Source organism: Bufo bufo, chromosome 3, assembly GCF_905171765.1.
Source record: "Bufo bufo chromosome 3, aBufBuf1.1, whole genome shotgun sequence".
NCBI lineage: Eukaryota > Metazoa > Chordata > Amphibia > Anura > Bufonidae > Bufo > Bufo bufo.
In genome coordinates, this window is record NC_053391.1 from 506,094,724 (window position 1) to 506,166,812 (window position 72,089).

Genomic DNA, 72,089 nt, shown 5'->3' on the forward strand with positions numbered 1-72,089 from the left:
GTGGGCCAGAATTCGTACTGTGCAAGGATTTTCCCTTATTTTGGCAAATATGGTACGGCGGGAGTACTTCAAGTTCTGGAGAACAAGTGCAGGTGTGCCGTTGCAAAGGGCAACCGCCGGGAAGAAAAGGAGGTGGGGAGCGGTGCGGCCCTCAGGAGTTCCCATATACCCTGCAACTGTGCACAGAGTCCCAACGTATGCAGCTGGAGTGACCGTTCGGGAAATAATGGAAGTCAATGGGAGAACCCGAGCATTAAACCAGGCATCCCCTGCCCTGAAGAGGGGTCAGAAATTCATGGAAAAGGTCAGAAATTCATGGAAACACCAACAAAATGGTTCGGGAACAGCATGGGGAGGATGTCTGGATGCATCTTGGATTCCCAGGTCGCTGCTGGGAACGATGTTGTCTGAGTAGTACGCCACTTTTACAGACTGACAATAATACGCACAGAACCAATGATAAAATCGATTTTAGAGGAAAAATAGTTAGTAAACATTCTTTTCTGTATATTTACTTGTATATAAAGTGCAAGTGCTGCCAAAAATTACAAGGAAGAGGCACTCCGATACAACCTGTATATCACATAAAAAAGGGCCTCAATAACATTGTGGTACAATTGTTCAGGTAAGTGGGACTCTTACACTTATAAAGCCTATGCACTAAGTGAAAGGGCTGCCAAAAATGACAAGGAACCGACACTCCAAAACACCCTTTGTTACACATAAAGGAGGGCATCATACACAGCCTTGAAAAATTATGATTGATGGCCTGCTGGTGACCCTCAAAAACATTTGGAGCAAGGGCCTACTGATCTGACCATCTAAAACATTATGGGCGAGGGCCTGCTGCCCCTTTACTGACTCTGGATAAACTGGTCCGGATCGCACGTCTCCGTGACGGCGACGATCCACTCGGATGTCTGCCCTATCAACTTTCAATGTTATTTTCAGCGCCAACCACGGTGACCACGGGTAACGGGGAATCAGGGTTTGATTCCAGGGAGGGAGCCTGAGAAACATCTACGGATACCACTTCCAAGCAAGGCAGCATGCACGCAAATTACCTATTAGGTATAATTAGGTGAGGGCCTGCAGGTGAGCTGACCTTCTAAAAGATTGTAGGTGAGGGCCTGCTGGTGAGCTGACCCTCTAAAAGATTGTAGGTGAGGACCTGCAGGTAAAGCTAACCCTCTAAAACATTATATGCGAGGGCCTGCAAGTGAGCTGACCCTGTAAAATATTGTAGGTGAGGGCCTGCAGGTGAGCTGACCCTGTAAAAGATTGAAGGTAAGGGCCTGCTGGTGAGCTGACCCTCTAAAAAATGATATGCGAGGGTCTGCTGCTGAACTGACCCTCTAAAACATTATGGTTGAGGGCCTGTTGCTGAGCTGACCATTTTAAAAATTATGGGAGAGTGCCTGCTGCTTAGCTGACCATTGAAAAAATTTAGTGTTCAAAGCAGGCCGGGTCGCCTGAATACTTCAGCTAGGAATAACGGAATAGGACTCCGGTTCTATTTAGTTGGTTTTCAAAACTGGGGCCATGATTAAGAGGGACGGCCGGGGGTATCCGTATTGCGCCACTGGAGGTGAAATTCTTGGACCGGCGCAAGACGAACCAAAGCAAAAGCATTTGCCAAGAATGTTTTCACTAATCAAAAACGAAAGTCGGAGGTTCGAAGATGATCAGATACCATCGTAGTTCCAACCATAAGCGATGACGACCGGCGATCTGGCGGCGTTATTCCCATGACCCGCCGAGTAGCTTCTGGGAAACCAAAATCTTTGGGTTCCGGGGGAATATTGTTGCAAAACTGAAACTTAAAGGAATTGACGGAAAGGCACCACCAGGAGTGGAGCCTGCGGCTTAATTTGACTCAACACGGGAAATCTCACCCGGCCCGGACACGGAAAGGATTGACAGATTGATAGCTCTTTCTTGATTCTGTGAGTGGTGGTGCATGGACGTTCCTAGTTGGTGGAGCAATTTGTCTGGTTAATTCCAAAAACGAACGAGACTCCTCCATGATAACTCGTTACACGACCCCCGGCGGTGAGGACTGTGTTGACCAGACTCTTGGATAGTGAGACTGGACTTGTAGGCGAGGGCCTGCTGGTGAGCTGACCTTCTAAAAAATTATATGCCAGGGCCTGCACGTGAGCTGACCCTGTAAAACATTATATGCATGGGCCTGCAGGTGAGCTGACCCTGTAAAAGAATTTAGGTGAGGGCCTGCTGGTGAACTGACCCTGTAAAAGATTTTAGGTGTGGGCCTGCTGGTGAGCTGACCCTGTAAAACATTATATGCGAGGACCTGCTGGTGAGCTGACCCTGTAAAAGATTTTAGGTGCAGCCCTGCTGGTGAGCTGAACCTGTAAAAAATTATATGCGAGGGCCTGCAGCTGAGCTGACCCTGTAAAACATTATATGCGAAGGGCATATATCCAAGGGCATTATATGCAACGAATAAGCATGTTGATATGATGGAAGAGGAGGGGGAGGAGAAAAGGAAGTTTCAACCATATACCCTTATTTGTGGTGGAAGGGGTGCATGGGAATACAGTGTATTCAGTACATTATAAACAACACATTTAAAGTGCCTTTATGTCCATCAGCTTTCCTCTGGTGGAGTCGAGAAGTCATGGTCAATCCAAGCCTTGTTCATTTTTATAGGCGTCCACCTGTCAGCATTTTCAGTTGACAGGCGGATACGCTTATCTGTTATAATGCCACCAGCAGCACTAAATACCCGCTCACACAAAACGCTGGCGGCAGGGCAGGGCAGCACCTCCGGGGGGGGGGGGGGGGGGGGGGGGAGTATGGTTGCAAAGCTAAAACTTAAAGGAATTGACAGAAGGGCACCACCAGGAGTGGAGCCTGCGGCTTAATTTGACTCAACACGGGAAACCTCACCTGGCCCGGACACGGAAAGGATTGACAGATTGATAGCTCTTTCTCGATCCTGTCTATGACTTGTGGAAATGGGCACACATGCGGCGCACCTTCACCAATAGCTCAGCCTGTTGCCGCTTCCCCACTGCAGTGCTACACTGCTTCCAGCTACCGACTGATGACTGACTGGTGCTGCACGCCAGGTGGAAGTGGAGGAGGAGGCGGAGGAGGAGAAGTGGTGGTTGGAGCCACTAACGTAGGTGCTGGCGGAAACCCTGATTGACGTAGGGCCCACAATCCTTGGCGTCGGTAACACATGTGCCATCCCAGGGTGCAACTCCCTCCCGGCCTCCACAACATTCACCCAGTGTGCTGTTAGGGAAATGTAGCGTCCCTGGCCGAATGCACTGTGTCCGTAGTTAAGTGAACCTTCCCAGTAACTGCGTTGGTCAGGGCACGTGTGATGTTACGGGACACATGTTGGGCGTAAGGTGGGCACGGCACACCTTGAAAAATAGTGGCGGCTGAGGACTGCATAACACGGGACGGCCGCCGACATGAGTCAGCGGAAGGCCTCAGTGTCCACAAGCCTAAATGGCAACATTTCCAGTGCCAGTAATTTGGAAAGCTGTGCATTTAGTACTATGGCCTGTGGGTGGGTGGCTGGGTATTTGCGCTTGCGTTCAAATGCCTGGAATAAGGACATTTGGACGCTGCGCTGGGACACGGAAGTGGATGTGGTCGCTGATGGTGCTTGCGAAGGTCCAGGTGCAGGGCGGGAGACATCCGGGCCTGCGACACAGATTGTGAACCAGTAGCGTAGCGTGGGGGGGGCCTTTGCCCTGGGCACAAAATTTTAAGGGGCGCCAGCAGGGCCGCACCGCCAATTAGGCAAAGTGAGGCGATCGCCCCAAGCGGTGCGCCCTGCTCACAAGTGTGGGGCAGCAGCAGGGCACGTGGAGATGAACACTTCAATTGTGAAAGCGCTCATCCCCATAGTCATCTGTATCGCCTTCCTCAGGACAGTGATACAGATGGATGTGCTGCGGGGCAGGGGAGAGGCGTCTCCCTTCCCCGTTCATCTGATAGGCGGCAGGCCTAGTGCCTGCAGCCTATCAGAGGCCAGTACAGGCGAGACAATGACGTTATTGCGCCGCCTGAGCCGTACAGCGTGGGACACAGGCCGGACGAGGCCTGCATCGCTGCCATGGAGGTAAGTATAAGTGTTTATTTTTTTATATAGTACAATACTGGCTACTGGGAGGCACTTGTTACTGGCACACGATTGGGGGGCACGTGTTACTGGCACATGATTGTGGGCCATCTATGGGGGGGCACTTCTCACTGGCACATGATTGGGGGCCATCCATGGGAGGCACTTCTCACTGGCACATGATTTGGGGGCATCTATGGGGGCACATCTTACTGGCACATTATTGGAGGGCACTGTGGGGGCACTTCTTACTGGCACATTATTGGGGGGCACTGTGGGGGCATTTCTTACTGGCACATTATTGGGGGCATTATTGGAGGCCACAAAGGAGTATTTTATATGGGGGCTCTGTATAGGGGCATTTTAAACTGGGACACATTATGGTGGGTACTATGGAGAAGGGGGGAGAGGAGTACTATGGGGTCATCTACGGGGGTACTAAGAAGGGGTATTTTATACTTGCAAATTATGGGGGAAACTGATGGCATCTACTGGGGCACTATATATGGGGCATTTTATACTGGTACATTATGGGGGCACTAGGAGGAAGGGGGGAGAGGAGCACTATGGGGGCATTTACTGGGGGCACTATATTGGGGTATTTTTTACTGGCACATTATGGGGGCACTATAGAGACATTAGCTCAACTGGGGGCATTAAAAGGGGGTATTTATGCACTGTCACATTATAAGGAGAATTATTACTACTGGGGGGCATTATGGTGGGCTTTATTACTACTGGGGATCTAGGGGAAACATGATCACTAGTATGGGCACTATGGGAGCATTATTATTTCTGGGGCACAGTGAGGACATGTTGGGGGCACTGTAGGAGCACTATTACTACCATGTGTGCACTAGCAGAGAATTATTACTATTGGTGGGACTTTTGGGAGCACTATTACTGTGGGGGCACCTTGGCACAGTATCAGCTTACCACAATTATTTTTGGGGGACGTTATGTTTACACTATTAGTGTCGGGGCACTATTTGCTGGGCGCAGTTATTTTAGGGCACTGTGTGCCAATAATTATTAAAGGGCACTATCTGCATGGTACTAGTATTACCAGAGGGTTTTTCTGTTTCTGCAGTATAATATTGGGGAGAACGGCAGGCAGAGTATTGGGGATGGTAGGATGATTTGTCCAGAAGATGGTAGGATGTTGGAAAAGTAGTAATCTAAGATATTTGTGTCAAACTGCAGAGACGAGAAGTGGCTGAAAAATGGTGGTCTGCTCTGAAGGTCTGAAAGGCGAAGATGAGGAAAGAGGGAAGGAACATCTACATCAAAGGAGACATCACTGGATGTAAGAGGTATGGGGCGCTGTATAATCCTGTATGTTCTGTAGTGATGGGAGGGTGGATATAGAATTTGGCCCACACTGTAGCAGCCTGGCCCCAGACTTCAGGTCACACTGTGTGTGTGTGTTCTGAAATCTGGGGCCTCACACCCATCTACTACATTATCTGTACACAGAGAGTTCTCACCGTGTTATCTGTGGTGTTACATAGGACTGCAGGTGATATCTACTACATTATCTGTAAAAAAAAAGGGGGCGTGGCCACAGGTTGGGGGGGCGCAATACTTGGCTTGCCCTAGGTGCTGGCAACCCATGCTACGCCACCGCGTTCAGCCCACCTATTACGGTGCTTTGATGCCATGTGGCGGATCATGCTAGTGGTGGTGAGGTTGCTAGTGTTCACGCACCTGCACATTTTTGTATGACACAGGTTGCAAATCACAATTCTTTTGTCGTCCGCACTTTCCTCAAAAAAGCACCAGACTGTGGAACACCTACCCCTTGGCAAGGGAGATTTCCGCAAGGGTGTGCTCCGGGGAACAGTTGCGGGCCTGTTTGGTGTGGCCGCCTTCTCCCTTTTGCCACCCCACTGCCTTTTCCAGCCTGTTGCAGTGCAGCAGATCCCTCCCCCTCTGTACTGCTGTCCTCGCTCAGTGACTTCATCGTCCACCACCTCCTCTTCCACTTCCTCACTCTGCTCATCCTCCTGACTTGTTGACCTAACCACTACCTCAGTGACTGACAACTGTGTCTCATCCTCTTCATCAACCTCTTGAGACAGTAATTGCCGTTGAGTTTTTGGCAACTGTGTCTCATCATGATCCCCCTCATTAAACAGTAATTGCAGTTCCCCACCGTCATCTTCTTGTGATTGTGGATACTCAATAGCATGCTTGATCAACACTAGTCTGGACTCCAGGCCATGTCGTTTCCAGTGGCAACGGTTGCCTCACGGAGTCTGCAGGTGATCATGGTACCAGGAATCAAGGGCAGGTCTCCAAAAGCTGGATTTTGGATGATGATCTCGGTAGAGATGTCCATGGGATTTCCTCGTCTTCCGAGACTGCCGAACCCGTGACAACAGTGGGTAAGATAGTTCCTGTTATTGATTGTGTGGCAGACCCAGTGACAGTGAGCCAGCAGCATTTGCTACCTGCTGGGCCAGTAGGTGATAAGTCACTGAGGCAAGAAACTGTTGCAAAAGTATGGGACAATGTGGAAAAAGCAGTGACTGAACAGGCAGGTAAGCCTGTTGGTGCTGCTACCTCGCAGGAGTCTGCAGGGGTGAAAGTTGCTGTGTTGCCTAAATTGCCCACGACCAAAGCTAGTGTAGGGGTGGCAAAAATCAGAGATCCCATGCTAGCCTGGGTAAGAGACGGGACTAGCTGTCCGTACAGAGTCACCGAAGAAGGATGCAGAGGGGTCAAAATGAGGAGACCCCGGAAAAGAGGAGGGAATTAAACGGTCTATGGCCTGATGTCCAGGAGAAGAGAAAAGACTGCAGAAATACACAAAGGTTTACAGTAGACAACGACCTTAGACTTGAAGAGTCCCTGGGTGGAACTCCCACAGGGTGTCTAAAGGAGAATGGTGGTACTCCTACTCTGTTTTGCTGTTGCAGCAAAACAGAGCAAAGAGCCGCTGGAACCGGAGGCCCAAGAGTGGGGAGCTTCCAAAAAGCTGGTGCGAAAAAGAAGAAACATAAAAAGTTTGACTGACTCCTGGCTGAAGAGAAATACATCTCGGCCCGATATACCGAAGAACGTGACTGAGCGGAGGCTGATGCTCGGGAGAAGGAAATGAAGGCCCTCTCCTTGGCTAGAGCCCTTGAAGAAGAGCAAGAGGAGCGAAATGAGTTTGAGAGGCTGAACAAGCAACTCGGAGCAGAAATGGAGGATCTCATGAGCTCAAAGGATGACGTCGGGAAGAACGTCTATGAGTTGGAGAAGACTAAGCCTGAAGAGTTAGGGGCCAAGAAATCTAAGCCAGAGCCTGTTAAGAAGGAGTCTGAGGATGGTGGCGCTGCAGTGCCGACCGAGGCAGAGAAGATGGAAGATTTTTCTGCTGAACCCGTTGATGGGGCTGATGTGGATGCAGAGGCCAAGAGACTCATGGCAGTGTGTAGCCAGGACCTGGTCACGAAAGACGTCCCCTCCGCCTACAAGGCCTTCCAAGTAGCCAGCAGCCTGCTGGGGAAGAAATACAAGGAGATGGGAGGCCAGTATGCGGATCCTGTCTACTACTATGAGCTGGCTCTCCTGAATTCCTTCAGAAAGAACAGTGTACTCAATGAGCCTCTGAAGAAAAGGCCAGAAGTCGACGAGTCTGGTGAAGTCCCCGGTGCCTCCTTCCTCGATGAGAAAGAGGAGAAGGACTTAAGAGGGCAAGTATATGATGTCAGGTCCAAGAAAACAAAGGCTGAAGAAGTTAAGGCCGAGGTGTTGGAGGACATGAAGTCCTCAGGTGCTGTAGAGACCGAAGAAGCGACTACCGTAGTGGGAGAAAACACTAAAGAAGCAGAGGTCTCTGAAACTGCCGCCAAATCGGGGGAAACCACTGCTGGAAAGAAGGAAGATGTGAATCGGAGACCCGTAAAAGAAGCAAGCGGGGACAAGCATGCTCTGCTGAAGGAGTCCCACAAGGCAAAGGAGGAAGGGCCGGGACACGGCCATGACTGGGAACAGTTCAGTCAAGAGCTGCAGCAGTCCAAGAAAGGACATGAGGAGCATGTGCAGAAGCCAGAGAATCTAAAAAGAAAGCCTGCCGATTGTATAAAAACATCTTCTGAGAGAAGTTTCAGAGGCCGAATGCCAGATGTGGAGAGAAAAAGAAAAGAGAGAGGTCACGGGTGCGAAAGCGCTTCATCCTTGCTCGGGAAAGAAAGTACCTCGTCATGAGATGGGTAAGAAAATCCTGTAGGTCTTATCTGTTCCGTAATAAACTTATGTTGGTGACAAACCAAGCGCTGTTGTCCTGGGTCTGACAGAATAAGGGGAAGACTGTAGGCCAGGTCGATGCCCTCTCGCGAGCATCTTGGTTTGATGCTGGTGTTTACCCCTCCGGGCTTGAACAAAGGGGGGGGGCATGTGAGGCAGTGACAGGCCTCATGGCTGCTAGGGGAGATTTATGGCAGGCGTTTCCATGTCTTCCCCAGCAATCATCAGTTCTGAGCCAGCACCAGGTGTCACAATCAGTCTGGGATAAGAGCCCAGACTGTCAGTCAGAAGAAGTGTTTTGTGAAGCAGAGGCACTGTGTGTGGTCTCAGTCAGGAGGACTGAGGGGCCACAAGGCTTTGAATAGCCTGGAGTTTGGGGCACCACGCGACACCTACAGTGAGAGGGTTGCACGGCCAGAGTCAGGCAGATTTCTGTGCCCTAGTTCCCCAGACATACTGTTTTGCTACAGCTGAGCAACTGGCTGAGAAAGCCGCATCTGATTCCAAGTGTGAACTGCGTTATGTAGGTGAGTCAGGGATATTATTCTGTTTAGGTAGAGCCCAGACGGGTGAGGTGTTTATTTTGTATAATTGTTTATGTTTACGCGGATGTGCTGCAATAGAGCACAGTGTTTGGTGTCTGGAGAAGATATTTGCGAGTGTGACTCCCGAATGCAAGCTAATCCTTCACAAGGGAAATACCATTTTTAGCCAATCTTACACTGCTGAACACAGAAAACAATGGCGAGCAGTGCACTGGTCTGAGTAATATCTCGGCCTTGCTTTGTAGTAACAAATGAAGGATCTGTCCTGCAATAAGAATCTGCTGTTCTATAAACCTGACAGGATCTTCTATCTATGTTATAGGCCCTTGAAAGCCACTTTTTCAATACAGATGTAGTAATGAGCAATGACTGCTGTGCCCCCTGATTGATTCTCTCTCAAGAGGCCACGTCAGTGAACTCTTTCAAGGGAAAGTGATTCCAAATCAATTTCAAGCTGTTCTGGCAGCCATTTCGAATAATTATCAGCAAGACGTCAAGCCTGATATTTTCTGGGACTAACACATATCCTTACTTTTAGGTTATATCTTTTGTGGATGCCATCCTCAGGACCCATTAATTGTCCTCAATATTTAGGGCATTCACCCAACATTATTCCGAATACCATGACTAAGGGCTCATTCAGACGACCGTATGAATGGGTCCGCATCTGTTCCACAATTTTGCATGTCCTATTCTTGTCCACAATTGCAGACAAGAATAGGCATTTCTATCATAGGGCCGGCCATGTGCGGTCCGCAAATTGCAAAACGCACACACGGGCTGGTATCCGTGTTTTGCGAATCTACAATTTGCGGACTGCAAAACACTACGGCCATTTGAATGAGCCCTAACAGAGGATAGTGTCCAGGAGGACAGTGTCAGAGCAGCTTGAGTAGCAAGATCCCTGAATATCATTAAGATATCATGAGATCTTGCTCTCCTCCTGCTGAAGCTGCTGGCAATGAGATGATGATCCCCATGTGTGAACAGAGAGCAAGAGCATTATGAAATAAAAAACCCTGGGGCAGATTTACAAATACTGTCTAAGGCTGCATTCACACGTCAGTATTTTTCTATATTCCGAATTTCGGTCCGTTTTTTGCGGATCCATTGTTCCTGAAAATGTTTCCGTATGTCATCCGTATGTCATCCGTTTTTTGCGGATCCATTGACTTTGTATTGTATCAGGATCCAATTTTTGCGGAAAAGAATAGGACAAGTTTTATATTTAATCGGACATGCGGAACGGAACAACGGAAACGGACAGCACACATTGTGTTGTCCGATTTTTTCCAGGACCCATTGAAAATGAAAGGGTCCAGAACTGGTCCTGATCTGTTCCGCAAAAAACGGAACAGATCAGGAAAGAAAAAACGGACGTGTGAATGGACCCTAATTGTGAAAAAGTGTCAACTGAGACAGTCTTAAACATGTGGCCGATGCTGGATGATAAATCTGGAGCATCTTCAGATTGTGCAGTCTAACTTTACCGGCTTAGGGTACTTTCACACTTGCGGCAGGACGAAGCCGTCTGTAGAGATAGAGTCGGAGCAGGGAGCGCGCCAGTGGCAGACTGCGCATGCGCTGCTCTTATTAGGAAAAGCAGCGCATGTGCAGTTAGAATAAAGCCATGGACGAGCTTTCTCTAAAGCTCCTCCATGTCACGTGCAGCCATGGACGAACTGGCTGCAAGCAGAGCGGGGCTCATTATAAAAACATTACCATAAAGTATATTAGGAAACTCTTTTTTACCCTACCTCCCACTATATAGTGGAAAGTACTTATATAGTGGCCAACCCCTTTAATATAAGAAATGTAGTGCAAAGTACCGTATGTATGCCATTTTTGTGGAACAAACTGTGCGAGAATTCTGCTGCATTTTGAGTAATAAATCTCCCCTAGTCTTTATAAAACGATTACCTATTCTAAAAGGTAGAGTCTCGTTGCTATTTAACGTACGTGCCTGTATGGTCTAGCGGCTGCACTGCTAATTGGAAATAAATACTCTGCAGCCCATAAGAACTGTTGCTAGAAAATTACACCTTGTAATGTGTGTTCATTAAAGGACAAGATATCCTGGGTAACAACACCGCTCGTATTAAGGCATGCCCTTTCATTTAAGAACATTTCCTTGTTTTTTTGGACTTGGGGCTATAAAAATTCATCTGCTCAGTTACAGCCCATTTAATTTTGGATGCATCATTGCCAGTTGGTTACTGTAATTAGCATTCCCTGTGTTGTGTCAGATCCCCTTAAGCTATGCTAACTAGGGCTGCACTTCTCGTATGAAAACATAAGCAGAATGTGCAAATGAGCCTGGCCACCCATTTCACAGCCGTAAGTCCAACCTACAGCTTCTTGGCATTGAGCAGGTTGTAAACCCACCTGCAGATCTTCCACTGATTATTTGTGACAGGACTGGATGGCATATGTGTGCGGCACACTACAGTAATTATCAGCTTTCTCTTCAATGTTATCTAAACGTAGGATTTTATCATCGCCGTTAGTTTCATACTAACCTTGGTACATCTGCTAATTTCTCTACTGAACCTATGGAAGACGGATAAGAAAATTAATTTAGCATGTGTCTGGTCTTTTGCCTTCAGGTGGAAGCTAAAAAATATAATTAAACATAGAATATATTAATGAAAACCTCCATCAGCTACCACCAAAAGACTGAAAATTACGAGCTAAGCTCCACATGCCCATCATCTGTGGAGGAGTGTAGAGTGGGAAAGTGGACACTGCTGGGTGAAGGCAATGCTAGGACTGCTGGTGGAAGGGGGCACCATTTATGAGATTGATCCAGGAAGGTTGTGACTGATGGGGGAAGTGGGGGCATTTCTGTATCTCCTGGGGAAAGATGGAAAAAGCACTACTGACTACAGAGGAGGTGGACAGTACTGCTGAGGAGAACTTACAGTTACTACAAAGGGGAAGAACTTCTGTGTCTACTGGAGGAGGTACTGATGTGTAGTTGGCGGAAAGTACAGTTCAGACTACTGGTGAAATGGGAGGTGTGAATACTGCTATTACAGTTTAGGAGGTAAAGCTACACCTAATGGGCAGTACACATCTGCTGTAATTACTGGGCTGCGGATCTGAAATCTGTAAGTGATGAGTAAGGTCAAATTCACGAGTGCAGGTAGGGTTCAGATATCCATCGAGGCAGGGCCGTCTTTAATATTGATTGGACCCTGGGCAAGAATTGACTTGGTCCCCCTGGATCCCACCTTCCCTTACCCTAGCATGCAATCACGCCCTCCACCACAACACACAACACCCCCATCCCTTCTCCAACCACCCAGCACCCTTAGGCCTCTTTCACAAGGGCGTTCCGGATTTGCTCCGGATGCGTCGCGTGTGCATTGCGGGAAACCCGCGTGAGTAGCCACGCAATTGCAGTCAGTTTTGACTGCGATTGCGTTCCGATGTTCCGTTTTTTCCGCACGAGTGCAATTCATTTTGCACGCGTGTAAGAAAAAACAGAATGTTGTACCCAGACCCAAACCCGGACTTCTTCACTGAAGTTCTGGTTTGGGTTAGGTGTTCTATTCATTTTACACTGCTCAAAAAAATAAAGGGAACACAAAAATAACATCCTAGATCTGAATTAATTAAATATTCTTCTGAAATACTTTGTTCTTTACATAGTTGAATGTGCTGACAACAAAATCACACAAAAAAAATAAAAATAAAATGGAAATCAAATTTTTTAACCCATGGAGGTCTGGATTTGGAGTCACACTCAAAATTAAAGTGGAAAAACACACTACAGGCTGATCCAACTTTGATGTAATGTCCTTAAAACAAGTCAAAATGAGGCTCAGTAGTGTGTGTGTGGCCTCCACGTGCCTGTATGACCTCCCTACAACGCCTGTGCATGCTCCTGATGAGGTGGCGGACGGTCTCCTGAGGGATCTCCTCCCAGACCTGGACTAAAGCATCTGCCAACTCCTGGACACTCTGTGGTGCAACGTGACATTGGTGGATAGAGCGAGACATGATGTCCCAGATGTGCTCAATTGGATTCAGGTCTGGGGAACGGGCGGGCAAGTCCATAGCATCAATGCCTTCGTCTTGCAGGAACTGCTGACACACTCCAGCCACATGAGGTCTAGCATTGTCTTGCATTAGGAGGAACCCAGGGCCAACCGCACCAGCATATGGTCTCACAAGGGGTCTGAGGATCTCATCTCGGTACCTAATGGCAGTCAGGCTACCTCTGGCGAGCACATGGAGGGCTGTGCGGCCCTCCAAAGAAATGCCACCCCACACCATTACTGACCTAATGCCAAACCGGTCATGCTGGAGGATGTTGCAGGCAGCAGAACGTTCTCCACGGCGTCTCCAGACTCTATCACATCTGCCCCATGTGCTCAGTGTGAACCTGCTTTCATCTGTGAAGAGCACAGGGCGCCAGTGGCGAATTTGCCAATCTTGGTGTTCTCTGGCAAATGCCAAACGTCCTGCACGGTGTTGGGCTGTAAGCACAACCCCCACCTGTGGACGTCGGGCCCTCATATCACCCTCATGGAGTCTGTTTCTGACCGTTTGAGCAGACACATGCACATTTGTGGCCTGCTGGAGGTCATTTTGCAGGGCTCTGGCAGTGCTCCTCCTGTTCCTCCTTGCACAAAGGCGGAAGTAGCGGTCCTGCTGCTGGGTTGTTGCCCTCCTACGGCCTCCTCCACGTCTCCTGATGTACTGGCCTGTCTCCTGGTAGCGCCTCCATTCTCTGGACACTACGCTGACAGACACAGCAAACCTTCTTGCCACAGCTCGCATTGATGTGCCATCCTGGATAAGCTGCACTACCTGAGCCACTCGTGTGGGTTGTAGACTCCGTCTCATGCTACCACTAGAGTGAAAGCACCGCCAGCATTCAAAAGTGACCAAAACATCAGCCAGGAAGCATAGGAACTGAGAAGTGGTCTGTGATCACTACCTGCAGAACCACTCCTTTATTGGGGGTGTCTTGCTAATTGCCTATAATTTCCACCTGTTGTCTATCCCATTTGCACAACAGCATGTGAAATTGATTGTCACTCAGTGTTGCTTCCTAAGTGGACAGTTTGATTTCACAGAAGTGTGATTGACTTGGAGTTACATTGTGTTGTTTAAGTGTTCCCTTTATTTTTTTGAGCAGTGTATTATTTTCCCTTATAGCATGGTTATAAAGGAAAATAATAGCATTCTTAATACAGAATGCTTACTAAAATGTGGCTTGAGGGGTTAAAAAATAAAAAAATTATTAACTCACCTCATCCTCTTATTCGCGCAGCCGGCATCGTCTTCTTTCTTCTTTTTTCAGGACCTGCAAAAGGACCTTTGATGACGGAATCACGCTCACCCATATTCAGCAGGACATGCGCTGACGTCACCATGCTAACCACGTTGTGAGCGCGATTACCTCATCAAAGGTCCTTTTGCAGGTCCTGAAAGAAGAAGCAAGAAGACGATGTCGGCTGCGCGATCAAGTGGATAAGGTGAGTTAATTTTTTTAATTTTTTAACCCCTCAATCCACATTTTAGTTAGCATTCTGTATGCTATTATTTTCCTTTATAACCATGTTATAAGGGAAAATAATACAAGGAATAAAGGGTCCGGGGTTGCTCATCCCTATCATCTCCTAGCAACCGTGCGTGAAAATCTCACCACATCCGCACATGCTTGCGATTTTCACGCAGCCCCATTCATTTCTATGGGGCCTGCGTTGCGTGAAAAACGCAGAATATAGAACATGCTGCGATTTTCACGCAACGCACAAGTGATGCGTGAAAATCACCACTCATCTGCACAGCCCCATTGAAGTGAATGGGTCCGGATTCAGTGCGGGTGCAATGCGTTCACCTCACGCATTGCACCCGCGCGGAATTCTCGCCCGTGTGAAAGGGGCCTTACTCACATAAAACAAGTAATATATATAATATAGCTTACAGTGAACTACTGTTAATACTTACAGTTCTGAAGACTCCAGCAGGCTCAGGATCAGTGCTCTGGGCAGCTGGGCTCAGAGCTGGGAGTGGGCACCGCTCTGCAGTTCAGGAAGGAGCCCGGAGCTCGGCTCACCTTACCGTTGCAGTGCATCGTGCGCGCGCGGCGTACGCAAAGGGCAGGGGAGGTCGGGAGGAGGAGCAAGTAAGTCTTTCACTATGCGAGCCATACCACTCGCATAGTGAAGGATAGGATCGGGACACGGAGCCGGCGGAACAGAGGCAAGATATTTTACAACGATGTCATTGAATTTGTGGGCAGTAGCCAGCAGGGCTCAAGAGGCAGCTGCCCCTTTTGCCCCGCGTTAAAGATGGCCCTGATGGGGGATTTGTGGGTGACACTGTTATTGGGGATCTGTGGATGACGTACCGTTATGGGGGCATCTGTGGATGACACAACGTTATGGGGGCATCTGTGGATGACACTGGTAAGGGGATCTGTGGATGATGCACAGTTATGGGGGCATCTGTGGATGACGCACTGTTATGGGGGCATCTGTGGATGACGCACTGTTATGGGGGCATCTGTGGATGACGCACTGTTATGGGGGCATCTGTGGATGACGCACTGTTATGGGGGCATCTGTGGATGACGCACTGTTATGGGTGCATCTGTGGATGACGCACTGTTATGGGGAAATCTGTGGATGGCGCACTGTTATGGGGGCATCTGTGGATGACACACTGTTATGGGGGCATCTGTGGATGATGCACTGTTATGGGGGCATCTGTGAATGACGCACTGTTATGGGGGCATCTGTGGATGACGCACTGTTATGGGGGCATCTGTGGATGACGCATATATAGCATCTTATATTATATATGTGGCATCCACAGATCCCCCCCAATAACAGTGTCCTGCAGCATCCTCTGACGTATAGATTGTTACATTGTATACTGCAGCCCGACCCACCCCCCAGCCCTCTGTTACACTGCTGCTCTCCCCTCCGTATGGCAGATTTGGGCTCTGCGTGTTCCCCTCGTCCACGTTGGCCGACCTACCTGCCCCCTCCCTCTCCCTCTCCTCCTCCTCTGCCTGGGATATCATATTTTGTGGGGCCTGTCCCTCCTGCTTCCTCAGCAGCCCCCCAGCATGCCCCTCAGCCTGGAGCTGGTCCACTCCCTCCCCCTGCAGCCCCCCAATGAGTTGCTCTGGGGTGGGGGTCTCTCTCTTTTGCCAAGGACAGTGGTCGGAGGCCCGGGATAAACATTGGGGGGCACTGCGGAGCCTCCAGGAGATGCGGGGATCAATGGCGAGTGTCTGCTGAGCTGCGAGAGTCTGCAGATGGGGGAGCCCTCCCGGTACTGCCTCTGTACTAGTACTCACTATCAAAGCTGCCCCTTTTGCCCGCGTTAAAGACGGCCCTGCCTGGAGGAGCTCTGGAGCATGTCACCTGGAAAGAGACTGTAAAGGTTACGGCGGCTGGCATAATGAGTGCTTCGGCAACGCAGCCGGGAATCAAAGACCAGCCAAAAAAAAGCCAGTCTTTGTAAATGAGCCCCAGTGCCTCTGAGACAACGTCTTGCCTGTTTGTAAGAGGCTGCAGCTGCCGGTCCACAGTAAGGCCTCATGCACACGACTGTAGTTTTTGTGTATTAGGGTCCATTCACATGTCCGTAGATACGGGTCCACATTCGTTCTGCAATTTTGCGGACCCGTTCATTTCAATGGGACTGCAAAAGATACGGACATCACACGTGTTCCGTTCCGCTTCCCCGCAAAAAAGGATAGAGCATGTCCTATTTGTGCGGATGAGAATACCCTTCCTATTGATGGAAGTCAGAAAAATGAGAAATTCACGCAGAAGATATCCGTATTTTGCAGATCCTTTGTTTGCAGAGCGAAACACGGACATGGCCCTCCGCCAGTCACTTCTTACCTATTAAATAAGTGGGGAATGTATATCCCAGTATGCATATATGATTAAGGTGTGACTGTTCCAGCAGCATAGCCGCACAGCCCCTCACACGAGGCTGCCCCCATCTACATGTGAATGAAGCCCGCCAAACACTCTCATCCCAGCGCCAGTCCCTGCAGCGCGTTCTGCAGCCTGCAGGAGTTTGGCCTCTGCCGCCACCTGTAGCTGCTTTGTGTACCAGGGAGGAATACGGAAGAAAGTGAGGACGGGCACGGAGGAGTCCTGAGCATGGCACACAATGTGCAGAACGTTACCCTGGCACTTACCCTCCCCATTACCTGCCACATCTGCCTAGGCAAGGTAAGAACCGCGATCGCTCTCAGCCCTGGCTCTTCCTGCTTTGTATTGTGCCCTGGTCGTCCTGTATACAGGTCCATGTTGTGGACGTGCATAGTGCATACAGATTGGTTGTGCACGGAAACATACGTGTTGTTGCCCCTGGCAACCATGTGCTTGTTTATGCTTTTTAAAAGAGTTGTCCAGTTTTATATAAAGTTGGTTGATTCAAGCACAGGTCCATGGGCAAGAGGAGTGGAGCAGTTACCCATGGCAACCAATCAAGTTCCATCTGCCCTTTTGAAAATGAAAGCAGCAATCTTACTGGTTGCTATGGGCAACAGCTCCACTTTACTCTTGCATTAGTTTGGAGCACTCTCCCCGCTGCCTCAGAGATAATGTATTTGGTTGCTGTGGTCATCAGTCAGAATTAAAGAGATTGGGGGACATCTCTCCAAACCGGTGTAAAGGAAAACTGGCTTAGTAGTCCATAGCAACCAATCAAATTCCACCATTCATTTTCCAAAGGAGTTCTGAAAAATGAAAGGTGTAATCTGATTGGTTGCTATGGACAACTGAGCCAGTTTTCCTTACACCAGTTTTGATAAACCTCCCCTGTTGTCTTCACCCGTGTGGGGGGCGGGGCGGATTGAGTTAATAGGGGCAGAATAGCTTTATAAAAAGCAATGCTCCCCTCACAGGTCCCCTGTCGGTGCCAGTTACTGACTGGTCAAAGTGGGAGCAGGGAATAGAGACTAGTGGGGGACCCGTGTCTCCTTACCAAGCGTCAGAATGGGTTTGACGATATTCCGACACACGGACATGTGACCTCTGCAGCCAGTCATTGGTTGTAGCAGGTCACCACCGCAGCGGTCACATTCCTCTGTGTCGGAATATCATCCCTGGACCAGGAAGCAGAGTGTGATGTGAGAGGTCAGGCAATCCGAGAGCGGAGTCCTGCTTTTTCTACGATTTTAAACTGCACCCTCAGCAACATCATTTTTTTTCTAACAGTGTACCCACTTAAAGTGGCCATTGTAAAAACCTTTCTGGCTTCCTGCATGACACAGCGCTACTTTCACCCCCGCGTTTGGTGCGGATCCGTCATGGATCTGCAAAAAACGCTACCGTTCAGATAATACAACCGCATGCATCCGTTCAGAACGGATCCGTTTGTATTATCTTTAACATAGCCAAGACGGATCCGTTTGTATTATGTCTTCTATAGCCATGTCGGATCCGTCTTGAACACCATTGAAAGTCAATGGAGGACGGATCCGTTTTCTATTGTGTCAGAGAAAACAGATCCGTCCCCATTGACTTACATTGTGTGCCAGGACGGATCCGTTGGGCTCAGTTTCGTCAAAGCAGCGTTTTGGTGTCCGCCTCCAGAGCGGAATGGAGACTGAAAGGAGGCAAACTGGTGTATTCTGAGCTGATCCTTATCCATTCAGAATGCATTAGGGCAAAACTGATCCGTTTTGGACCGCTTGTGAGAGCCTGAACGGATCTCACAAACGGAAAGCCAAAACGCCAGTGTGAAAGTAGCCTAAGATTTATCATCAGGGACCAAAGTAGTACAGAGGGTGTATTACAAAATGTGTATGCATCATCGGAGAACCCCTTTAATGTTACTTGTACACTTGTCCTCAAAGCAGCTTCACTCTTCTACTCGCACCATCAGTTTTCCATTCCATTACTAGTGTGTGTGGTGTCCTTTGTTGTGTAAGGCTACTTTCACACTAGCGCTTTTACTGGATCCGTCAGGGTTCAGCAAAAACGCTTCCGTTACTGATAATACAACCGCCTGCGTCCGTTATGAATGGATCCGGTTGTATTATTTTTAGCATAGCCAAGACGGATCCGTCATGAACTCCACTGAAAGTCAATGGGGGACGGATCCATTTTCTATTGTGTCAGAGAAAACTGATCCGTTCCAGGACGGAAAGAAAACCTCTGCTTGCTGCGGTTTGCTCTCCGGTATGGGAATGCAACCAAACGGAACGTTACATTTTGTCCCCATTGATAATGAATGGGGATAAAACGGAAGCGTTCTTCTCCGGTATTGAGATCCTCTGCCAGATCTCAATACCGGAAAATGTAAACGCAAGTGTGAAAGTGGCCTAAAGCAGCCTAACAAATGACCTCAATGAGTCTGTGTTCCTCATGTTGTGGCTAAGTGTAGGACCCGCTCTATCTGTTGCGGAGCTGCAGCAAGCGGTTGTGTGAATCCGGCCTAAAAGTACTGCCGGCCATCACAGGAGTGACAGGTGGCTGAAATCAGCCGGTGTGTCATTACACTGTGCTGCCATATGTTCACACGGCAAGAATCCGCCACTGATTCAGAAGCGGAAAGTGGGTATTTTCAGCTGCTCAAACAGTTTGCCCATTGACTTAAGTGTTCAAAACTCCATTTTGTGCAGACAGTGTAAATGGTTGAGGTCCTGTGTCTGCCTGTACCACGTGGCATGTTGTCCATGCCACCCTGCTCTACTTTTGGTTCATGTCTGCCATGATGGATCTCTTTTGCTCAGAGCCCTTGTGCATTTGTACTCCTTAGGGGCCTCATGCACACGAACGTTGTTGTGTTCCGTGTCCGTTGTTCCGTTTTCCGTGATTTTCTGCGGACCCATTGACTTTCAATGGGTCCGTAGAAAACTCGGCTAATGCACCGTTTGTCATCGTACACCGTGATCCGTGTTTCCAGTCCGTCAAAAAAAATGACCTGTCCTATTTTTTTCACGGACAACGGTTCGCGGACCCATTCAAGTCAATGGGACCGTGAAAAAACGCGGAGGCACACAAGATTGTCATCAGCGTCCGCGCGTCTGTTTTTTTCCTATCATTTGAATCGCAAACTTGACTTAGACTTTTTTTTACTTTCCTTCATGTCTGGTGATCCTCAAAAAAAAAAAGGAAGACAAACGGATCACGGAACAACGGAACCCCATTTTGCGGAACGGAACACAACAATGGTCGTGTGCATTAGGCCTTAGGCTGTACAAAGCTGTGAGGGTGTATTCTTCACGGGTCCTGTGCTAACATGCTTGCCTGTTTTCATTATGGCCTCCCTTTTTCTTTATGGCTACAGGTACGGCAGCCCGTCATTTGCGCCAACTATCACGTCTTCTGTTCGGTTTGCATTGATCTGTGGTTGAAGAACAACAGCCAGTGCCCGGCATGCAGAGTGCCTATAACCCGGGAGAATCCCTGCAGGAATATCATCGGTATGCCATCATGCATGTTTACACATTGGTGGTGGCCATAGACGCTGCTGAGTTATACACTGTACGGGGATATTAATGTAAAGTCAATCTGTCACATAATATGCTGTCCTAGTATACAGGCGGATACACTGTCAATGTGAAGGGCCAAGCGGAGCGCTCCCATCAGGAATACAGCAGAATACTGAGTGCCATTATCCTCACAGCACTTAGAGTCACATAGACCTCTCTATCTCTGCCCTGCTGAGTGGCAGAGATTGGTACAGATTATTTTTGACATGTTAGGGGCCATACACAACTTTTCATGACTGCACTACACTATAATTGTGTAGAAAATAAATTTGCGTTTTACTTATACGGTTTTTCCAGGATTTTAATATTGATGGCCTATCCTCAGGATATGCTATCAGTATGTGATTGCTGGGGCTTTGACACCCGGCATCCCTGCCAATCAGCTGTTTTGTTGTAGCTCTGGCGCCAGAACTACACAGCTCCGTCTGTTCTCTAGTGGACAGATTGGGTTACTGCAGTGCTGCTCCAACTGGCGCGAATGGGGGCAGTGCTGCAGTTACCAGCTTCGTCCACAGCGGACTGAGCTGTGTAGTCCCTGAAAGCTAACATCTGATTGCGCCAAGGTCATGTGACTGACGAACGCAATGTCACATGGCCTAGGCTAAGTTGCCAGAAGGCCTACTGTGTCTTCTCAAACAGCTGATGGGCAGGGGTCCCGGGAGTCGGACTCCCATCGATCAGATACTGATGATCTGTCCAGAGGATAGGTTGCCAGTATAAAAGTCTTGGAAAACCCCTTTAATCTCCCTGTGTATTTTCTGTTGTCAGGTGGGACAAGTGAAGATGAAGGCACGTTAACTCATTCAGGCCGAATGCACCTCCGGAAAACTAGACTTGAGCTTCTTCAGAAAGAATATGAGGTAGCAATATCTGTTTTGACACTTGAAGGGATGTTCTACTTTTCACATAGGTAGAATCTGACCAAGAAAGGGATTTGCTCGAATTTTAGTTTAGCAAAACCCGAGGTTTATCCTAAAGGGTAGCCCATCTATTGAAGGTGACGCCCTGTCTGATTTACCGTAGAAAACCTTACAAAATAAAAAGATATCAGCTCCTGCTTAAAGGGGGTATTCCAGGATTTTACTGGATATCCTCAGGATGGGCCATCACTATCTGATCAGCTGTTCTGTCGTAGCTCTGGCGCCAGAAGCTGGAACTACACCGCTCCGTCCACCGTGTAGTGGTTACTTCAGAGCTGCTCCCATTGAAGTGGACAAGAGCAGCGCGGCATTAACCTGTTCCGTCCACTACACAATGGAAGGAGCTGTAGTTCTGGCACCAGAGCTACTACAGAACATATGTGGTTATCCTTTTCTGATGATAGTCCATCACTTGTAGAATCCTGGAATGCCCATTTAGAGCAGCAGCTGATATCTTTTTCTTTTGATCGAGGTTGGAAGTGGTCAATTAGTAAAAAGTGCCATAGAAAGCCTCGTATCAGAATTATTGGTGTTTTCACACACATTTGATACATTTCAGGAAGAAATAGAATCACTATCAAAAGAGACAGAAGAGCTAAAAAGAGCAAATCTTGAATTAGAAGAGCGCCTCAGTGGAGCCTCCAATCCAGCTGCCGATTCCATATCCTGCAATTGTGGGAAGAAAGAAGCCGAGGGCGGAAGAGGCATTAGTGAGGGTCTGTTGGAAGAATGGAGCAGAAAGCTGGAAATGGTGAATACTGCCAACAAAAAAGTTGTAGAGGACATTGAAAAGTTGAAAGAGGTGAGTTTCAGATTTGTGTGTATGTGTAGTTCGAGTGATTTGTGAAATGTAACATTGAAATCACTTTGTAGATGGCTGCAGTATCCAGAATAAAAGCTACTAGGTGTATGGCATTCCTCGGGGTGGAAGGAAAGTAAATAGTGAAGAGGCTGCCTGATTGATGGGGTATCCCCTAGATAGGCCATTAATATTAGATTTGTGGAACCCCCACCAATCAGGTTTTTGAAGAGGTGCTTCGGCCTCTTCAAGCGACCAAAAAACGGCATATTAGCTATTTCAATATCACAGCGTTCACTGTATGGGATACATTTGTTTATGTTTCAATAGTTCATTCGTTTATTGCTTATTTATTTTTATTATGGGGAAAGAGGGGTGATTACAATATTTATATTTTTAAAACATTTCAAAAACATTTTTTTAAGCCCCTAGGTGCCTTGAATATGTGATCTTCAGATCGCTTCTCCCCTACACTGCAGTGAAGTATCATTGCAATGTATGGCAGATTTTCTATTTTGTAATGGAGCCCTGTCATCTGCAAACTTCCATAAGAATTACAGCTGTAATAGCTAAAGTTGAGCGAAGCCAGCTTCGAAGACGCTTTGTTCAACATTTCGGAATAATACTGTACGGAGATTCGTCTCCGTACAGTATTAGAATGTATGGGCTCTGATGAGCCAAAGTAAGTTATTCACAAAGTCGCACGGGGCTTTATTGAATAACTTTTTTTTTAATTATTATTATTTTTTTATTTTTTTTAAAATACAAAGGTATGATCATTTATTTCTGCATGTTATGCAAAATGCTTGCTCATATTTTCTTGACTTAAGCACATTCTTTTTTTTTTTATTAAATATATTTTTTTCTTTTTTAAAAAACACAGTGAAAAACAGTACATTATTGTAAGCAAGACAATCAACACAGGATAGCCATTATAAGCAACAATCAACTACCCTATAAAGAGAGGCAGGATCCTGCTTAAATTATAAATATCACTATAGATTCAAAATTAATATACAGAGAGTTCAACTATAACCTCCCCCCCCCCCCCCCCGATTGGCTGTCGTCAGAACAGCTCTATCAAATATACCCACAATTACAGTATTAATTATAGCTAAACAGTCATACGTGCCGCTCTCCGTTTCCTTTCCATATCCTCAAACATTCTAATTTGTTGAAGGTACAGGATCCATTCATTTAGCGAGGGCGGGGAGACAGAACCCCAGTGTTTAATTAGAATATCTTTTGCTAGGGATCGACCGATTATCGGTTTGGCCGATATTATCAGCTGATATTGAGGATTTTGAACGTTATCGGTATCGGCATCTATTTTGCCGATATACCGATAACGTATGGGGAACACAGAATGCGCTGCTCTCAGCGCTCTCTGTGTTCCCTCCGCAGCACAGGGGAGAAGGAAGCAGTGTCTCCCTCCCCCTGTGCTGCTGCTGCCGCTGCCGCCAATGAGAGGAGAGAACATAAGAGGAGGGGAGGGGCTCTGGCCACTGCGCCACCAATGAAGATAAGCCTTTCATTCATTCATATACAGGAGGCGGGAGCTGGCTGCAGAATCACATAGCCGGCTCCCGACCTCTATGAGCGATAGCTGCGATCCGCGGTAGTTAACTCCTCAGGTGCCGCGGATCGCAGCTACCGCTCATAGAGGTCGGGAGCCGGTTATGTGATTCTGCAGCCAGCTCCCGCCTCCTGTATATGAATAAATGAGAGACTTATCTTCATTGGTGGCGCAGTGCGCCCCCCAGTATTAATCATTGGTGGCGCAGTGCGCCCCCCACCCCCATCCCAATCCCGGCCAATAGTAAAAACATTGGTGGCGCAGTGCGCCCCCCCCCCACCCAGTATTACTCATTGGTGGCAGTGGCCACAGGATCCCCTCTCCCCTGCTCCTCCAATCGGAGCCCCAGCTGTGTAAGCCTGGGGCTCCGATCGGTTACCATGGCAGCCAGGACGCTATTGAAGCCCTGGCTGCCATGGTAAGCTCCATGCTGCTGTGTGCACAAAGCACAGAGCAGCAGGGACAGTGTGAGCTCCTATTCACCCTGATAGAGATCTATCAGGGGGAATAGGACAAGGGTTCTAGTCCCTAAGGGGGCTAAAAGTTAGTAAAAAAAAAAACACAAAAATATTAAGTATAAATGAAAAAGATTTATAAAAAAAAATAAAAAAATACACATTAACAATAAACAAAAAAATACACATTAACAATAAACATATTAATTTTCATCAGATTTGTGTAGGAATTTATTTTTTTCTCAAAAATGAAAATTCCCAGAATATCGGTATAAATTATCGGCTATCGGCCTGAAAGTTCAAAAATTATCGGTATCGGCCCTAAAAAATCAATATCGGTCGATCCCTAACTTTTGCCGCCATCAAACCCCTCATCCAGATCTGTCTGACCCGGACCGGGATTACCATTTCTGGAGCAAAGTATCCCAATATCACTGTCAACATCCCAGGATTATATATCATAGAGGACTCCTTTTGTAGGGTTACAAAGACCTGTTCCCAGTACTTTTTTAGTTTACTACAATTCCAAAGTATATGGCCGTAATCTGCATTCACATATCCACATTTAGGGCAGCAGCAATCTCGGCCTTTATTTTGGGGGAATTTCGCTTGCATTTTTGGCGTATAATACAATCGGTGCAAGATCTTAAAGAGGACCTTTCACTACTGTACAAACTAAAAACGAACTATATCAGTGGGCAGAGCGGCGCCCAGGGGTCCCCCTGCACTTACTAGTATGTCTGGGAGCCGCTCCGTTCGCCCGGTATAGGCTCCGGTGTCTGCGCTCCCTCTGACTGATTTTTTGTATGAGGCGTGTCCCTTGCTGCAGCGCTGGCCAATTGCAGCGCACAGCTCATAGCCAGGCTATAGCTGTGCGCTGCGATTGGCCAGCGCTGCAGCAAGGGACACGCCTCATACAAAAAATCAGTCAGAGGGAGCGCAGACACCGGAGCCTATACCAGGCGAACGGAGCGGCGCCCAGACATACTAGTAAGTGCAGGGGGACCCCTGGGTGCCTCTCTGCCCACTGATATACACTGCTCAAAAAAATAAAGGGAACACAAAAATAACACATCCTAGATCTGAATTAATTAAATATTCTTCTGAAATATTTTGTTCTTTACATAGTTGAATGTGCTGACAACAAAATCACACAAAAGAAAAAAATGGAAATCAAATTTTTTAACCCATGGAGGTCTGGATTTGGAGTCACCCTCAAAATTAAAGTGGAAAAACACACTACAGGCTGATCCAACTTTGATGTAATGTCCTTAAAACAAGTCAAAATGAGGCTCAGTAGTGTGTGTGGCCTCCACGTGCCTGTATGACGCCTGTGCATGCTCCTGATGAGGTGGCGGACGGTCTCCTGAGGGATCTCCTCCCAGACCTGGACTAAAGCATCTGCCAACTCCTGGACAGTCTGTGGTGCAATGTGACGTTGGTGGATAGAGCGAGACGTGATGTCCCAGATGTGCTCAATTGGATTCAGGTCTGGGGAACGGGCGGGCCAGTCTATAGCATCAATGCCTTCGTCTTGCAGGAACTGCTGACACACTCCAGCGACATGAGGTCTAGCATTGTCTTGCATCAGGAGGAACCCAGGGCCAACCGCACCAGCATATGGTCTCACAAGGGGTCTGAGGATCTCATCTCAGTACCTAATGGCAGTCAGGCTACCTCTGGCGAGCACATGGAGGGCTGTGCGGCCCTCCAAAGAAATGCCACCCCACACCATTACTGACCTAATGCCAAACCGGTCATGCTGGAGGATGTTGCAGGCAGCAGAACGTTCTCCACGGCGTCTCCAGACTCTGTCACGTCTGTCACGTGCTCAGTGTGAACCTGCTTTCATCTGTGAAGAGCACAGGGCGCCAGTGGCGAATTTGCCAATCTTGGTGTTTTCTGGCAAATGCCAAACGTCCTGCACAGTGTTGGGCTGTAAGCACAACCCCCACCTGTGGACGTCGGGCCCTCATATCACCCTCATGGAGTCTGTTTCTGACCGTTTGAGCAGACACATGCACATTTGTGGCCTGCTGGAGGTCATTTTGCAGGGCTCTGGCAGTGCTCCTCCTGTTCCTCCTTGCACAAAGGCGGAGGTAGCGGTCCTGCTGCTGGGTTGTTGCCCTCCTACGGCCTCCTCCACGTCTCCTGATGTACTGGCCTGTCTCCTGGTAGCGCCTCCATGCTCTGGACACTACGCTGACAGACACAGCAAACCTTCTTGCCACAGCTCGCATTGATGTGCCATCCTGGATAAGCTGCACTACCTGAGCCACTTGTGTGGGTTGTAGACTCCATCTCATGCTACCACTAGAGTGAAAGCACCGCCAGCATTCAAAAGTGACCAAAACATCAGCCAGGAAGCATAGGAACTGAGAAGTGGTCAGGTCACCGCCTGCAGAACCACTCCTTTATTGGGGGTGTCTTGCTAATTGCCAATAATTTCCACCTGTTGTCTATCCCATTTGCAAAACAGCATGTGAAATTGATTGTCACTTAGTGTTGCTTCCTAAGTGGACAGTTTGATTTCACAGAAGTGTGATTGACTTGGAGTTACATTGTGTTGTTTAAGTGTTCCCTTTATTTTTTTGAGCAGTGTAGTTAGTTTTTAGTTTGTACAGTAGTGAAAGGTCCTCTTTAAATTGAATTGATCTGTAAGCATTGGAAATTGTAGCCTTTCTTACATTTCTGTAAATGCTGGTCCACTGTAGGGGAGGGCAATGCAACTCTTGCTCCCACTTACTTGGGCTTTTAAAAAGTGTTACAGTTGCCAATGCCATTCGGAGTTTGCAGTATAATCTAGATATCTTAACCATCTCATCTTTCTGGGCATAACAATAATCAAAGAATAAATTCTCTCGCGGAAAAATGGAGCCTTTATTCCTAGAGGCCTCATATATGTGTTTTAAACGTGAATACATGAACAGATCTAATGATGAACTATCAGTGAAATTAAATTCCAAAAACGATTTAAAATGTCCCGAAGAAAAAAGGTGACACACATTAACAACCGATGAAATATAAAAAAATAATTTTAGCGTATATTGTCGTACTGTATATTATTATATCGTATCTGTTATTTTAACTACTATTTTAACTACTACAATAAACACTAGTAACCAAGTATCTTAGGTGTGCCCAGTCATCTTTTATATTTCATTCTTTTCAAGCAGCGGGGTGACGCTGCAAGACTGAGAGCACCCTTTTAGGTGTGTCAACCACCCTGTGCATCCAACTAATATATCATTATTGAATTACACATTAACAACCCCCTTCGTAACCAGTAAACAAAATCAGTGATTTTGAAGAATTCCACCAGACTCCTGTTCTCCCACAGAGGGGTGAAAGCAAAAGGACAGGAAACTTTTAGAATCTCCTTAAGCTTATTCCAAACCCTCTGTAGGGTCCAAGGGATCAGTGGGGACTTCCTCAATCCCATATACCCAGACTCCAAACATGTGAAGATATTCTCTATTGGTTTATCCATAACCTTAGTCAAATATCGTGCAAGTGAACTCTCTTTAAAGTTACAAAATCGCTGAATCTGTGCACATAAATAATATCCTTGAAAAAAAGGAAATGATAACCCGCCCTCTGACTCCGACAGCCATAAATATCTTTGTTTTATACGCACCCTCTTCCTTCCCCAAATTAGATCGTTAATAAGAGTCTCCAATCTATGGAAAAAGATATCATTGATCCAAACAGGGGAAGCACACATCGGGTACATCAGAATAGGCAAGATAATAATTTTTACCAATGCTATTCGATCTGTCAAGTGCATATTTTAGACTTAACTTTATTCAAAACCGAGGCCAAATTAAGCTCATAAAACCTATTTATGGGAACCCCAATCTTAACCCCCAAGTAGTCCAAAGTATCATTAGTAGCAAGAACGCGGACTCCACTCCCCTCATCTACGGCCTTACGGTTCAGCGGGAGGAGCGATGACTTAGTCCAGTTAATCAAATAACCCGATAATTTACCAAAATCCTCTATTGCTTCTATCACATAAAGAAGGATTTTCCATCCCTGATCCAGGAACAGAATCACATCATCAGTATAGAGGCTTATTTTATCGCTCACTCCCGCCACCCCGAAGCCGTCTATACGGTTATCTAAACGGATCTTACAGGCCAACGGTTCAATAAATAGGGCAAAAAGAAGAGGAGAAAGGGGGCATCCCTGTCTCATCCCTCGCCGCATCATAACAGGAGAAGAACGAATACCATTGATATTAATACATGCTAACGGCTGTTCATATAGCATTTGAGTCATTTCCATAAATATGTTCCCCAAACCAAATTGAGACATAGAAGCCCACAAAAAAGACCACTCCATCCTGTCAAACGCCTTTGCGGCATCTAAGGACAGGATGGAGTGGTCTATACTACCCCCAACAGAGAGATTCAGATACACCCTATAAAGACTCATCTGTATTTGCCATCCCGGAATAAAACCCGTCTGATTAGGGTGTACCAGAGAGGCTATGACCCTCTTCAAGCGATTAGCCAGAATTTTAGCAAAAATTTTGTAGTCCGTATTTAAAAGCGATATGGGTCTTTATGACCCCATATCGCATATATCTTTATCCTTTTTCAACACCAAGATGATCACTGCCTCTCTAAATGATGGAGGTAAAGAGCCAAATAAACAGGATTCATTCAAGACCCGCACAAGAATAGGAAGGAGCGATTTAGCGTGGTACCTATAAAGTTCAAACGGCAAGCCATCTGGACCAGGGGATGAATTATACTTTAGGGATGGGAGTAACGCTTGCAACTCCTCCAAAAGAATAGGGCGATCCAGCATCTCTCTGTCCTGTGAATCTAACTGGGGAAGCTCCAATTGTTTTAAATATTGGTCCATATCATTCCGACTAAACATAGAATCAGACTGATAAAGAGTAGAATAGTATTTCAGTAATTCCTCCCTAATCTCCTCTGAGGGCTTCACCCTATTACCTTTTAAGTTCCTAATCTCCCTTATACTAGTAGCCTCTCTCTGATTAGCCACTAATCGTGCAAGAAACTTGCCCGTTTTACCCGATTCACAGAAGCGATTTTGACCTTGGAAAAGAAGCTTATGTTGTGCTTTACTGTACAGATGTGTCTTAAGCTGTAGATTGGCCTCCTTTAACTGAGTTATATATTGCTCATTATGATGAGCAATTGATAAAGCCCGTAGGCTCCTAATTGCCTCTGTCAGCTGTTGTTCCCTTCGACTAAGTTCAAATCTATACCTATTGATTTTAGTAAAGTATAAGCCCCTTATATGGGCCTTCAATGCATCCCACACATAGTGTATATGTGTTGAGCCTACATTAAAGCCCCAGAGTTCCTGTATATCCAGATCACTTCGGCATTGCTCCCCTTTCACATCAAACCAATGCGAATTCAGTTTAAAAGTTCTACCCGAGACTGGAGTATCCGCCTCTCTGAACATAATCAGAACTGGGGAGTGATCTGAAATTCCATGAGGTTCATACTTCATTTTCACAATTTGATGACTCAAATCACGACTTGCAAAAGCCAGATCAATATGGGACATTGACCCATAGGACTGGCTGAAGCAGGAAAAGATTTTCTTATTGCCATAGAGGTGGCGCCAGATATCAACCAGCGCCAGCTCCTGGCAAATAATACTCAGAGGCGATCCAGTCCGACTTTGCCCAGAAGAGGTGGAGAAACGATCCAACTCAGGATCAAGAACTGAGTTGAAATCTCCAGCTACTAATAGTGCACATTGATTTTTGTGGCTATGTATTTAGCTAATAGAGAAAAGACAGTTGATTTGTATGGTGGAGGAATATAAATAAATAAATATTTATTGAATAACTTTGATAGTTGATTTTTAAAGTGGAACTTGAACTCTGCTTCGGTTCCGAGGTACCAGTCAGAACTGAAGCAGAGTTCAGTTTCAAGTTTTAAAGTGGTTTTCCATTTTAAAAATCAACTACCAAAGTTATTCAACGAAGTCACACGCGACTTCGTGAATAACTAACTTTGGCTCATCGGAGCTCATACATTCTAATACTCTACGGAGACGGATCTCCGTACAGTATTATTCCGAAGTTTGGAACAAAGCGACTTCGGGTTAAGCATCCGAAGCTCACTTCACTCAACTCTAGTAATAGCCTGGAATTCTTGAGGGAGATACATGCTATTAGAGAAAATGAATGGCTTAATCGATCTCCGTGCAGGGAAACCGTGCAGGCCCGGGAGCGCAGTGCTTCTGGGGAAAGCCGCCTCAGATGCCATAGTCACAATTGACTTTGGTGTCTGAGGGGTTACATGTCTGCGATCAGCGTTATTGCCAATCGCAGACATTAGCCTGGGTGTCTGCTATGTGAAACAGCAAGAACCCGGTGGCTATGGTGCCTGCCATCTTTAAAGAGACGACATGTGCCGTACATGGGGTTAAAGGAGTTCCCACATTCGGTAGATAGGGGATAAGTGTCTGATCGACAGGGGTCCTAATGCTGAAGCTCCAGTTAATCACAGGACCCTATGTTCCCCTGGTTAAATGGAGTGGCACTGGCATTTCATTTAGACAGGCGAAACGGCCCCCATTCCCATAATTGGATGCTTCCCCAGCAGTCGGATACCTATTCTCTATCTTATGGATTGAGGAGAGAAGTACTTGTAATGGGACAACCACTTTAAAGGGAACCTGTCACTGGGATTTTGTGTATAAAGCTGAGGACATGGGTTGCTAGATGGCCGCTAGCACATCTGCAATACCCAGTCCCCATAGCTCTGTGTGCTGTTATTGTGTAAAAAAAACGATTTGATACATATGCAAATTAACCTGAAATGAGTCCTGTCCCTGACTCATCTCACCTACAGGACTCATCTCAGGTTAATTTGCATATGTATCAAATCGTTTTTTTGATACAATAAAAGCACACAGAGCTATGGGGACTGGGTATTGCAGATGTGCTAGCGGCCATCTAGCAGCCCATGTCCTCAGCTCTATACAGAAAATCCCGGTGACAGGTTCCCTTTAAGTGTATGTAATATAGCATTTGATTTATTCATTTTTGTAGTGGGGTTTGGAATGTAAAAAAAAAAAAAATTCTTGTCCAGGAAAAACTGAAAGGCACCTGTTCAGATATACAGTCCTGATCAAAAGTTTAAGACCACTTGAAAAATGGCAAAAAATCATATTTAGTATGGCTGGATCTTAACAAGGTTCCAAGTAGAGCTTCAACATGCAACAAGAAGAAATGGGAGTGAGAGACAAAACATTTTTTGAGCATTCAATTTAATGAAAACAACGAATAAACTGAAACAGTCTGTTTTTCAGCTGATCAAAAGTTTAAGACCACACCTCCAAAAAAAAACTAAACCCCCCCTTCAAAACAGAAATCCAACTTCCAAACATGAACTCAGTAATGAGTAGCTCCGCCGTTATTGTTTATCACTTCAAAAATTTGTTTCGGCATGCTTGCTGCAAGCGTTTCCATCAGGTGAGTGGGAACATTTCTCCAAGTGGTGAAGACGGCCGCACGAAGGCCATCTACTGTTTGGAACTGTTGTCCATTTTTGTAAACTTCCCTTGCCATCCATCCCCAAAGGTTCTCAATTGGATTTAGATCAGGGGAACACACAAGATGGGCCAAAAGAGTGATGTTATTCTCCTGGAAGAAGACCCTTGTCCTGCGGGCATTGTGTACTGTAGCGTTGTCCTGTTGAAAAACCCAGTCGTTACCACACAGACAAGGGCCCTCAGTCATGAGGAATGCTCTCTGCAACAAATGGACATAGCCAGCGGCCGTTTGACGCCCCTGCACTTCCTGAAGCTCCATTGTTCCACTGAAGGAAAAAGCACCCCAGACCATTATGGCGCCCCCTCCACTGTGGCGCGTAGAAAACATCTCAGGTGGGATCTGCTTGTCATGCCAGTAACGTTGGAAACCATCAGGACCATCAAGGTTACATTTTTTCTCATCAGAGAATAAAACTTTCTTCCACCTTTGAATGTCCCATGTTTGGTGCTCTCTTGCAAAGTCCAAACGAGCAGTTCTGTGGCGTTCAAGGAGACGAGGTCTTTGAAGACGTTTTTTGTTTTTGAAGCCCTTCAGTCTCAGATGCCGTCTGATGGTTATGGGCTGCAGTCAGCACTAGTAAGGGCCTTAATTTGGGTCCAGGATCGTCCAGTGTCTTGACGGACAGCCAATTGGATACTCCAGCTCAGTGCTGATGAAATTTTTTGGGGTCTTCCACTTGACTTTTTTGTTCCATAACCCTCAGGGTCATTTAAGAAATTCCAAATGACTGTCTTACTGCTTCCCACCTCAGCAGCGATGGCGCGCTGTGAGACCCTGCTTATGCAGTTCCAACAACCCGACCACGTTCAAAAAGGGAGAGTTTTTTTGCCTTTGCCATCACAACGTGTGACTACCTGACAGAAAATGACAATGAATCCACATCTTTGCACAGATTTGGCCTTTTAAAGGCATGTGGTCCTAAAATTTGGATCAGCTGAAAAACAGCCTGTTTCAGTTTAATCGTTATTTTCAATTAATTGAATGCTCAAAAAATGTTTTGTCTCACTCTCATTTCTTCTTGTTGCATGTTAAAGCTCTACTTGGAACCTTGTTAAGATCTAACAATGTAAAATAAGATTTTTTGCCATTTTTCAAGTGGTCTTAAACTTTTGATCAGGACTGTACCTACATTGTGTCTGGTTTGCATCAAATTTCTCGGGTAGGAAACTCCTGAGATTGTCTGGACAGGCTATTAAGGGGCCACTGGAAAAGCTCCCATCATAGACGGCATTCAGACAAAACCGCCCTGGAAGCCTTTGGTAGACTACATGATTTGGTGATTATGATTTTGGGGCTGAACGATTTTGGGGCTCCTTCAACCTTTTTTTTTTTTTTCACTTCAATAATCCTATGGATGCTGCTGAGGTACATCTAAATGCACAAACGGGATACAGTCAGGTCCATAAATATTGGGACGTCGACACAATTCTAACATTTTTGGCTCTATACGCCACCACAATAGATTTGAAATGAAACGAACAAGATGTGCTGTAACTGAAGACTGTCAGCTTTATTTGAAGGTATTTACATCCAAATCAGGTGAACGGTGTAGAAATTACAACAGTTTGCATATGTGCCTCCCACTTGTTAAGGTCCCAAAAATAATGGGACAATTGGCTTCTCAGCTGTTCCATGGCCAGGTGTGTGTTATTCCCTCATTATCCCAATTACAATGAGCAGATAAAAGGTCCAGAGTTAATTTCAAGTGTGCTATTTGCATTTGGAATCTGTTGCTGCCAACTCTCAAGATGAGATCCAAAGAGCTGTCACTATCAGTGAAGCAAGCCATCATTAGGCTGAAGAAACAAAACAAACCCATCAGAGAGATATTAAAAACATTTGGCGTGGCCCAAACAACTGTTTGGAACATTCTTAAAAAGAAGGATCGGTGAGCTCAGCAACACCAAAAGACCCGGAAGAACACAGAAAACCACTGTGGTGGATGACCAAAGAATTCTTTCCCTGGTGACGAAAACACCATTCACAACAGTTGGCCAGATCAAGAACACTCTCCAGGAGGTAGGTGTATGTGTGTCAAAGTCAACAATCAAGAGAAGACTTCACCAGAGTGAATACAGAGGGTTCACCACAAGATGTAAACCATTGGTGAGCCTCAAAAACAAGAAGGCCAGATTAGAGTTTGTCAAACGACATCTAAAAAAGCCTTCACAGTTCTGGAATAACATCCTATGGACAGATGAGACCAAGATCAACTTGTACCAGAGTGATGGGAAGAGAAGAGTATGAAGAAGGAAAGGAACTGCTCATGATCCTAAGCATACCACCTCATCAGTGAAGCATGGTGGTGGTAGTGTCATGGCGTGGGCATGTATGGCTGCCAATGGAATGTGACTGCTGACAAAAGCAGCAGGATGAATTCTGACGTGTTTCGGGCAATATTATCTGCTCATATTCAGCCAAATGCTTCAGAACTTATTGGACGGCGCTTCACAGTGCAGATGGACAATGACCCAAAGCATACTGCAAAAGCAACCAAAGAGTTTTTTAAGGAAAAGAAGTGGAATGTTATGCAATGGCCAAGTCAATCACCTGACCTGAATCAGATTGAGCATGCATTTCACTTGCTGAAGACAAAACTGAACTGAAAATGCCCCAAGAACAAACAGGAACTGAAGACAGTTGCAGTAGAGGCCTGGCAGAGCATCACCAGGGATGAAACCCAGCGTCTGGTGATGTCTATGCGTTCCAGACTTCAGGCTGTAATTGACTGCAAAGGATTTGCAACCAAGTATTAAAAAGTGAAAGTTTGATTTCTGATTATTATTCTGTCCCATTACTTTTGGTCCCTTAACAAGTGGGAGGCAGATATGCAAACTGTTGTAATTCCTACACCGTTCACCTGATTTGGATGTAAATACCCTCAAATTAAAGCTGACAGTCTGCAGTTAAAGCACATCTTGTCCGTTTCATTTCAAATCCATTGTGGTGGTGTATAGAGCCAAAAATGTTAGAATTGTGTCGATGTCCCAATATTTATGGACCTGACTGTATGTAAGGATTGTAAAGTAAAGTTTTTCACCATCAGGGGGTTTCCTAGTATGTCACCGGCCCTTGAGATAGGGTATGTTGTTTTGTTGCCATGTTGTATTGTAGCTGAAAGTGGAAGTTCACTCTGTGATTGTGGGTACAGTTGGCGAACATAACACTGAGGAGTGTTTTGGCCACAGAGACCATGTCAGTGGGGGGTGTTGTGAGGCCAACCATGTGGGAGCACAGGGGGTGCAAGGCATCACATGCCACACTTGGGCAGAGCTTAGTCCAGTGCAGTAGGTCTTGTTTTACTGCCATAGTTGGGCAGATGTGGTCAGCAATCCAAGGGACCACATGTAATGCGCTAGTGAATTAGCCAGTTGTCACTTTGGCCTGTCTTAGGGTCCTATTAGACCTGCAGATGAAGCAGGCGATTGTCAGGAAGGAAGTGTTCCTTCCCGGCAATCATCTGATTTCTACCGGAGGAGACCGCTGCTATTTCATTATCACCAAAATCGATCCAAATATAAAGTTAATAATACAGCTAACTGAAACACTCTATATCTCAATGATACTATCAAACAACAAGAGTAGACCAAGTTCCTTTAATAATACTTCCAATTTTATTAAACTTAATTAAAATACATAATAAATAATATACTACTAATAGAGAATCAAAAAGCCACGTCGCATATCAATACCTAGTAATGAAAAGCTCCTAATACATGATTAACCACCTCCGGACCGCCTAACGCAGGATCGCGTTCCGGAGGTGGCAGCCCTGCGCACAGTCACGCATATATGCGTCATCTCGCGAGACGCGAGATTTCCTGTGAACGCGCGCACACAGGCGCGCGCGCTCACAGGAACGGAAGGTAAGAGAGTTGATCTCCAGCCTGCCAGCGGCGATCGTTCGCTGGCAGGCTGGAGATGTGTTTTTTTTTAACCCTAACAGGTATATTAGACGCTGTTTTGATAACAGCGTCTAATATACCTGCTACCTGGTCCTCTGGTGGTCCCCTTTGTTTGGATCGACCACCAGAGGACACAGGTAGCTCAGTAAAGTCCCACCAAGCACCACTACACTACACTACACCCCCCCCCCGTCACTTATTAACCCCTTATTAGCCCCTGATCACCCCTGATCACCCCATATAGACTCCCTGATCACCCCCTGTCATTGATTAGCCCCCTGTCATTGATCAACCCCCTGTAAAGCTCCATTCAGACGTCCGCATGATTTTTACGGATCCACTGATAGATGGATCGGATCCGCAAAACGCATCCGGACATCTGAATGAAGCCCTACAGGGGCGTGATCAATGACTGTGGTTATCACCCCATATAGACTCCCTGATCACCCCCCTGTCATTGATTACACCCCTGTCATTGATTACCCCCCTGTAAAGCTCCATTCAGACGTCCGCATGATTTTTACGGATCCACTGATAGATGGATCGGATCCGCAAAACGCATCCGGACGTCTGAATGAAGCCTTACAGGGGCATGATCAATGACTGTGGTGATCACCCCATATAGACTCCCTGATCACCCCCCTGTAAAGCTCCATTCAGATGTCCGCATGATTTTTACGGATGCACTGATAGATGGATCCGATCCGCAAAACGCATCCGGACGTCTGAATGAAGCCTTACAGGGGCATGATCAATGACTGTGGTGATCACCCCATATAGACTCCCTGATCACCCCCCCTGTAAAGCTCCATTCAGATGTCCGCATGATTTTTACGGATGCACTGATAGATGGATCGGATCCGCAAAACGCATCCGGACGTCTGAATGAAGCCTTACAGGGGCGTGATCAATGACTGTGGTGATCACCCCATATAGACTCCCTGATCACCCCCCTGTCATTGATTACACCCCTGTCATTGATTACCCCCCTGTAAAGCTCCATTCAGACGTCCGCATGATTTTTACGGATCCACTGATAGATGGATCGGATCCGCAAAACGCATCCGGACGTCTGAATGAAGCCTTACAGGGGCATGATCAATGACTGTGGTGATCACCCCATATAGACTCCCTGATCACCCCCCTGTCATTGATCAACCCCCTGTAAAGCTCCATTCAGATGTCCGCATGATTTTTACGGATGCACTGATAGATGGATCGGATCCGCAAAACGCATCCGGACGTCTGAATGAAGCCTTACAGGGGCATGATCAATGACTGTGGTTATCACCCCATATAGACTCCCTGATCACCCCCCTGTCATTGATCACCCCCCCTGTCATTGATCACCCCCCCTGTCATTGATCACCCCTCTGTAAGGCTCCATTCAGACATTTTTTTGGCCCAAGTTAGCGGAATTTTTTTTTTTTTTTCTTACAAAGTCTCATATTCCACTAACTTGTGTCAAAAAATAAAATCTCACATGAACTCACCATACCCCTCACGGAATCCAAATGCGTAAAATTTTTTAGACATTTATATTCCAGACTTCTTCTCACGCTTTAGGGCCCCTAGAATGCCAGGGCAGTATAAATACCCCACATGTGACCCCATTTCGGAAAGAAGACACCCCCAGGTATTCCGTGAGGGGCATATTGAGTCCATGAAAGATTGAAATTTTTGTCCCAAGTTAGCGGAACGGGAGACTTTGTGAGAAAAAAATTAAAAATATCAATTTCCGCTAACTTGTGCCAAAATTTTTTTTTTTCTATGAACTCGCCATGCCCCTCATTGAATACCTTGGGGTGTCTTCTTTCCAAAATGGGGTCACATGTGGGGTATTTATACTGCCCTGGCATTCTAGGGGCCCCAAAGCGTGAGAAGAAGTCTGGTATCCAAATGTCTAAAAATGCCCTCCTAAAAGGAATTTGGGCACCTTTGCGCATCTAGGCTGCAAAAAAGTGTCACACATCTGGTATCGCCGTACTCAGGAGAAGTTGGGGAATGTGTTTTGGGGTGTCATTTTACATATACCCATGCTGGGTGAGAGAAATATCTTGGTCAAATGCCAACTTTGTATAAAAAAATGGGAAAAGTTGTCTTTTGCCAAGATATTTCTCTCACCCAGCAAGGGTATATGTAAAATGACACCCCAAAACACATTCCCCAACTTCTCCTGAATACGGCGATACCACATGTGTGACACTTTTTTGCAGCCTAGGTGGGCAAAGGGGCCCATATTCCAAAGAGCACCTTTAGGATTTCACAGGTCATTTACCTACTTACCACACATTAGGGCCCCTGGAAAATGCCAGGGCAGTATAACTACCCCACAAGTGACCCCATTTTGGAAAGAAGACACCCCAAGGTATTCCGTGAGGGGCATGGCGAGTTCCTAGAATTTTTTATTTTTTGTCACAAGTTAGTGGAAAATGCTGATTTTTTTTTTTTTTTTTTTTTTTCATACAAAGTCTCATATTCCACTAACTTGTGACAAAAAATAAAAACTTCCATGAACTCACTATGCCCATCAGCGAATACCTTGGGGTGTCTTCTTTCCAAAATGGGGTCACTTGTGGGGTAGTTATACTGCCCTGGCATTCTAGTGGCCCAAATGTGTGGTAAGGAGTTTGAAATCAAATTCTGTAATAAATGACCTGTGAAATCCGAAAGGTGCTCTTTGGAATATGGGCCCCTTTGCCCACCTAGGCTGCAAAAAAGTGTCACACATCTGGTATCTCCGTACTCAGGAGAAGGTGGGGAATGTGTTTTGGGGTGTCATTTTACATATACCCCTGCTGGGTGAGAGAAATATCTTGGCAAAAGACAACTTTTCCCATTTTTTTATACAAAGTTGGCATTTGACCAAGATATTTCTCTCACCCAGCATGGGTATATGTAAAAAGACACCCCAAAACACATTCCCCAACTTCTACTGAATACGGAGATACCAGATGTGTGACACTTTTTTGCAGCCTAGGTGGGCAAAGGGGCCCATATTCCAAAGAGCACCTTTCGGATTTCACTCGTCATTTTTTGCAGAATTTGATTTCAAACTCCTTACCACACATTTGGGCCCCTAGAATGCCAGGGCAGTATAACTACCCCACAAGTGACCCCATTTTGGAAAGAAGAGACCCCAAGGTATTCGCTGATGGGCATAGTGAGTTCATGGAAGTTTTTATTTTTTGTCACAAGTTAGTGGAATATGAGACTTTGTATGAAAAAAAAAAAAAAAAAAAAATCATCATTTTCCACTAACTTGTGACAAAAAATAAAAAATTCTAGGAACTTGCCATGCCCCTCACGAAATACCTTGGGGTGTCTTCTTTCCAAAATGGGGTCACTTGTGGGGTAGTTATACCTCCCTGGCATTCTAGGGGCCCAAATGTGTGGTAAGGAGTTTGAAATCAAATTCTGTAAAAAATGACCAGTGAAATCCGAAAGGTGCTCTTTGGAATATGGGCCCCTTTGCCCACCTAGGCTGCAAAAAAGTGTCACACATCTGGTATTGCCGTACTCAGGAGAAGGTGGGGAATGTGTTTTGGGGTGTCTTTTTACATATACCCATGCTGGGTGAGAGAAATATCTTGGCAAAAGACAACTTTTCCCATTTTTTTATACAAAGTTGGCATTTGACCAAGATATTTATCTCACCCAGCATGGGTATATGTAAAAAGACACCCCAAAACACATTCCTCAACTTCTCCTGAATACAGAGATACCAGATGTGTGACACTTTTTTGCAGCCTAGGTGGGCAAAGGGGCCCATATTCCAAAGAGCACCTTTCGGATTTCACTCGTCATTTTTTACAGAATTTGATTTCAAACTCCTTACCACACATTTGGGCCCCTAGAATGCCAGGGCAGTATAACTACCCCACAAGTGACCCCATTTTGGAAAGAAGAGACCCCAAGGTATTTCGTGATGGGCATAGTGAGTTCATAGAAGTTTTTATTTTTTGTCACAAGTTAGTGGAATATGAGACTTTGTAAGGAAAAAAAATAAAAAATAAAAAATCATCATTTTCCGCTAACTTGTGACAAAAAATAAAAAGTTCTATGAACTCACTATGCCCATCAGCGAATACCTTAGGGTGTGTACTTTCCGAAATGGGGTCATTTGTGGGGTGTTTGTACTGTCTGGCCATTGTAGAACCTCAGGAAACATGACAGGTGCTCAGAAAGTCAGAGCTGCTTCAAAAAGCGGAAATTCACATTTTTGTACCATAGTTTGTAAACGCTATAACTTTTACCCAAACCATTTTTTTTTTACCCAAACATTTTTTTTTTATCAAAGACATGTAGAACTATAAATTTAGAGCAAAATTTCTATATGGATCTCGTTTTTTTTTGCAAAATTTTACAACTGAAAGTGAAAAATGTCATTTTTTTGCAAAAAAATCGTTAAATTTCGATTAATAACAAAAAAAGTAAAAATGTCAGCAGCAATGAAATACCACCAAATGAAAGCTCTATTAGTGAGAAGAAAAGGAGGTAAAATTCATTTGGGTGGTAAGTTGCATGACCGAGCAATAAACGGTGAAAGTAGTGTAGGTCAGAAGTGTAAAAAGTGGCCTGGTCTTTCAGGGTGTTTAAGCACTGGGGGCTGAGGTGGTTAATGCCAAAATTGGAAGCAGACTGTCCCACGTAAGAGAACACCATTATACACTCACCTAAAGAATTATTAGGAACACCTGTTCTATTTCTCAATAATGCAATTATCTAGTCAACCAATCACATGGCATAGCACAAATAATGATGGATGTAAACTTTTTTATGGTCTCAACAAGAGACACTCTCCCCCCTGAAGAAGCTTACACGAAACGTGCGTTGGGGCTCTGTTGGTTCACCACTCAGGTATTTACTTCATGGCTTTTCTATGGCTATTTCTATGTGATATACTTATGCACTTTGTCATTCTCTGCACTATGCACTTTATATCTTGGCATGTACTGTACCTCACCCTGATCTAGGCCTGTTAGCCTTGGCTAGGTTTTATATATTTGATATTTGGCTTTGTGCCATCCGTATTTATTTTAGGATATTTTTATCATTTCTCTAGCCTTGACACGTTCTGTTATCCAGTGGTGCTCCATTATTCTGAGTGCTCCCCACTTACCATTGTATTGTGTTTATGTGCATTTTAATACATTTTGTCTCTTGTTGAGACCATAATAAAGTTTACATCCATCATTATTTGTGCTAGCCTTGTTTCTCTCTTTTGGTGTTACATCGTACGTGCAGGCTTAGCACGTGTACTCACATTCCTTGTGAGTCATTCTCTATTGGTGACAATCACATGGCAGTTGCTTCAATGCATTTAGGGGGGTGGTTCTGGTCAAGACAATCTCCTGAACTCCAAACTGAATGTCAGAATGGGAAAGAAAGGTGATTTAAGCAATTTTGAGCGTGGCATGGTTGTTGGTGCCAGACGGGCCGGTCTGAGTATTTCACAATCTGCTCAGTTACTGGGATTTTCACGCACAACCATTTCTAGGGTTTACAAAGAATGGTGTGAAAAGGGAAAAACATCCAGTATGCGGCAGTCCTGTGGGCAAAAATGCCTTGTGGATGCTAGAGGTCAGAGGAGAATGGGCCGACTGATTCAAGCTGATAGAAGAGCAACGTTGACTGAAATAACCACTCGTTACAACCGAGGTATGCAGCAAAGCATTTGTGAAGCCACAACACGCACAACCTTGAGGCAGATGGGCTACAACAGCAGAAGACCCCACCGGGTACCACTCATCTCCACTACAAATAGGAAAAAGAGGCTACAATTTGCACGAGCTCACCAAAATTGGACTGTTGAAGACTGGAAAAATGTTGCCTGGTCTGATGAGTCTCGATTTCTGTTGAGACATTCAAATGGTAGAGTCCGAATTTGGCGTAAACAGATTGATAACATGTATCCATCCTCTGATGGCTACTTCCAGCAGGATAATGCACCATGTCACAAAGCTCGAATCATTTCAAATTGGTTTCTTGAACATGACAATGAGTTCACTGTACTAAAATGGCCCCCACAGTCACCAGATCTCAACCCAATAGAGCACCTTTGGGATGTGGTGGAACGGGAGCTTTGTGCCCTGGATGTGCATCCCTCAAATCTCCATCAACTGCAAGATGCTATCCTATCAATATGGGCCAACATTTCTAAAGAATGCTATCAGCACCTTGTTGAATCAATGCCACGTAGAATTAAGGCAGTTCTGAAGGCAAAAGGGGGTCCAACACCGTATTAGTATGGTGTTCCTAATAATTCTTTAGGTGAGTGTATATATTCTGCATGCATATAATCACATAGAATGGAGTCCTGTATTGTGCTGCTGCAATATAAACATGAGCCCAAACGCTAAATAACAATCAAAGACCCTAAAAGGGCGAGAGCACAATGGGATGATCACAAATAAAGTGCTTATCTACATCCCATATAAAAGTGCATAGTGCGTCTATAATAATCTATGGAGTGTTCAGACACTCTATAAAGTGTTATAGTGTTATTTAGTGTTTGGGCTCATGTTTATATTGCAGCAGCACAATACAGGACTCTATTCTATGGGATTATATGCATGCAGAATATTTTTAATGGTGTTCTCTTACGTGGGACAGTCGGTTTCCAATTTTGGCATTAATCAGGTATTAGGGACTTTTCATTACTAGGTATTGATATGTGACGTGGCTTTTTTTTATTCCCTATTAGTATATTATTTATTATGTATTTTAATCAAGTTTAACCCCTTCAACCCCGGGCCTGTTTTCACCTTCCTGCCCAGGCCATTTTTTTGCAAATCTGACATGTCACTTTATGTGGTAATAACTTTAAAACGCTTTTACTTATACAGGCCATTCTGAGATTGTTTTCTTCGTGCATATCGGACTTCATGACAGTGGTAAAAATAAGTTTAAAAAAAAAGAATTTTTATTTATTAAAAAAAAAAAATACCAAATTTACCAAAGATTTGGAAAAATTAGCAAATTTCTATTTCTACCTTTCTAATAGATAGTAATACCTCCAAAAATAGTAATTACTTTACAATCCCCATATGTCTACCTCATGTTTGGATCATTTTGAAAATGACATTTTATTTTTTGGGGACGTTAGAAGGCTTAGAAGTTTGGAAGCAAATCTTGAAATTTTTCGGAAAATTTCAAAAACCCACTTTTTAAGGACCAGTTCAGGTCTGAAGTCACTTTGTGGGGCTTACATAATAGAAACCACCCAAAAATGACCCCATTTTAGAAACTACACCCCTCAAGGTATACAAAACTAATTTTACAAACTTTGTTAAGCCTTTAGGTGTTCCACAAGAATGAATGGAAAATGGAGATGAAATTTCAGAATTATATTTTTTGGGCAGATTTTACATTTTAATCCATTTTTCCAGTAGCAAAGCAAGGGTTAACAGCCAAATAAAACTCAATATTTATTACTCTGATTCTGCGGTTTACAGAAACACCCCACATGTGATTGTAAACTGCTGTACGGGCACACGGCAGGGCGCAGTAGGAAAGAAACGCCATATGGTTTTTGGAAGGCAGATTTAGCTGAACTGGTTTTTAGATGTCATGTCCCATTTGAAGCCCCCCTGATGCACCCCTACAGTAGAAACTAAAAAAGTGACCACATTTTGGAAACTACGGGATAAGGTGCCAGTTTTATTGGTACTATTTTGGGGTACATATGATTTTTAACAACATTCATCTGACAGGTTAGATCATGCGCTATTTTTATAGAGCAGGTTGTTACGGACGCAATGATATCAAATATGTCTACTTTCTATGATGTTTTTCAGTTTTACATAATAAAGCATTTTTGAAAATAAAAAGTAGTTTTTTGTATCTCCATTTTCTGAACGCCCTATTTTTTTTTTTCTGCCGATCGTCTTGTGCAGGGGCTCGTTTTTTGCAGGAAGAGTTGACGTTTTTATTGATACATATTTTGGGTACATATGATTTTTTGATCATTCATTATTGCACTTTATGGGGCAAGGTGACCAAAAAATTGGTTGTTTTGGCACAGTTTTTATTTACTTATTTTTACAGCGTTTACCTGAGGGATTAGGTCATGTGACTTTTTTATAGAGCAGATCGTTACGGACGTGGCAATACCTAATATGTCAACTTTTTCTTATTTAAGTTTTACACAATAATAGCATTTTTGAAACCGAAATAATATTTCAGTGTATCCATTGTCTGAGAGCCATAGCTTTTTTGACCGATTCTCTTTCATAGGGTCTCATTTTTTGCGGAATGAGGTGACGGTCTGAATGGTACTATTTTGGGGGGCATACTCCTTTTTGATCACTTGCTGTTGCAATTTTTGTGATGTAATGTGAAAAAAAAAACTTTTTTTTTACACTTTTTTTTTTTATAGTGTTCATCTGAGTGGTTAGGTCATGTGATATTTTTATAGAGCTGGTTGTTACGGACGTGGCGATACCTAATATGTATACTTTTTTTATTTATTTCACTTTAGCACAATAATAGCAGTTTTGAAGCAAAAAATAATCATATTTTAGTGTCTCCACTGTCTGAGAGTGATAGCTTTTTTATTTTTTGACCGCTTCTCTTAGGTAGGGTCTCATTTTTTGCGGGATAAGGTGACGGTCTGAATGGTACTATTTTGGGGGACATACGCCATTTTGATCACTTGCTGTTGCAATTTTTGTGATGTAATGCAACAATTTTAATTTTTTTTGTTTTTTTATGATGTTCACCTGAGGGGTTAGGTCATGTGATATTTTTTTATAGAGCTGGTTATTACGTACGTGGCGATGCCTAATATGTATGTATGTGTATATATATATATATATATATATATATATATATAATTTTATTTTTATTTTTTTTGTGTATTTCACTTTAGCACAATAATAGCAGTTTTGAAACAGAAAAATTATGTTTTAGTGTCTCCATGTTCAGAGAGCTATATTTTTTTTTTTTTTTGGCCGATTGTCTTAGGTAGGGGCTCATTTTTTGCGGGATGAGGTTACTGTTTTACTGATACCATTTTGTGGGACATATGCCTTTTTGATCGCTTGTTGTTGCACTTTTTGTGATGTAAGGTGACAAAAATAGCATTTTTTTTCTTTTACACCGTTTTTATTTTTTTATCTGATATATTTATAGAGCCGGTCATTACGGACGCGGCGATACCTAATAATGTGTGTTTTTTTTTTTATTATTATTTTATTTTTTATTATAAAATAAGAGGAAAGGGGCGTTTTTTTTTTTTGTTTTTTTTACTTTATTAATTTTATTACTTTATTAATTTTTATTAAAAACACTTCTTTTTTTTTTTTTTTTACTTTTTTTTCTTTACTTTATCTCTTATGTTCACTTTTGGGGGTCTGATCCCCTCTGCAATGCATTACAATACATCTGTATTGTAATCCATTGCCTGTTAGTGTATGACACTGAGTCATACACTAACAGGTTGCCTAGGAGACCCAGCCTGAGGCTGGATCTCCTCGGCACCCGTAGAAGGCAGGTCCCGATGCCGTGCAAGGCATTGGGCAGCCTCTACACGGCATCGGGTTGCCTTGTCACGCATGTGGTCCCCCCACAGCAGCGCGGGGACTCGATGCGATCACTCACCCGACACAACCCCTTCTATGTCGCGGTCAGCGCAGACCGTGGCATAGAAGGGGTTAATCCGCCAGCATCGGCTTTTACAGCGATGCTGGCGGGGGCCCGGCTACCAGGGACTGCCGGGCCCCTACAGTGATCGCGCACGCACCGCTCCGGTGAGTGCTCGATCACCATGATGTACTATTACGTCAAATTGCGGGAACCAACTCCAGAGACACTGTCCACCTCTCTGCAAACCAGAGAAGCATATTGAGAGACTGCCTTTCAGGGAATTTGTACCAGTTTTTGCAAAGTGTTCTCCAGTCCTTTTGACGTTGCCGCTGCTCCAGTCCCTACACGGGTGCTATTTCCGCTGAGTTAGCTCACCCATGGCTTTATAAAAGGATGCTACAAATATACAATGCCGCCTTCTACCTTCCAGCCTATGTACCACTTCCACATTCCATTGCTTGAACGTGTAGTCCGCATGAGACTAAGACTAATACTGTAATGGCTAAATTGATCCCAACACAAGGCAGTCCCTACAGAGACAAATATTCATTGCTGTGGATTTACTTGAAAGCTCAGCCCTTCCTATTTTACATTTAATGTGCCTTGTTTTATTTAGTCAAGTGAAGAAAATTATCATCTATTTTGCTGATACCTGCACATTGTAATTTCACTTGGCCACAAAATATCTAGCCATGTGAAAAAAACATGGAAAAGCAATTAGTACATTCCCTTAATGACTTTCTGAACTAACTATAGAGCTTTGTTTGCCTCCCTAGATGGGGGACTCGCGTTGCGTTTAGGGAATATGAATACAAAGTGGCATTTCTGTCCCAGTGTTAATTAAAGACAATGTTCCTACATTAGCATGACGTATCTGCTGTTCTTTTGTCAATTACAATGTGAGTATGTGCCACTTGTTGTACCCATGTTGTCCTATCTGCTTAAAGGAAAACCGAAAGCTGAGAAATGAGAATATTCAATGTGCAAGAGAAAACTTGAGACTGAAAAATGAAGTAGACCTCCGATCACCGCAAAAGTAGGTGCACTAGATATTGTATTCCCTCTAACATGCTGTGAATCACAATGGCATTTATGAACGTTTCTAAGCTGGGGTTTGGGGAAATTTGCATTCTAAATTGGTATTTTTCTAAAGAAAAATAATTTGATATGAAGCAAAGCCATACGTGGAGAGAATACATTGTTTTCTTCTTTATTTCTCAGTTTAAAAAAAATTAAATAAATTACAACTTGTAGCTGTGTGTTTTAGAAGTATTGTTCTGAGCATTAAAGGGGTTGTCTCATCTCAGACAACGAGGGCATGTCGCTAGGATATGTCCCCATTGCCTTAAAGAGAACGGAGCCCCATAAAGTGGTGGCTGGAGGACTCCGGTCCAGCCGCCACCAATCACTCTACTAGCGATATGCCCCCGTTGTCTGAGATAAACCCTTTAAAGTATATCAGGCATTAAAAAATATCTCCAAATGTATATTAGATGTAGTGCAGCCAGTAATATTGTCTGTAACCTTTGGTTTTTTTGACATTTTTTTTGCATGATTATTTTGAAATTGCATACCCATTTACTCTCACCTTACTTCCTGGTATGATCCTGCAGTTTCCACATCCCCGTCTTTTACTAATTATGCTAGATGTTGACCTAGGAGAGTAAGGCTAGTTCCACACCTGCGGTAAACTGGTTCACTGTGTCCGGCCTAGCCAGATGGGGTCATGCACCGCCATAGCCCATTGACTATTATGGGATCCATCGAGAATTCGGCCAGTTTCCGGCAAGACAGAAACCAATGCATTCACCAGTTTCTGTCCAGCTGGATTACAGTCAAGCTGCCGGAACGGCCTGCCAGATAGCTTTACCGCAGGGGTGGAACTTGCCTAAGAGAGCCTGCAGAAGAAAAGGAATCTACAGGCCGCTGGCAGATGTTGTCTCCGCCTATTATGGCCAAGATCGGCATACCCACAGTAAGCGTTGGTCTGTTTTTTTTTTTTTTTAACTCTTAAGTTACAGAAACAGTAGCTTGGTGTGCTGTTTGCGTATCTCCCATTCACTGGTACAGGTGTTAATGAATCGGACACTCGGATGTTTCCGTAATTTTGGCTGCACTGGAACTGCTTTTGCTGTGGTGATTCCCATCAAAGCCATGAAAGGCCAAGATGGGAAAACTCCTTTAAGATATATTAGAAAGTTACATGTATTCACATTACAAAGTTGCAGTTTGGAAATAAAAATTTGGTAGCAGAAGTTTACTTTAAAGGGTTCTCCAAGAAAATAAAACACCTCAATATAAATCTGCCCTTGGGTGGTCCCTACCGTCCCTTTGTGCTACAGAAATGCTCTGATAGTCAGCCACAAATAAAATCACCCATTCGTGCTGCCTGGAATCTCCAGCGTACTGGCTGGTTTAGCGGACGTAAGACAATAGAGATAATGAGGCGTGCTCATTTTTGTGTCTTCAGAAATAAATTGTAGAAGCTCATTATTATAGGGAATAATAGCAACAGTGCCACCAGACTGGTACAAGAGAAACCATTAGTGCCCTCACACAATGCTGAAGGATTCCTGGTTACAGGTCTTCAAATAGAAATGCTGCTCCTTTAAGATCATTTCACTAACATTAATTAAGAATGTTTTCACATTCTGATTTAATTAAAGATATTAATGACTAAGCTGTAATTAGCCTACAGATATAAATTATGCAGATTTTACTATGATTTATACACAAGGGTCTTAGAAAAAAAGGACAAAGGAAAAACTGGTGGTGCTTCTCCCTCGTTATTCCATTGATGTTTTGCTTCTGCTGTGATCCTAGTGTTTGCCGTACCTACATCCTTCTTGTGTGTGTGGCTTTTTTAATGTTGCTGCTGGTCTGGAAACCATTAGTAAAATATCATGTCCCATATACATGACTGTGTTTGGTACTGCAGCTCCGTTCTTCCAATGTCGCTAAGCTGCACACCAGACTGTGGACAGGTGCGTGGCTGCTTTTGGAAGACAGCAGCCATGTTTATGTTTTACTTATCCTGAACAACCCCTTTAAAGACAGGACCAATTTTTTATTTTTTTTTATTTTTTTTTATTTTCTACCTTCCAGAAGCTCAATTAAATTTTTTTCATTTTTTGTGGGACAAGTTATTTTTCATGGCACCATTTAATTTACTATATAGTCTATTAGAGAACAATTCTTTGTGGGTTGAAACTGAAAGGAAATTATTATTCCACCAAGGTTTTTTGGGTTTTGATATTACAGCGTTCAGTAAAAATGACCTGACATCTTTAGGGTACATTCACACGAACATATAATTTTTATCCGCATTTTGCGGAATAGATGCAAATCCATTCATTTCTATGGGTGAATAAAATGTGTGGACAACATTCAGTATGTGGTCCGCATCCGTGTTTCCGCATTTCTAGTTCGCAAAATTATGAAGCTTGTACTACTATTGTCCGCACAGATCGGTCCGCAGCCCCATTCAAGTCAATGGATCTGCAAATTGCGGATGACATACGGAATGGTTTTCCGTATGTCATCCGTTTTTTGCAGATCTGTTTCCGTATTTTTGAAGGCCTTAATAATTCTTTTTTTTTTTCCTTCCATTTTTTGCGGACCGTAAAAAACGGAAGACATACGGAACACAAACGAAAGTCATTTGTCCACAAAATGCGGACACACGGTTCCGTTATTTGCAGACTGCAAAACGGAATGGATTGCACACGGTCATGTGAATGTACCCTAATTTTGCGAATCGGTACCATTACAGCTATGTCAAATTTGTATAGTTTTTATTATGTTTTACTTCTTTTAAAAAAAGAAAACATTTGAAAAGTGCTCACAGTGTTCACTGTGCACGAAAAAATTATTTTTATTTTTTGAAAAGCTTTTTACTTTTTACACTGTCATTTCTAGTCCTCTTGGGACTATTTTTTAACACATTTCAGTATATTTTTGGTCAAGTAGGTGAGGCAGTAGGAGGGATCATATTCTTCTGCAAATCGGCAGCAAGTCAAGCCCACCAATGGCTGGAAATTTACATGAAAGAAGGTTCTTCCGCCCACTGCATCAAATAAAACCTGAGTGTATATTAGAGGTCTTTATTAGGCTGGAATGACGCATGCCGTTTTGGTGCAGTTTTTGAGCCCCAATATAAAGGAAGGACCTTTAAGCCTTTTTCACACGAATGATACGGATTGGCTCCGGATGTGTTCAGTGAAACTCGCACCATTTTGCAAGCAAGTTCAGTCAGTTTTGTCTGCGATTGCCTTCAGTTGTTCAGTTTTTAAGGCCCCTTTCACACGAGCGAGTTTTCTGCACGGGTGCAATGCGTGATGTGAACGCATAGCACACGCACTGAATCCTGACCCATTCATTCCAATGGGTCTGTGTACATTTTTTTTACGCATCAATTATGTAAAACGCAGCATGTTCTATATTCTGTGTTTTTCACTTAGCCCTGGCCCCATAGAAGTGAATGGGGCTTCAGTGAAAAACGCATTGCACCTGCCAGCAAGTGCGAATGAAATGCGTTTTTCACTGATGGTTGCTAAGAGATGTTTGTAAACCTTCACTTTTTTATTACGAGCGTGCAAAACGCATTGCACCCTGAACGCAATCGCAGACAGCACATTCCGGCCCCATTGAAAATGAATGGGTCTGCACCCGCTCCGCAAAATTGCGGAACGGATGCGGACCCATTTTGCGGATGCGTGAATGGACTCTTATGCTGATTCCGAGTTAGGAACCGCAATGGGAGCTGCTTAAACATCGAGGACCGGCGCACTCCGCTCTTTCCTGGCACACTGGTGGTCGGGACTGTGTCTCATCTCGCCTTAGTAAAGGCGAGATGAGACAGCCCCTTTTAATGGCATCTGTGAGCAGATTTGTACCTGGCTGACCTGTTACATGTGCGCTTGGCAGCTGAAGGCATCTGTGTTGGTCCCGTGTTCATATGTGTCGAGACCTCTCTGCACTTTGATTGACAGGGCCAGGCGTTATGCTATTTTTACTGCCTGGCCCTGTCAATCAAAGTGGAGAGGGTGCAACAGTTGCAGAGCCAGAAGAGCATCTAGGGGAGTAACGGCAATGCCCCCATTGCTCCTAGAGGCTCCTATGCATACACTAGAACAGGCATGCTCAACCTGCGGCCCTCCAGCTGTTGCAAAACCACAACTCCCATCATTCCCTGACAGCCTACAGCTATCATCCTACAGAAGGGCATCGTGGGAGTTGTAGTTTTACAACAGCTGGAGGGCCGCAGGTTGAGCATCTCTGCACTAGAACATCATTTTTCTCAGCAATGCTGACACATATGAACAGGGGACCAACACAGATGCCTTCAGCTGCCAAGCGCACATGTAAGAGGTTAACCAGTTTCATAGGTACAAATTAGGGATCGACCGATTATCGGTTTTACCGATATTATCGGCCGATATTCAGGATTTTGAACGTCATCGGCATCTATTTTGCGCTCTCCGTGTTCCCTCAGCCGCACAGGGGAGAAGGAAGCAGTGTCTCCCTCCCCCTGTGCTGCTGCCACCAATGAGAGGAGGGAGGAGAAAAGGAGGGGTGGGGCTGTGGCCACTGCGCCACCAATGAAGATAACTCTCTCATTAATTCATATACAGGAGGCGGGAGCTGGCTGCAGAATCACATAGCCGGCTCCCGACCTCTATGACAAGTATCCTGAGAGGTTAACTGACGCGGATCGCAGCTAACGCTCATAGAGGTCGGGAGCCGGCTATGTGATTCTGCAGCCAGCTCCCGCCTCCTGTATATGAATTAATTCGAGAGTTATCTTCATTGGTGGCGCAGTGCACCCCCCCCCAACCCCAATATTAATCATTGGTGGTGCAGTGCGCCCCCCCAGTATTAATCATTGGTGGCAGTGGCCACAGGGTCCCCTCTCCCCTCCTCCTCAGTGGAAGTTCCGATCGGAGCCCCAGCAGTGTAATCCTGGGGCTCCGATCGGTTACCATGGCAGCCAGGACGCTATTGAAGCTCTGGCTGCCATGGTAAGCTCCATGCTGCTGTGTGCACAAAGCACAGAGCAGCAGGGAGAGTGTGAGGTCCTATTCACCCTGATAGAGATCTATCAGGGTGAATAGGACAAGGGTTCTAGTCCCTAAGGGGGTTAATAGTTAGTAAAAAATAAAAAAAATATTAATTATAAATGAAAATGAAAGATTTACAAAAAAAATATATACATGTTAATAATAAACATATTTATTTTCAGCAGATTTGTGTAGGAATTTCTTTCTTTTTTTTCAAAAATGAAAATTCGCAGAATATCGGTATAAATTATCGGCTATCGGCCTGAAAGTTCACAGACTATCTGTATCGGCCCTAAAAAATCTATATCGGTCGATCCCTAGTACAAATCTGCTGACTAAGATGCCCTTTAAGTTTTCACGTGAGGCTAGCTTAAAGGTATAATATTTTTATATTTTTAATATATAATATTTTTTAGAAAAGTGGTGCTCAGGCAGCTTCCTTGATGGTAAGCTGATTTGTGGGGCACAGCTGCTAGTTAGAACCTTGGGCATCCAGTCTTCCAGAACAAGAGTCCTTTCTATGATGTCCTTATGTCCTATTGCCACATTTAGGTTTTAAGAACGTATTTACACCAAAGTATATATTTTTTTTAAAACTTGCTTCCAGAATAATAGTCAAAACGCTAGATGTGTAGATTACCACAAGAAAAGAATTAGCGATTTCTTAGTAGTGTTGTCTTCCCAAAGTTTCTCTACCTCTTCACCTACCTTTCTGTGTCTATCCAATAATCTAGAATACCTCGTTTCTGCGCCATCTATGCAGTCTCAGTGATGTGAAATTAAAGGAGTTTTAATGTAATTATTTTTTTTCCACTTTGTCCACAAAGTATCTTGTATAGAATTATCCATTTCACAGAAATTCTTTTATTTTCACTTACCTAGTGGTGTATTAGTTGGCAATTTGTTTGCAGAACTGTGATTCAATAAACTTTGCTCCTGTTTCTTTCTTATAGGTTTGGAAGGTTTACAGTGGCTGCACTGCAAGCAAAAGTAGATCAGTATGAGCGGGAGATGAGCAGGCTTAAAAAAGCTCTGGAGAGGAGCGATCAATACATAGAAGAACTAGAAACTCAGGTTGAGCAATTGAAAAAGCCACTAGAGGATACACAAAAAGAAAAATCTCAGTGTGGAAATCCTACCGATGTACATGTAACAGATTCTACAACCACATATACCTGCCAAGAACTGAATGCAACACAGCAGCTTTCGAGCCACAGCCATCAAACAGGGGAATGTTCAGAAGAATTCAGTAGCACCTGCTCCAATTCAAATGGACACTCATTCAGATTAAACAAACTAAAATCTCTTGATGAAAAAGAAGGCTCCCCTGAGCTGAAAAGTACATTTAGTAGGTATTCATCTGCTTCATTAAACAGCAGTGAGCAGACGAGTATAGATAGCAAGAGTCAGAAGGCAGGTGCAGAATTAGCTCAAGGTTTTGGAAGTCCTTCTTCTTCTTTGCCTTTTAGTTCTCTTCACTTGAACACACCAGATAGCAAAGCAAACTGCTCTTCCAGCCATGGTCATTTAAAGAAACCTCTTACATATCTCAGAAAATTGGTGTTTGTTGATTTGCCTAAGAGAAATGAAGTCTGCAATTCTAACTGTTCTATTAGTGAAAACCATTTGAGTACCGGGGAGGGCCCAGCATGGTTTAGAGAGCCAAAGCCAAGTATTTTTTGCCAGAACTATAGTGAATCAGGAGACAGTAAATTACCAGGACAAAACAATTATTTACAATTAGGTAACCCAAAGAATAGTGCACCAGATCATAGAGAAGGCCTTCAGGATACTAACCAAAGTAGGACCTTAGTTGAAAATGCCATGGATAAGCACTGTCATGATACGGTCAATGAGCTTAATACTGTTATGTGTAATGGAAGAAGTCAACATTCATATCACGGCAATGCTTCTTCTGGGTCAGGAACAAATTTGGATTTTCCAAGTGATTCTACAGTCAAAGTTGGTAAGAGTTCTGGAGATACTGCATCATCTCACCTAGGTGGAGAACCTATTGTGTCTGTTTCATTTCCTCCATGTTCTTCATTTGCAGTTAGGGATGGTAAAGAATCTCAGGATAAAAACTTTCCTGGCCATCTGCCATGTGAACCATCATTACAATCTAAGGGGGAGCTAATATTTAATTCTGGTTCTGTAGAAGCAGAGTGTACTGGACATGGATCAAAGTCAACCTGGCTGTCCCACTGTAACCCCCAAACCTACAGTTACAGTCCTCCGGCAAAACGGAAATTGCAAAACCAATCTAGTGACAGTCCTACAAAATCCGCAAAGCCCTGAGTAGATTGTGTTGTAAAGTTATAGGTTGTTTCAAATGAAGTCCCTAATGATTGTGCGGATATGAGAATCTAACTTCTCATTTCTTATGAGTTTTAGAGTAATTTATAAATCATTATATCACTTTTGTAGCAAATTACCTGTTGTTTTCCTAGTTTGCAGAATAAAGAAACCACATTCCATTATACTTTTCAAGTCATATTGTAATTTAATTGGCAGTAGGTCTTACAGGGAACCTGTCACCTGGCAAACGCATCTTAAACCAAACACAGTACCTTAAAGTATCCCCCAGTGTGTTGCTAATCATGATTTTCTTTCCTCATTCTGTCTCCTCTTATTTGTTAAAATCGCAGTTTTAATGTCTGTTGGCGCCTTCTCCAAGTCAGGCTTGACGTCAAGGAGGCAGCGCGAGAAGAGCGCGGTCCCGGCATCACAGCAAGATGTCCATCACAATGTAGAGAGGAGAGGTAAGGGGCAGGCTTATCGTGCCTTGAAGCAAGGAGGCCGCTGCCCCCTTGACTTCAAGCCTGACTTGGAGAAGACGCCAACAGACATTAAAACTGCGATTTTTAACAAATATGAGGAGACCGAATAAGGAAAGAAAATCATGATTAGCAACACACTGGGGGATACATTAAGGTACTGTGGTTGCTTTAATATGTGTTTTCCAGGTGACAGGTTCCCTTTAAGCAGTGTTCCCTCTAAGCTGTGCGGGTGCGCGGCCGTGCAGCAATAATGGTGTTTTTAAAGTCCACTCAGCGCTCACCCTGCTGGCAAAATGCCCACATTTATTTCTCCTAGAATGCACTCAGCAGCACTACACCGGCCACATTGTTTCTCCCTGCTAGCACTAGAATGATGGCCCCCTCATTGTATATAGTAATATGGGCTATGATGGTATAACCTGGGAATCTCATCTCCTGTACATAATTATATATGTATAGCCGGTATAAGTTATACATTTTGCAGTTATATAAATTTGGCCAATGATATAGATTTCGTTTATATTGCCATATCGCGATAGAACATGGCATTCGCCACTCTCAGCGCGCACCATGTGATCCTGAGTCGGCACAGTGGAGAAGGAGGGAGTCCCTCCCTCCCCACTGTGGGCGGCTGCCGCTGACCACCAATGAGAACAGAGGAGGAAGGGAGGAACTGTGGCCACTCCGCCACCAATTAATATAGTTAATATGCCTGAATACAAACGTAGCCTGCATGTGCCGGCCATATCCCATACCCGGCCTCTATGACTGCACACTGTGACCCAACTTAATTAACCCCTCAGGTCCTGAGGGGTTAATTTCGGTGGATCACGGCGCGCAGTAATAGAGGCCAGGTATGAGATATGGCCGGCACATGCAGGCTATGTTTGTATTCAGGCATATTAACTATATTCATTGGTGGCGCAGTGGCCACAGCCCCTCCCTTCTACTCCCCCTCTTCTAAGTATTATATTAATTGCGCCCCCCTCCACATGATTAAATCATTGGTGGCAGTGGCGGCTTCTGATCGGAGCCCCAGCAGTGTAATCGCGGGGCTCCGATCGGTTACCATGGCAGCCAGGACGCTACTGAAGCCCTGGCTGCCATGGTCAGCTCCCTGCTGCTGTGTGTACTATGCACAGGGCAGCAGGGAGAGTGTGAGGTCCTATTCACCCTGATAGAGCTCTATTAGGGTGACTAGGACAAGGGTTCTAGCCCCTAAGGAGACTAATAGGTATTAAATATATAAAAAACAAAAAAAGAACTTTCGTCCATCGCCCAGTTTCATTGAACGCAGGGATATCAAGTCTCCCGGAGGTTCAGGGAGTCTCCCGCTATTAGATAGCGGCTCCCTGACGCCCGCCCGCATGTGAGACAATATATCCCGGAAAGTTTTACTGATAGCAGAGCAGAGAGATAAGAGAAGTGACAGGACACAGAGTTTAGATTACAGGTTGAATTAACCCTTTAGGGTCAAATTGGCTTCTCAAGGAGATATACACTCACCTAAAGAATTATTAGGAACACCTGTTCTATTTCTCATTAATGCAATTATCTAGTCAACCAATCACATGGCAGTTGCTTCAATGCATTTAGGGGGGTGGTCCTGGTCAAGACAATCTCCTGAACACCAAACTGAATGTCAGAATGGGAAATAAAGGTGATTTAAGCAATTTTGAGCGTGGCATGGTTGTTGGTGCCGGACGGGCCGGTCTGAGTATTTCACAATCTGCTCAGTTACTGGGATTTCCACGCACAACCATTTCTAGGGTTTACAAAGAATGGTGTGAAAAGGGAAAAACATCCAGTATGCGCCAGTCCTGTGAGCAAAAATGCCTTGTGGATGCTAGAGGTCAGAGGAGAATGGGCCGACTGATTCAAGCTGATAGAAGAGCAACGTTGACTGAAATAACCACTCGTTACAACCGAGGTATGCAGCAAAGCATTTGTGAAGCCACAACACGCACAACCTTGAGGCGGATGGGCTACAACAGCAGAAGACCCCACCGGGTACCACTCATTTCCACTACAAATAGGAAAAAGAGGCTACAATTTGCACGAGCTCACCAAAATTGGACTGTTGAAGACTGGAAAAATGTTGCCTGGTCTGATGAGTCTCGATTTCTGTTGAGACATTAAAATGGTAGAGTCCGAATTTGGCGTAAACAGAATGAGAACATGTATCCATCATCCCTTGTTACTACTGTGCAGGCTGGTGGTGGTGGTGTAATGGTGTGGGGGATGTTTTCTGGGCACACTTTAGGCCCCTTAGTGCTAATTGGGCATCGTTTAAATGCCACGGGCTACCTGAGCATTGTTTCTGACCATGTCCATCCCTTCATGACCACCATGTACTCATCCTCTGATGGCTACTTCCAGCAGGATAATTCACCATGTCACAAAGCTCGAATCATTTCAAATTGGTTTCTTGAACATGACAATGAGTTCACTGTACTAAAATGGCCCCCACAGTCACCAGATCTCAACCCAATAGAGCATCTTTGGGATGTGGTGGAACGGGAGCTTCGTGCCCTGGATGTGCATCCCTCAAATCTCCATCAACTGCAAGATGCTATCCTATCAATATGGGCCAACATTTCTAAAGAATGCTATCAGCACCTTGTTGAATCAATGCCACGTAGAATTAAGGCAGTTCTGAAGGCAAAAGGGGGTCCAACACCGTATTATTATGGTGTTCCTAATAATTCTTTAGGTGAGTGTATATGTTAAAGGAATCCCTTCTTCTGTCTCATTCATTAGCTATATAACTATTGAGAGAGATGTGAAAGATCCGAACTTCCCATCTCTAGTTTACTCGCAGTAAACCTTTCCGGCAACCTGTAGCAGTGTCCCCTTCTCGGCGCGTGCGCCCAGTGCAAGAAGAAGCCGATGCCAGCAGTCTGCAACGGCGCATCAGGCTGAGCCTGTGCGCACGCGCGGGATCTCAAAGCGGGAGGAGGGGGAGGGAGAGGCGGCACAGAGGAGTAGAAGGCGGCGCTGGGCACGAACGGCGATGCGTGCGGCCGGGCACCATGCATCCACAGACCTCCCCTGCTTGGGCACCTTAATTCAATGATTGACAGGTTAGTAAAACCAGTTTTTCCGCAGAATAAAGCCACAAATAGCTTTTATAAGACCACCTTAGAAATCAGAATGCTGCTACCCTGGACATGAGCAGATGTTTAGCTCACAGGGCTTATAGGTGGTGACAGAATCCCTTTAATCATATACATAAATATGATAATTTGGGGCAGGGTAATGAGCCCAGTCCTCCACACCATAGAGCAAAGTGTGCAGATACTGCATATGTCTGGAAAATGTAATAAAAAGTTTGTGAAAGAAAAAAAAAAGAAAACCTCCCTGAAATTAGAAGTGCACCTCCCTGAAATGAGTTTTTTCAGGTTGGGATGTCTGTGAACATGTTTGACCAGTTTGAAGAGCTGTACCAGCAAATGTGGAGTAAAGTGTGTATGGCTGTGTGTGAAGGGAATGTTCACTAGAAGATTGTTTGATCTACTATGAACCAACGTCTTTCTTATGTGTATGGTCACCTACCTTAGAGCCTACTTGAACTACCTTTCTGTACTCAAATAACCATACAATACTTTTGCCCCCTGCTACTATGCATTTAAGGCCCCATTCACACGTCCGCAATTTCGTTCCACATTTTGCAGAACGAAATTGCGGACCCATTCATTTCTATGGGGCCGCACGATGTGCGGCCCGGTCAGGAAATGCGGACCCGCACTTCCGGGTCCGCATTTCCTTTCCCGAAAAAAAATAGAACATGTCCTATTCTTGTCTGCAATTGCGGATAAGAATAGGCATATTCTATTAGTGCCTGCAATTTGCGGTCCGCAAAATGCGGAACGCACATTGCCGATGTCCGTGTTTTGTGGATCCGCAAAACACACTACGGACATGTGAATGGAGCCTAACTCTCAGATCACCACCCCTTACTCACCTGACTTCCAGTGTTAGTGACCACATTGGGCTAGATTTATCATTAGCTCAAGTCAGAATAATGGAATGAAAAAGTCGCTAATTTTTGCGCAATCGCTAAAACTGCGCATAAATTTGCGACTTTTTTCTGCTCTGCACTATGCTCGCCAGTTTTCTGAAAGTGGGCGTGTTTTCCTATGTAAATTAATCTCTAGACAGATTTACTATTGGGACTATTTAAAAAGTCGCAAAAAAATGCGCAATTTCTCTCCAGTGAGGACCATGCTTATCTTATGAGACTTTTTAATAGAACATGCAATTTTTTTTTTAAAAAGTGCGACAATTTTTTTTTGTAAAGATGTGCGACTTTTGTAAAGCTGCTTACTGACAGATAAACTACTACCGTCAAACCACATTTATCACAGTCTTAAAGGGGCGATCATAAAACTGACTTTAGCCATATGTGAAAGTGGAGTGAGCTGTCAGAGTAATGACAAATCTGGCCCATTGTCTCTACATTTTATAGACATTATGGGGGTCATTTACTATCCAGAAATACACCAATCTGCTCTGAAATCTGCGACTTTTCCCTGGTCACACCAAGTCTAAAAAAGTAGTCAGGAAAGGGGACCATTAGGCCCGTCTCATTTTTCATTTTCTACGCCTTTTTTAGGCATAGAAAATGGTCTAAATGTAAGACAGCTAGATACGCCGAAATTATGTAGAGGCCTTTAGAGATATATATGTAGATCTCACCGGTGGACTTTTGGGCTGTGACATACACATTATTTTGTCTTTCAGTATATTTTAGTACACTGAAGTAATAGCGTACTTGAGCTCTAGATCAGGGATCAGCAACCTCCGGCACTCCAACTGTTCTGAAACTACACCTCCAAGAATCCTCCTTTCACGTCTAGTTAGAAGAACAGCCAAGTATGTTTGCATGCTGGGACTTGTAGCTGGAGTGCCACAGGTTGCTGATCCCTGCTCTAGATGTAAAATAACTAGAAAGACTAGACCAGTTTGCAAATAGCCAGTGACATGACCTGCGGTCCTAGGTTTGAATCTGACCAAGGACAACATCTGCATGGAGTTTGTATGTTCTCTCCGTGTTTGTGTAGGTTTCCTACAGGTTCTCCAGTTTCCTCCCACACTCCAGACATACTGATAGGAACCTTAGATTGTGAGCCTTGGGGACAGTGTGTAAAGCGCTGCAGAATATGTCCGCTCTATATAAGTGCATGAAATAAATATGTCTTTGGAAACATTGTTGCAAAAATCTACCGTATGTACTCCATCCCAAAATTCTTTGCTGAGGAAAGACCATAATTTTTGTGACATAGTGAACTTTTCACCAGATGAAAAAGCAGTGTTTAGCCTTTTTAGCGTTGGGAACCACCAAAACAGGGGCTTGTATTTGCCGCTATAATATTGTGGGTGACAATGTGATCTTTCTTCTTTGGGACAAGGGTGATGCACAAGTCTGCATTTCCCCTGGCCAGGAAAGTAGGTTTATACTCTTAAGGTGGAGCGTGAATAGACTTCTTGAAGAAATGATGTAGTTGTAGCATTCTCCAAGGGCCTAAGGGGATATACTGTATATGTAACTAGTTTTAGAAACCTGGTGATTAATCAGAATAATCAATTCCATAAAAATCCTATTACATCATGGGGTTTCTTTTAAGGCAGGCAGCTGAGGCACCTCCTGTATCTCTCCTGCATTTTCTACAGGTATATGCCGTATAGGTCATTTTATCTGTGATCTATACATCTGCTATGATGACTCCATCCCTAATAATAGATGAAAACGAGACATTACTACTATAAAAATTGACAAAAATAAAAATATCTTTTATACATCCTATCAATCCTGTCTCATAATTTTGCCGTAGCATTGTATACTTTTTGTAATGTACCATACATAAGTCGGGTTCCCATTGAGTCACCAGAAACATTGTATCACCCCTGTGCTCCCCTAAAATGAATGCAGGAGGGGGACGTTTATTGTGGTCGTTAGAACATTGTACACAGCTCTCGTACTCGGGATAGCTATTATGGGGTTACTTGTTTTGGCTTATCCATCTACATTATAGTTTGACACTAAACTACTATGTAAAATTATGTTTTGTTCCTATGTATGTACTATCAAAGTTACTGGTTAGACTGCAGTCACGTTGGGCTTCTTTATTTCTGCTGTACTGCTCTGTTAAGGGAGCAAAACAGCGAAAATAACAGAAATATTATCTAATAGACGCCATTGACTATATTGGGGTCCGTCAGGTTTCCTCCTGCGAGCTGGTATACTACCTGACATCTTACAGCAGAATGCTACGCTATTTTGTCCCATGTTTTTGACTAAATCTACATCAGAGTGTCCATTAGTGGTCATGCTGCGCTATTTTGTCCCACATTTTTCACAAAATCTGCATCAGAGTCTCCATTAAAGGGGTTGTCTCATCTGAGACAATGGGGGAATATTGCTAGGATATGCCCCCATTTTCTCATAGCTGCGGGTCCCACCGCTGGGACCCACATTTATATTGAGAACTGAGCGGGCCAAAGTGGTGGCTGGAGGACTCCAGTCTGGCCACCACCATGCACTCTCCCCATAGAAGTGAATGGGAGTGCACCGCACATGACCAGCCACCGCTCCCATTCACTTCTATGGGCCTGATGGAAATAGCCGATCAAGCATTCCGCTATTTTCAGCGGCACCATAGAAATGAATGCAGGGCGCATGCGAAGTGCGCCCTCCACCGCTTTCCGGGCTCTGTTTAGGAGATAGGTGCAGGGCCCAGAGGTGGGACTCGCACCTATGAGACAATGGGGGCATATCCTAGCGATCTGCCCCCTTTGTCTCAGATGATAAAGGTCATGCTGCGCTATTTGTTCCCATATTTTTGATAAAAATCTGCATCGGCATTTCCATATGGTGGTCATGCTGAGCTATTTTGTCCCTTATTGTTAACGAAATCTGTGCCAGAGGCTCTGTTAGGGGTCAATCTTGTTATTTCTTAAAGGGGTTCTCCGGGAAATAAGAAAATGAAAATATTTAAATATTACTTTATTATAAATATATTCTGAAATACCTTTCATTAGTTATAATGGTTCGTTTTGTATAGGAAGCAATCATCAGGGGAATAAAATGGCCGTCGTCCTATTAGTACATAGAAAATCTGTCCTAAACACAGAGGCGGACAAGTTACTTCACAACCTTGAGCTAAAGAGCTGCGTCATCCTCCTCTCTGCTCTGCTTTGCTGGTCAGGGATTATGATCCTGAATACAACTGATAAGGTCTTGAGCTGAATCCCTGTAGGAATGGAGTTCATGAGGAGACATGAAGTACATAGAGGAGGGTGGGATGTGGCCCACATTACCGCAGTCTGTCCTCTCTGTACTTCATGTCTCTTCATGAACTCCATTCAGGGATTCAGCTGAAGATCATATTAAACTGTATTCAGGATCATAATTCCTGACAAGCAGAGAGGAGGATGAGGCAGCTCTTTAGCTCAGTGCTGTGAAGTAACTTGTTCTGCTGTGTGATTAGGACAGGTTTTCTATGTACTAATAGGACAGCGGCCATTTTATTTCTCCTATTGATTGTTCCCCAGACAAAAGAAGCCATTATAACTAATGAAAGGTATTTGGGAATGTATGTATAATAAAGTAATGTTTAATATTTTCTTAATTCCTGGAGAACCCCTTTTAAGTATGTTTATGATGGAATCTGCTACAGAGGTCCTTTGCAGATTTGAATGCAGTCTTATTGTTTAGTTCTATAAAAAAAAGAAAGGATATATTTGAGACTAAGAGGCAAACTATTCTGCCAGGAAGAGGTTAAAGCTTCTGAATATGCCACATGTAAAGTCGCCATTGTAGACCCGATAAGAATGCTTCAGAAATAGTGTCATGTAAATGAGTGCAGAAGAAGCTTTTGAGCCTGGAGTACACTTCTCTCAGTTTAATGACTGGGCCCCTTATGTCCATCTCGTGTCGGTAATTTAGTCACTGAGCCCTGCTATTGAAACCTTTGTTTTCCCTTCGATGTGGTGTGCCAAATCAGAAAGACATTAATCTGTCACCGGGCTGTCTTAATTAGTAGCCCTACAGTTTAGCTTTAAAGGTTAATTAAGCAGGACTAAAATAAGTCTGACTTCTTGCCCCTGGATATGTGAACGCTGTATTGTACATTTGTGGACGGGAAATGACATCTACACCGCAGTGGTGAAGGATAAGACATGCCGCTCTGTGTATTCCCTTTAGCTTGTGAAATATGTGATTAAGATTTCCTCAAACCTAATTAAATTGATTTGCCAAATCAAGCTCCGATGATATTTGTTTGTGAATATATTTGCAGTCATTACTTTACTCCAAATGATGGCGTTTTTATAACTCGGCTCTTCAATGTTTTATAGTATCAGGCACTGCCAAGTCTGTCTGTCCTCAAAGCCACAATGGAATCAGAATGACAATAGAAGAGCTGAAGGTCCTAGCTGGATGAGAAAAAGGAACACAAGGCAGATCTTTAATTGAGCAGCGAGAAAAAGAGCCCCTGCTGAGGGCAGAGAAATTCATTAGAAAGTGGAGAGATGTGTGGCTGGCTTCTAAATGATGCTGTTAGGTACAGTATTAGAGTTGAACTCAGGAGACCATAGGTTCTGTTTACCAAGCTAATGATTTTCCGTCATTGTTTAGGTTCGCACCTGGCCTAAAATCTGATCCACTTTACACCACTAAATGGTGCTAAATGCTCCCTCATGCATCTTGTCCTCATTACGTTCCCTTGTGATTACAAGAACCATTGTACTTTTTATATCACGTCTAGCTAATGAAGAGACGGTCAATGTTCGCGAAGACTGTAATGAATGCACATTGCCCTTCCTGAATTGTGTTTCTAACAGTGAAATTGGCCATAACTGGAGCTGTTGTTTGTATGACCGGACCAAAACTGTTCCCTCTGCTCGATAATCATTGCACCGAAACGTTTGAGGTAGCTGTCGGTGGACAACTATTCCTCCCGACCCACAAGCTACCCATGGTTCTTCTACAAAGGAACAAGTTCCTGCCAGAGAGGTCTTCTCATGGAACAAAGAATCAAACCTTTTGGAGACTGCCATCCACATTAGATAGTCGATCCTGCCTAGAGTACACATAAAACCAAAAATGAAAATGTCCAGGGTTCAGAATGAAATGTGATTTCATCTTCATTAGGCTTTATTCACGCCATATGACCGCTGTGAATGAACTGGGACTGCACGGCAAGATTAAATTGCGGTAAAATCAAATTTAGAACGGATGCGCTAGTTGCAAGTTGGTTGCAATTTTTCCCCATTGGGTGTCATTAAAGTTGGATTAAAAGTGCAATTTTAGCAGACTTTTCCTTTTGTCATATTGTTCCTGCAGACTAATAATGGGAAAGCACACTAGATAAGAGGCTGTGTCTGTTCAATCAGCGTGATCTATGCTTTTCATCCATCAGCTTCATAGGTCCCATCTTTACAGCACCATGTGCCTTCACCATGAGGACCTATCGCACTCCTGACATGCCTGGGGGTGGTAACCAGTTGGGGGGTGTACCTGCACAGTCTGACAATGGCAGTACTAGCTGGATATAGTGAGACTGTGCAGGGACACACCCCCAACTGGTTACCACCCCTATGTACCCTTACTGCAGACTGCTAGCAATTCATTCATAGCTTCTTGTAGAAATAATAAAGGAATGGCACAACATAGAGCCATAAGAATAGAGGCTCCAGAATTGTTATAACATGGGGAATGCATGGAGCTATTAAAACAGGCATGTCAGGAGTGGTGACAGGTCCTCCTTAAAGGAGACATATGAAAGGTTTTGATGGAGTCTGAGTGCTGAGACCACACCGATTGCTAGAACGAGAAGAGAGAAGTGCTCACATACAGTGCACTCCTCGCTACAGGAGACTCGATAGAAAGTTTTGCTTCGATCTCCTGCAGCGAGGAGAGAGCGCGATATGCGAGTGCCTCTCTCACCTCGTTCTAGCAATTCGTTGGGGGCTCAGTACTTGGACCACCACCAATCAAAACCTTTGATATGTCTCTATGAGGAACAGTTTTCTGAAAACTTAGGGACCCTTTAAGGTTTGCAGACTGTTGCAAGGACCTGTAATGTGGTTGAACATACCGGTATCTTATTCCAGTGGGTTGGGGCGATCCAATATAAATGTTACCTACAATTTATTACACCCATGCAGGAACCAATGTTTATTAGAAAAGAGATCTTCTCTGTTCATATTTGGATTTTTTTGTACTATTTCCAACTAGATGAGCAAATCTGCAAAAATAAATCGCTTTGCCTACCTTTCGTTAAGGGCTTATGCACACGACTGTGTGCTGGCCGGGCCCGTGCTGCAGACCGCAAATTGCGGTCTGCAATGCATGGGCACCGACCGTGGGGCAGCCGTATGTGGATCGCAGACCCATTCCCTTGAATGGGGTCCGCGATCCACATCCGACGGTCCGCACCACAAAAAAGAGTAGTGCATGCACTACTTTTTTGAGGTGCGGAGGCACGGACAGAAACACCACAGAAGCACTCTGTAGTGCTTCCGTCGGCTTCCGATCAGTGCCTCCGTTCCACATCTCCGTGATTGCGGACCCATTCAAGTGATCCGTGTTTCACCACTTCGGTTTCCCTTGGTTTGTGTTTTTGGATGGGAAAACTGACATTTTGCCTTTGGCAAAACACAACCAAACAATTTTTTACCGATTTCAGGGAATTAGCAAATGTCAATGAAATGATTGCCGGATCAGTTAAAAACAGAAAAGAAAGATGGAACCCATCCTGAAAGATTGTGAGGTAAATGATACAACAGGTAAAAGGCTAGTGTATCAGCCGCATGTAGTTGATTTGAAGCAAGACAGTCCCTCAGTCTTCATCTGCACTAACCCCAGGAATGCACACCCCACATGTCCATAGGCTGTGGGGTATTGCAGCTGAGCTCCATTCAAGTAAATGTAGCTGAGTTTCTATAGTGTGCACAGCCTGTGGACAGGTGTGGCACTGTTTTTTGGAAGAAAGTAGCCATGTTTTTCATATTCAGGACAATCCCTTTAAGAGGTTTTGTAACAGAAGATTGCTTTATTCTGCAAGTAGTGTATTCCACAATATGGGTACAGCACATGAGAAATCTTTTGTTTGGGATCAAGGAAGATGATAGATGCAAATGATTAGTAAGTCTAATTGGCTCATAGACAGCGCCTTGTCATTAGGAAATATTGGACAGTGGTTGCCATTGTGAGATTTCCATAATTAGTGAAAATGACCTACTATAGTCAATTAACAAATGCAAGTTTCCAAGATTCTGTGTGCACCATAGGTCCTTACCTGCAAGCACGACTCTTGTCTTATCTTTTTGACAGAATCTGCTACAGAGGCCCTGAATGGAGCCTCCAACTCAGATGTGAACAAGCCCTTACTGATTTATTTGAATATTTTAATTGTACTTAACCTCTTCAGTCTTTCTGTAGTACAGAACACGGTATTAAAGAAAAACACCAACCACCAGAAATGTCTCTTTCAAAACTAGCCACAAAATGGAATGGTATTGCTTGTTAACTGCAGGTGTGAAAAATATTTAACTTTGTTGGTTGTACGAAAGTAGATCGCTTGTAAGAGGGGTCCGAGCTCGACTCCACCTTAGGCTCCATTCACACGTCTGCAATTTCGTTCCGCATTTTGCGAACCCATTCATTTCTATGTGGCAGCACATCGTGCTGCCCGGACACGGAATTCCGGGTCCGCACTTCTGTTCTGCCAAAAAATACAACATGTCCTATTCTTGTCCGCAATTGCGGACAAGAACAGGCATATTCTATTAGTACCAGCAATGTGCGGTCCGCAAAATGCGGAACACACATTGCCACTTTCCGTGTTTTGCGGCTCCGTGGATCCGCAAAACACGTTGCAGACGTGTGAATGGAGCCTTAGAAGAATTGCTAATGAGCAGTGCAATGGCATGGCTTCAATTACAGACCATTTTTACATAGAATAAATCATAGTTACAGTCTTGGTAAATTGCCTACACAATAGCAGTAGGTTAGACAACACTAATGTAAGTAATCTACTACACTGCACTATTTTATTGTTTAGGGAAAGGACGAGGCCACACTGAAATATTTTCTCAGACATGTGAACCTCAGGGGCGGAGCTATGTGGGGTACAGCGATAAAACAACTGATGCAGAAGAATATATTCACACAGCTTAATAGTTCGCACTAACATTGCTGCTGTTTATTTCCCTGTTTATATTTTCTGTAATTTTTTTTTTTTTTTAACAAAATACTGAGTAGATGGTTTTCCAGATCTAATTTATTAGAGTCACTTCATGTATTCTACTTCCTGTCCTGGCTCTTTAACTTCTTCCTTTGTGTGGACTTTTAGCATGACAGAGTTGCTTGACTTTCACAGTCCGGACATTCGCTGTGGCCAGAGAGGGAAGGAGATGAATAACTCAATTAAAGCATCACATATTACACTGATCAGTGCAATGCTCTTCTGTGGGAGTCTGTCATACTGTCATCCCAATTCTACTAATCAACTATTTTACTAACAAATAACACCTTCCCCTCCCAGCAGTAAACTAAACAATGGGTTACTCATCTATATAGGAGTTTAATCTCTGAGCTGACTGCTAAAAATGGCAATGCTTTGTATTTGATATTCATTGGTATAGTATGTAGAAAAAATAGTATAGTAGAAAGTAAATTCTATGAATATTAAGTTAAAAATACCCCTTTCAGAAGGAAGTGTCCCTTTAAGCTTATTTGATAACATGTATAAAGCTTTTTTTGGATCTTGTACAAAAAAATGAGCCTGGCTGAACTTGTAGAAAATTGTGCAATTAAAGTGAATTGAATCCTTCAATTTTTTTTCTTTAATTTTTTAACAAGACATATGACATAAAAGAAAGTCTGAAAACAGCCTTAGATCTTTATTAAGCTCTTTCTATTAAGGGTCCTGATATTTTTGAGGACAAGATTAGAGCAGTCTGCAGTGCTGTTCTTGCCATCAAAAATACCAGAATTCCGACAAATCTATCAGACCCCGTTATAAGTCAATGAGGTCCGTCAGGATTATTCGTGATCCATTCAAATGCAGTTCAGTCTTTGCTCTATAATGAGCAGGGGAGAACATTGGGGGTCATTTACGAACATTTTTATGCCAATTATTGGCATAAAAATGCCGTATGACCCCTTTTTGTGACTTTTGAACGTCTGCTTGACAATATTTTGTAGTGTGGGCATTTTTGCGTCACACTCGACACGAGTGACAGGGATAAATATTGGCGAAAAATTACTCCAGCTGGCCTAGTTTAACTGCCAGGTGCACGGACTGCTGAAGGTGCGCCTAATTTATAACGCCTCGTCATAAATTTGGCTCATCTTCCGCCAGCAAAGTCAGTGCAAAAGGGGTAAGAGCAGCATAAAAAGGCGGTCTTTGCAAATGACCCCTATTGTGTGTTCCCACTTTCTGGAATGATCCGTTTTTGTTGCTCTTCATCATGTTGGGGTGGAGGTGTGCCTGTACGGTCACCAGATCAGTTAGCTAGGCGTATGCGGCTGGTGTATGTGTTTAGCACCATTTTTGTGACAGTGCTGGTTCTGCTTCAGCTCATAAAAAGTAGCGAGTGCAGCATCTGCTCCTCTGTCATGTAAATGAGTCGGGGGAGTGTGAAATGTTAACTGTGTTTCTGAGTGGCATATTGACAAACAGTAAGCGGTGATAGCGCAGATTTGTAAATGGAAGAATTCCTAATAGAATTCTCCAGCACCTGTATGTGCGGAGCCTGTGCAGCAGCTGGATGGAGCTCTGCCTGAAATGCACCTTTAAGGGAGGTTACAGTAATTGTTAATATTAGGTAATAGAACGCTTCACATAATGCTATATCCATGCATACCCAGCATGAGCAGGTCTCGCACCTCCCTACTAAAGAGAGGGAGAATAATTAGGTTATAAAACATGGTTGTTGAAGTTGTAAATGTTTATAGGAAAACAGTTCGTCTTAGGGAAGGCGGTTTAATTAATCAGGGAAATGTCAATGTCTCATCAGAGGAACCTTGTAAATCTCTCACTAAATGCACAATCAGGATGCTCATTGTCCTATAATCATCTTTTATATTTCCATTTGCCGGCCTGGAACTGTTATCTAAGTCTCCAGAAGATAGATATAAGAAGGAGCGAGTTCATTTATGTGATTAGAGCTCTAAATCCAGACCTATGGGGCCTCCTAGGAAAACTTGGAATGGAGCCCCACTCCACCGTGACCACCTTCAAGAAAAGTTCAGAACATGAGAAGCACGTGGATAATGCCCAGTGATGTCACAGCACAGCAATAACGCGCACCCTAGTATGATAAAAAGGCATTGTGATGTCACAGCACAGCAATAACGCTCACACTAGTATGATAAAAAGGCATGGTGATGTCATAGCACAGAAATAATGTGTAACGAAATTCACTCTTCCATTACCCATAGTGGAGATGCCCCCCCCTTAGTTATTGGGCCCCATAGCAACTGCTATCCCTGGTAGATATGCCGCCGCTGCTTTCACCCAAGTACTGAGCAGGTAGAAGTACAAACTGGGGACCCTCCACCATGTACAGCTGTCCAGGGGTTGCAGAACATCTATGCTAAATCCTCCAATCCTCCCAATGAGTTCAGCGTGCCCCTTGTATTATGTGCTTGCTGTGATAGGTGGCGGCATGTTATGAACACCTGATTGAACTGATTCGTTTGCATCTCTTAATTATGAACAGTAATGAAAGCCGCTCGAAAGACCTCAGAAGAGTCCCATCCCTTTCATCCTGGCTGATTACCTAAATAAAACGTGCTCTGCCTGTGGCCTAATCCGATGACCCTTGCCTGGATTTTATGTGGTGTAACCTCATTATCCATACGAGAGGTACTGGATATACAAGCCTCAATGCCCTAGAGAATGCTACTGAATTATTTGATCCCATTCACACTGAAGTGGCCCTAATCAGCAGCAGACAACATCTGATGGGGTTAATGGACGTCTTAACCCTTCTGCTGCTGGCTGCGTCTGGCCATACAGTTACATTTCTATACTATGAAGATTGTATTCCTGCCGTGCTGTGCCTTCAATGGCCCCATGCTTGTCCAGCCTTTTACTGCTAACTAAACCTCATTATTAAGTCACCAAACTAACAAAAGAGTTTTTCTTCCACCTTAACCTTGCACACAATCCTTTAACAAATTAATTAATCCTAATGAATTAACACTTCATTTATTTAAACGCGCTACAGTTCATGAATTAAATTTTCATGCAGTGATTAAAGGCTGCTAAAATATGTATGATTTCGTTAAAATTTTATAATAAATCAGGGCAATGTGTTACATGACATGGCAACTATTTTTCCTGCCCCCCTTTGTACATAGGTAGGCTACAGTGGAACAAAAATTGGGGTAGATTTCGTTCAAGAGGGAAGTCATCTCCATATGTGCACATGGTAATTTATTACCAATCTAAAAAGATATGGCAAAGTGCCCACACTGTGATGTGCACATTCATTGGCGTGAGAGCGGGCACTCCTCATTGCTGTCATCCTCCAATTACTAGAGCAAAAGGAGAAAGCTCCTTAGCAGCCTGCTTATAAGTCAATCAGCTGTCCTTGTTCCATCAGTGAATGTTCCTGGGAATAACAAGGCTTTCAATTTTTAATTTGACAACTTTCTACACTTTGGCAGTAAAGGCAATAATTGCAGTTTGTACACGAGTAATTAGCAAGTCTTTGCTGATGTCAGGAAAGCCCTGGCTTGGACATGGAAATACTTTCTGCTCATCCACCTGTAGGTCATTTCAGGAGATGAAAGCAGAAAGTTCGGATTGTAAAGTGGAAAACTAGAGATGAGCAAATCAATTCTACACTGATCGAATGGGTTGAAAATTTTCCAAAAGATCCAAAACTTTTGTGATTCGTCGTGCACAGCGGCCACCAGATCAGAAGACAGAGAAGAAGGCATCTGCCACCAAAAAGGACAATGTTTTGGTCAGTTTTCTAATTTAACTAAATCGGACAGTGCAGTGCTTTTTTTTTTTAACAACCTCCAGCTACCATTCATTTACCCATAGCCATATACAGTATGTCACATTACCAATGCTGTCTTCATGTTAAAGAGCTTGAAAGGGGTTGGGTACAGTCCTAGGAGATCTCAGAGTGTTGTACACAACTTTTCAGGGCACCTTCGATTTGGAACAAATGTATTCGGACTGAGTCAAATCTGATGGGCAATTCGACTGCATTGGAAACACATTTTCGCTCATCTCTATGTGCACCCAGCCCAATTTTATCTATGTAATTACTGTATACTGTATATGCCATACGGAAAAACGGAAACACAACGGAAGCAAAAAACGGAATAACGGATCCGTGAAAAACAAACCGCAAAACACTGAAAAAGCCATACGGTTGTGCGCAGGAGGCCTAAGGCCTCTTTCACACGACCGTTTTTTTTTTTCTTCCGTTTACGGGCCGTTTTTTGCGTTCCATATACGGGTCATATACGGAACCATTAATTTCAATGGTTCCGCAAAAAAAACTGAATGTACTCCGTATGCATTCCTTTTCCGTTCCGTTGAAAGATAGAACATGTCCTATTATAGCCCGCAAATCACGTTCCGTGGCTCCATTCAAGTCAATGGGTCAGCAAAAAAAAACAGAACACATATGAAAATGCATCGATATGTCTTCCGTATCCGTTCCGTTTTTGCGGAACCATCTATTGAAAATGTTATGCCCAGCCCAATTTTTTCTATGTAATTACTGTATACTGTATATGCCATACAGAAGAACGGAAACGGAAACACAACGGAAACAAAAAATGGAACAACGGATCAGTGAAAAACGGACCGCAAAACACTGAAAAAGCCATACGGTTGTGTGAAAGAGGCCTAAGTAAAATGTGATTTTCAGAAGCTTTTATGTCCTGTGTGATGAAGTAGCAAGTGCATTCACAGGGATGTTGATGGGCCAGAGAGATGTCTGAAAAGTAATTAGTGCTCTGGAATGTGCCATAAAGGCAATTTATTTGATAGTTGTTTGCTGGCAATTAGACCATCCTGAGGGTTCTTTATTCTACATTACATTTTCTTCACAAGGAGGTCTTGCAGATCAAATTTCCCCTAATCCTTCTCCCAGCAGACAAATCACTTTACCACTGACTTCCTTACATTTCGTATTCTCTTTGAAATTAGGTTTTATGTGGCACAGTGTCAGCCTGCACAAGTGCCAAGACCTTTACCTTTCAAATGCCAATTACGTACCCACCTCCACAATCGCCTAGATGCAGCAATATAACTCTATGCAATCATTGAGTTGTCATCTGGGTGGTAAAGTTGTATGTAAACCTATTATTATCATCATCCATCAATGACCAAATGTAATATGGTGATGTCTAGGAATTGCTTGGTTTCTAGCCAATGCCCATGTGATTTAAAGTTTCATGTATGCATCCCCAGAGATAAGATAATGAATGGCATCTTCTCCTTGTCTTCTCTGCTAGGGCTGAGAATCCCAGTGAGTGGCGGAAGCCAGGCTGCAAGGACAAGCTGTGCCTGCCTGCTAGCACTGTCCATGGGGTCAGCAGGATCAGCTGTGCCTAATACCAATGTGCCTGTGACCATGGGGTGAGGAGGATGAGGTGTGCCTAATACCAATGTGCCTGTGCCCATGGGGTGAGGAGGATGAGGTGTGCCTGATACCAATATGCCTGTGTCCATGGGGTCAGCAGGATGAGGTGTGCTTAATATCAATGTGCCTGTGTCCATGGGGTGAGGAGGATGAGGTGTGCTTAATATCAATGTGCCTGTGTCCATAGGGTCAGCAGGATCAGCTGTGCCTAATACCAATGTGCCTGTGCCCATGGGGTGAGGAGGATGAGGTATGCCTAATACCAATGTGCCTGTGCCCATGGGGTGAGGAGGATGAGGTGTGCCTAATACCAATGTGCCTGTGTCCATGGGGTCAGCAGGATGAGGTGTGCTTAATATCAATGTGCCTGCAAAAAACAGATCCGCAAAAAATGTCAGTGTGCATTCCGTATTTTGCGGAACGGAACAGCTGGCCCCTAATAGAACAGTA

The 72,089-nt window shown here is 44.3% G+C and overlaps 1 protein-coding gene across 1 annotated transcript; it reads left to right on the top strand.

Moving 5' to 3' along the window:
• The first annotated feature begins 16,985 nt into the window (after positions 1–16,985).
• Positions 16,986–53,745, top strand: OBI1 (ORC ubiquitin ligase 1). The gene is made up of 6 exons (XM_040422004.1): positions 16,986–17,102; positions 20,170–20,305; positions 21,143–21,234; positions 21,854–22,096; positions 46,120–46,208; positions 52,185–53,745. The coding sequence occupies exons 1-6, from the start codon at positions 17,031–17,033 to the stop codon at positions 53,527–53,529; spliced, it is 1,977 nt and encodes a 658-aa protein (XP_040277938.1). The 5' UTR covers positions 16,986–17,030; the 3' UTR covers positions 53,530–53,745.
• The last annotated feature ends 18,344 nt before the right edge of the window (positions 53,746–72,089 follow it).

Coding starts and splice junctions, on each gene's coding strand:
- OBI1 (XM_040422004.1), top strand. CDS start 17,031: ATGGCACACAATGTGCAGAACGTTACCCTGGCACTTACCCTCCCCATT. Junction 17,103..20,169: donor GCCACATCTGCCTAGGCAAG/GTAAGAACCGCG, acceptor TTATGGCTACAG/GTACGGCAGCCCGTCATTTG. Junction 20,306..21,142: donor TCCCTGCAGGAATATCATCG/GTATGCCATCAT, acceptor TTCTGTTGTCAG/GTGGGACAAGTGAAGATGAA.